The following is a 72,089-nucleotide window of genomic DNA, read 5'->3' as shown; positions in this document are numbered from 1 at the left end:
AGCTTGTTTTTCCTCTGCGAGTTGCTGCTTCCGGTGTTCACCATCGCCGCCACTTGCCTTTGTCATCTGTGATGCTACCCTTCCTCCTTCATCCAGGTATGTCTTCTTTCCTTCCTTCTCTTTTTAACATTGTTGGTATTTGCTAAACCCTAACCCTACACTTCTATGTACCCTTTTTATCATGTTAATTAGTTGCTTGGTTTTTTTAGATTGTATTATGATTTTGGATTTGTGATTGATGATAAAATGTTGATGTTTATTGTAGTTATTAGACTCAGTAGTTCTTGACTGCATTGATTTATTGACACCGAAAGGCTCTGTCTTAAATTTTTGATACTATTATTAGGAAGATTCTTGATTGATTGTCCTCAACAAGCTCATCAATTAACATTAAATAAGTAAAATTAAGACTGATGTTTGCCTAGTTGATAAAATTTAAAATGTTTATTCCCTTGTCCCTTGGCGTAGTTAACTCTTTTTCATTCATGGCTTAAATAGCTAGGAACTCTGTATTAAATTGTTCCTTGACTAAGCTTTTTATTTATCACTTCTCTATCAAGTTAGAATTTTGTTTTTCTGGTGATGGAAAAATATGCTTGCTTTAAGCCACTTGAGTTATGCAAATTCTAAGTTTGAATATAGAAAATCAGCTCGAAAAATTTTACTATTATGGTGGGTCGTTTCAGCTTGGAACAAAGTATTTTAATTAAGTGAATCAATGAATATTTTGCTTTCTTTTACTTGGTCGTAATTTTAGATTAGAATGGTAGTTAATTTTGGATATTGATAGTGTCACAATTTATTGTTTCTAAGTGTTAAATTTGGTGTAAATAATTTTTTTTTGTTAATATTTCTTTCTCTATTTTGATTTGTCCTTTTTTTTCTTTAAAATACAAACTAGATATCTACCTCTGGAAATTGGATGCTTAAAAAATATGGAGTATCTTGACCTTTCATTCAATAAATTGAAGAAATTGAGGATTAGATAATGCTTTTGCTATTTTTTATGTGGTTAATCATTTGATATGCTGAATCTATTTTTATATTTGTGTGTGTTTTTAATTGTTCCTCTCTCTATAATAGAATTTTGTGTGGATCCGAAAATTTTATGTATTTATGATAACTATTTTCAATTTTATATTAAGGTCTATATAGTTGACTCTGTTTGGATTTGTTACATCAGCTTTGTAGTTTATCCAAAATAATCTGTCAATAGTAGATTTCATCTCTAATTGATTGTTTTTCTAATTGTATGATATGCAACATTTTCTTCTATGCTTGAATTTGTGTTAATATGTATTTAATTGAGTGAATTTTATTAATTTCTCTTGCATTTATTTATTAAAATAGCATAGTTTTGTGAATTTCTCCTAATTGTGTTTAGTGATAAAAATCATGCTTTTTATGCTTAAAATTGCTAATTTTAATTCCACTTCTATTCTATTAGATACCTTGATATGTTTAAGTGATTTAAGGTTTAGAAGGCAATGATAGCTTGAAAAAGTGGAGGAAGAGCATGCAAAAGTGGAGAATTCATGAAGAATTGAAGGATTTGCAAAGCTGTAAATCCTGACGTCTTCTTACTAAATTTATTATAACTTGAGTTACCGAGGTCTAAATGAGGCTATTCCAGTGATGTTATAAAGCTAACATCCGGGACTTCAAAATGATATGCAATTGTCTATAGTGAACGTTGTGTTAAGGGGCCTGCGTATGCGGCCAAAGCCCACGTACGCGGCACATAAAAAACGTGACTCATTTAAAGAGCACGTGGCCAGCAATTTCTAACCCATTTTGGATCCAATCCAACTCATTTCTGATGCTATGGAACCCATAATTGAGGGAGGATGAAAAAAGTAGTCATATTTTAGTTTTTGGCCATTCTTTAGGTTAGATTTTTAGAGAGAGAAACTCTCTCTTCTCTCTAGAATTAAGGTAGATTTAGGTTATCCTCTTTTAGATTTAGGTTTTAATTCTTGTTTTAATCTAGTTCCTTTTACATTTTCTTGTTCTATTGTCTTAATTTTCTTAGTTTCTCTTGTCAATTTCTCTATGTTGTCATTTCTACTTTCATGAATCCTTGTTGGATTTTGATCTTCTTTAATGCAAATTGATATTTTTATGTTTCTTAATTCTTAATTGAATTGTTATTATTATTTTCTTACATTGGGTAGTTGTATATTTTACTAATTCATGCAATTTACCATACTTTATATTAATGCACACTAGGTATTTGATGAAATGCTTGAATTAGTTTTAGTTTAGATTTTTGCACTCTTGGTTTGAGATTGAGGATTTAGGTACCTTGATATCATTGATGTCCAATGTGATTGGCAATTTAGTGTTGTCAGTTGGTTTTCGGATCAACTATATCCATTTGATTTCTCCCTCCGATGTTAGAGGAAAGCTAAGTAGAATTAACTCTTTGTAATTGCCACGTTGTGGTCAATGATCTAGATATGAAACCTTGACTCTTAACCCTTGCCAAAAGTGTCTTTTAGCATTTGATTTCTTTGTTTGCTCTTTACTTTATTACAATTTACATTTTTTGTTATTACATTCAAAACTCCCAAAAATAATTTTTCATAAACAATAATATACACACTTCTCTACAATTCATTTGAGAGACGACCCGAGATCTAATATTCTCAGTATTTTATCAGTTTGACTTAAGTGACAAGTAAATTAAACTTTAATTGAGAGTTATCTATTAATTTAGAACTATACTTACAATATGATTATTTCGTGAAAATTTCGAACTGACAATTTTTCTCCATCAAGGTGCCTCTGTACATCTCATAAGTATTGATTTAGTAGGTTGTAACTAACTAACTATAAAACTCAGCTATTTGTGTTTTAAAAAGTTTATTTCCTATGCCTTCTATTAATTATATAAATTGAACAAGTTTGTGTTTGTTTTTAATATTTCAAGTACAACAGGAAAATGACCGAAAAATTTCTAATGGTGAGGCTTGAAATTTCTTTCTATTTTGCTTTTTTCTTAATTTGTGTATGTTCTCTCATTCTGATTTATGAATGTTTAAATTATTCTTGCATGTTGAGCTGAATTATGCTCTTCTGTTAAATTTTTTGCAAGTGCTCATAATATCTCATCAAGTAGATTAACTAGTACTTCATCTAGTAGTAGATGTTTCTTAGCCCAAAAGTCAGGTAAAAGGTAGAAGCGGCGGTTTGATATAAATATTTAAAATTATATATTGAAATTTGAAACATTTTTTAAAAGTTAAAATTAAAATTTATCATTGGTTAAATCTACTGGTAACTATTAATTTTAATTATTAACAAATAAAATATTATTGTCGGATTTACCAGAAAAAAATTTGACAGTAACAAGCTCTAGAAATTTTGCCAACTAAAGTTTATATTCGCTGCTAAATCCGTCAGTAATTAGCAGCGGACGAAAAAATCCACTAGTAAACAATTACCAGCGAGGTTTATACCGTTAGATTTATTCCTCCGCTAAATCCGTTGATAAATTCGACGGTATCTGACAACTTTTTTGTAATGTGAAGAAGAAGAAGAATGAGAAATGAAAAGTTGGACAGTAACGATGAGGGAATTAACCACTGGTTGGGTCATCGGAGAGAGAGAGAGAGAGAGAGAGAGAGAGAGAGAGAGAGAGAGAGAGAGAGAGAGAGAGAGAGCTTGAGCTTGCAGAAAAGGAGAAGAAGATAAGATCTGAGATATGTTTCTCCTCTTCAACCTCCACTGCCACCACCATCGCTGTTTATCCTATTCTCCAAAATTGTCTCCAAAAAAGGGAATAAGAGAAAATCTAAAATCGCTGTCGTTATTGTCTCATACTCTTCTTCTTCTACCAAACTCATTTTGCTTCTTTCTTTTTTTTTTTCATATAAATATGTGTGAGAGTGAGAAGAATAACTTGACGGTTAGTCTAATGAGGTTGATAAAGATAAAGATAGGTAGTTTGATGGAGATGGAGATAGGATTAGAGTTAGAGAGACGAGAAAGTAAAATTAGTGAGATGAATGTAAAATGGTCAAAAGGATAATTTTAAAAATAATTTTAATGTTGAGAATCATTTTAAAATAAAAAAAAAGGTTAGGAACAATTTTAATCTTGAATTCAAATCTTAGAGACCAAAATAAAACTTATCTCCAAATTAAAAAAAAAAAAGCTATTCTTAACAAATTAAGTTTTTTTTTATGCTTTTATTGAAAAAAATTACTAACCAATTCCTGTAATTCAAGGATGCCTTTTATTTATAAACTAGAAGAATTTATAAGGATAAGTGGGCACATATATTTTTTTAAATATTAGTAAAATTTTAGTATAACATTCGATTATTGAATTTTATGAATTTTTTAAAATTTTAGATGGGACAATAAACCTCCTGCATATTGTATATTTTAATTAAAATATATAATACTCGGAGGCGTATTGTCAATACGCATGAGTATATTTTTCTGCCCCCAAAATATACAATACGCATAGTGTATTGTTTCACTTTAAAATTTTGAAAAATATCATAAAATTCAAGTTTTTTTATTCTATTCTCTTTATATTTCTATTTAATTCTCTATTTTTTGATATAATATCATATCACACGAATGCTTATATTTTAACATTTAATCTAAGGGTTTTTTTTTTTTTATGAATTTAAGTCCTTTTGAAATTAAGTTTCTGTTTAGCGAGATGAATATTTATTATATTAATTGTTTACTTTTAATATATGATTTTTCAACTTAAATACGTAATTTTCTTTGAAAAAAAATATTTGTATGAATTAGCTAAAATAACTTAAAAAAAAGCATAGAAATATTTCTAAAAATTTAATTTTTCATGTATTGATAAGATATAATATTAAATTTTTTATGCAAATAAATTATTTAAAAACTAATATTATGTCATTATTTTGAATAGTTTTTAATCATATATTTGTTTCTTTTTTTTTCATTTATATAAATCATAAACAGGACAAAGTGATTTAATAGTTACATGTTGTTCTAAGATGTTTTCTGAAATTAGAGAGTGTATTGAATTTAGATGTAAGATTCAAATATCGTAGGGTGATAGTGTTGACTTGTTCATCGGAATGAAAGTTTCTCCAACATCCTTGTCTAGACAATAGTGAAAAGTATTTACAAAAAATCTTGATGTTTAAGTTAGTAAGAATTTCAGTAAATTTAGAATAGAATTAGACTGAAAAATATACTTGAGTATTATTGAAATATTTATAAAGTTGTAGATGAGACTTAATCATCTCTTGAAGGCAACTTCAAATGGTAGTGAGTGATTATTTCATTTCAGAGTAAGAAGTTACTCTATGTTTAAGGTAGTTATCACTTTAGTGGTGATAACTGAAATAGTGTGGAGAGTTTTAGACTTGCACCTCAAGTCAAGTTGGGGTTGAATACGAGCTATGCCACCCGTATTTCAATTAGCCCAATCCGTATAGGTGAAGTCACAATGATAGAGTTTATATTATAGGACATAGTTATAGAGAACGACCCAACTTGAGAGTTGCCTATTGATGAGTAGATTCTTTAACTAAATTATGTCTTGATCTAGGTATGAATACATTTAAAATTGTAAATCGTATTATCCTACGAAGTTTTAATAAAATGTAGATTTTAAAATACTAAATTTTTATACTTTACCACAACTTAATAGAGTATACAGGATTTAAATTAGTAAATCTTTACACCTATTACAATTTAGCATGAGACACGATAAAATAAACACATTTGTCATGTTTAATTAAATATTTTTGTTTAAGAATCTAAGTGTACAGCCAACAACAAAAAAATATTTGCAAAATTTTAATAGTTCATGTATATTTCTTTATTAATTATGTCATTCTAACAAAAATCCTATAATATTTTATATAATCATTTAATTATATTATATATACACTTGAAAGTAACCACCAATCAACAATTGTGTATAAAAATATGAATTTAGTATTTTATAAAAAATTTAATTATGTTACTGTAAATAAATTTATTTATTTATTGTATTTATTTATTTATTTATTGGGTATCAGCAGATTTGATTATTCTATTGTTACATGTTTGAATATTTATGATACTTAATTATTTAATTAAAAAATATATAAATTAATATATATAAATATAATAAAATACATAATAAATAATTTAGAGACTAATTTTTAATATTTATAAAATATTTTTTCAAAATAATTAATTTTATTTACGTGATATATATAATTTTATATTATTATATATTTAGTTTATAAAAGAGTAAATTAATAAATATATTAATACTTATTAATTCATTATCATACCGTGATATTATTTGAACTCAGATTGAATTTGAGCATAGAGGCGAGGTTAAAACACTTTTGAGTGAGTTTTTTTACTTATTCACCAAATGGGCCGGTGAGTTATTACACGTCCTCATTTGGATAGTGATAAAAAATAGTTATAAGAGACTCTGATACTTAAGTCATTAAATATTTAAGCAAGTTTAAAGTGAGACTGACCTAAAAAAAACTTAAGATATTTATAGAGTAACCAAATAGAACTTAATTTTTTTTGGAGATGACTTTTAAAGATCATGAGTAGTTATTCTCCTTACAGAATGGGAAGTTACTTCTATGTTTGAGTTGGTTATCACTTTAACGGTGATAACCGAAGTAGTGGGGAGAGCGCATAGCTTGTTCCTCAAGTTGAATTGAATACGAATTTGGAAATCCACATCTAATTCGGTTTGACCTATGTAGATGAGATTGTATGGGTTAGTTTCGCTATTGTTAGGTTGTCTTTAGATAGACCAATTTTAAATATAGCTTGTTCGTTAATGAAAACGTAAGCTGAACTTATATTTAGTAGGTTCAGGTATGAACATATAAATAAGAGAAAAAAAAGCTTAAACGGACTCTGATAATTATTCAAAAAGACAACAAGGTCTCAAAAAAAAAAATATTTCCGATCCTTGATATTTACAGTGAGATTAGTTAGCTCTTTCGTCAATATTTTCTCTCTAGATTAACGGAACATGCTTACGTGACACGTTAAACTGCTGATTTGTCTATTAAGTACTAACTAAAATTGACATATTTTTTTGTTAGAAATCTCGTTGTTTTTTGGAGATAATTGTCTGGGACTGTTTAATATTTTTTTGTTATATTTTTCATATACATTGGCTAAATTTACTATATAAGAATTAAAAAACATTAATAATTTTTAATTTTTTTTACTTATAGTCATTTAATGGGAAAGTTTTTTTTATTCTTTTCGTTGTTTAGAAAAGTTGTTAAGATATTATATTATTAGGATTATGTTAAGTTTTAGGTGTATTCAATTTAAATTAACCATCAAAAAGTGTATATTTTATTTTATAATAGAGAATGAAAAAATTAACACAATATTTTATCTAGAAGAATATTAGAAGACTATCAAAATTTATTATTTTTAGCCATCACTTAATTATCAATATTTAAAAGTATGAGATAAAATATGTTGTTAAATTACTAGACTAAAGAAATTAGATTAAAAAAATTGAGTTACTGACTAAGTGATGGCAAAAAATAATAAATTCTGATGACTTTCTAATATTTCTCTTTTATCTAAAATAAATACAACAAATGAGAATGCTTATGTCAACTAACCATATAGATACAACATCAAATATTCAAATTTTAATATTTTAGAATAATTCGTAATAAATAGATAAAGTCCATAGCAATAATTAGCAATGTTATTCTTATTAAATTTCTATAAGTAAAAAAAAAAACATTAATATTTTTTAATTTTTACACAATAAATTTATCTCATGTATATAAAAAATAATAAAAATAAAAAAATTTTTAACGACCCTTAATAATTACCTCAAAATACGAGAAAATTTTAACAAAAAATATTGCATTGGCAATCCAACTTGACACTCCATTAATTAAAAAAAAGATTATTAACAAAAAAATTAATCAATCTTATAAAATTAAAGATCAAAATAAAAAATATTTGTTTACTGAACCTCATAATTTTTCAAAAATATTATTAGCACCGTAATATGGGTTAATTTTTTTATATATTGAAAAAATTTTGGTGTAATACTCAATCATTAGATTTTATAGTATTTTTTAGAATTGTGAAAACAATACAATACGTCCTCTTTGGATTGACAATATACATACCTTTGTATTATATATTTTAATTTAAAATATACTAATTTAGAATATACAATATAAGGGAGACGTATTGTCAATCTAAGAGAACGTATTATACTGTTCTCATAATTTTAAAAAATACCATAAAATTCAATAATTAAGTATTACACAAAAATTATATCAATATGTAAAAAAATAAATGCCTAAATATGTACTCACTCTACAAATAAAAAATACCTAACTTCTTTATATTCTTCATTCTATAGGACGAAAGTAAACAATCTCCTTTGTATAAATATATTTACGTTGAGGTATTATAAACATTAAATATTTTTAAAAATTATTTTAAAAAAAGAAAAACCTAATTTACTATGGCAGTGTTGCTGTAGACGCCTAGAAGGACTATGCGTGAATTTTGAGGCAGACAGGGAAGTGGTCCCATGACCGTACACGTGTGATGATTATGTTAAAGAGCTTGCGCACGATCACAAAAAGGCAGTGGCCACTGGCGAGCCATGTGCTACCTGCACCTAATATCAGAGGAAACCGGCCTTTTTAATTTAGTTGATTCCATTGCCGTACGGGGTTTTTTCATTTAAATTAAGAATATAATTTGAATGTACGGTAAATGTAAAATAGTTTTAGAGAAATGCTAAGGGCCAGTAACTTTGTGATTTGTAGTCATCAAATAGTCATCAATGATGGTTTTAATGGTGTGAGATAGATGTGAGATTTTATTTAATGGCTCACTTTTCTTTGTTGGTTACATGTTGGCTAGAATTTAACAAAGTTACTAGCCTCCTAGACTTTTTCACAGTTTTATATGTGTTTTTAATTATATGAGTATATCAACAAAAATAATTATTTTTTATATTAATCGTAAATATAATTATAAAAAAATGGATATAATTGTATAACTGTGTAAAATATTTTACATTATCAATATATAAAAATTAAACTCTTTAAATTAAATAAATTATAATTTATCAAATTGGCCAAAAAAATTAAAATACTTTTGGTTTGCATTTAGTTTGTGTTTTTATTTTTATTTTTTTTATAAAATTCAAAAAATAAAAAATACTAAAAAAAATAAAATAAAAAAACACAAACTACATGTACTCTACATTTTTGTCTTTGCTCCATATATTATGTTGACGAACTTATTAACACATTTGATCTTGTTGCAAGTATCTGATTTTAGGGTAAGGAGGCCACTCAGATAAACACGCCTAAAACGTCTTTTTTTAAAGATGTTTTTATATTGTGTTTTAATTGATTTTTGTATAATTTATTCGGTGTTCCTCATCACATATTATTAAATTCCTCAAAAGATTTTCTTTCCAAAAACACTAAAAAATATTTAATTTGGACTAAAACAAAAAAAAGTAATAGATTAACTATTAGATTTTTTTAAAAGATTATTTACATAAAAAATATATCACATTCATATATATATATATATATAAAACAAGCTCAAGCGTTTAAAAATTTTTATAAATAAAAAAAATAATTAATTTATATTCGTACAATATATAAAATAATTACTATATTATTATTATATTATAGATTAAGATTCACTAATTTAATTTTTTTTATTTTTAATATAAGTATTAGAAATAAATAAAATTTTTATAATTAAATGTAGTGTAATAAAATATATATAATATTAATTAGTTCTTAAAAATTTTTAAAAAATAGTTTCTCATTTTAGTAAAATAACTATTTATTAAAGTAGACAAATTAATTATTTTTTTCTCATATACGGTTTTTTTAAGACATAAAAGCAATTAATTAGGACATTGGTTAAGATAATTAAAGTCACTATTTCATTAAATTTTTAATTTAAAGAAAAATCCTAGTTAATTTTGGTATAGAAATTTTGAATTTAAAAACATTGATAAAAATTATGTTGAATTTTGATTTATTTGATTTTCATTTAAATTAATCACTACATAAGTTAAAGTTCTGTTTTGAAGTTATATTCGAGCTTTAATCTGATTTTTAAAGTTTCAATTTACTTAGTTTGATTTTTTAACTTAGGTATCCGTGACTCATATTAGGGTTTTAAGTGTTTAGTTGAAAATAAAAAATAAGGTAAAAAAATTTCAATTGTCACAGCAAATAGTCGCTAGAATGTATAATGTAGCAGTCGTTAGTCCATTTCAGCATGTCGTTAACGATTTTGTGAGACAGTGACAAAAATAAGATTAGGAACCAATGTGAGTCATAACTATTAAGTTGGGAGACATAATTGTTAGAACTGATTAGGAACCAATTGGGAGACATAATTTGTTGTTGCTTGATTAGGAACCAATTGTGAGTCATAACTATTAAATTGAGTAAATCGAAATTTTTGAAATTAGATTGAAATATAATTGTTAGAACTGAACCAGTGATCGAACCGATCAAGCTACTGGTTCACTGGTTTATTGGTTCAACTGATAAATCACTGGTTGAACCGATAAAACTGGTCTCACGTAAATATAAAATATAAAATAGTTAAAAACTTAAAATTAAAATTTGAAATGCATATCTTCACTAACATTTTATGAAGAATCAAGTCTCAACTTCTAAAAATAACTAATATAAAAAAAAACCATAAAATTTTAATACTACAATAGTATCTTATTTTGACACAATAAAAAAATAATTAATTCACAAAACCTATCATCTAACTATAATATCAGTAGATTTTAACACTAACATCAAAACAAATAACCTTAATCACAATACTAGCAATAAAATAGATCAAGTAAATTAATAAATTTTTAGTGAAATTTATATTTATATTAATAATGGTATATAATTAAAATATAATTAATTTTAAAAATATAAAAAACAAAAATTAAATTAAATTAGATATTTATGTATACTATATAATTAGTATTTGTCAAATATAGTACTTAGAAGTGCAATGGCTAAGTGGCAAGTAGAGGTTACTTTTGCTCCAAGGTTCTTGGTTCGAGACCTTTTTCAAGCAGACCAGTTTGGTTAGACCAGTTTACACCGGTTCTTACCAGTTCACACCGATTTTATTCCTTAAACGGTCCAAAGAGTAAACCCAACTGGACTATAATCCAGTTCTAATCCGGTTCACTAGTTTTTTGGTCGAACCAACCGATCCAGTTCGGTTTTTACAACTATGGATATAATAATGGTAATTAAGTTGACCATTCAGTTGTTTTAATGGTAATTAAAATCTAATAATAGTTTATAATAAAAGAAACATTCTTTTGCAACAATGAACCTATAGTAATAGTTAGGGGTGTTCATAGATTAGATCATATCCATATAAATCCACAGTATTTATCCGTATCTGATCTGTAATTTGAGAATATGATCTGATCTGTAAGATGATCGGATTGGATCGAATCGGATCCACACTCTAATCAGATAGAAGTAAATATGTTTAAAAAAGTAAACAAAAAAAATTATTGACTTTTTTTTTATAAAAATATTTTTTTTTATATTTTTTATTTTATGGATATATTTGATATCTGATCCAAACATAAAAAGTGCGAATATCGAATTTGATCTAATGAGTTTAGTGCGGATTGGATCGAAATTTCAGCCATATCCCATCTGTAAACACCCCTAGCAATAATAACTAAAAAATTATAATGATTATATTTTTAACTAAGAGGAAGTGCAAAAAAAAGTACTAATTACAAGAACATTTAATCAAATATTAAAAAAAATTTTATTTTAAAACATACAGTTGGACTTTTTTTGCTCATATAATAATAATAATAATAATAATAATAATAATAATAATAATAATAATAATAATATGATAATTGCTTTGTATATCACACAAATATAAACGTTTTTTTTTCTATGATCTTAAGAAAGGTTTTGTAAGTCTCTAACTTTGTTGTCGATTTTTGTAGTATTAGCTCTCATATTATCAATTTGATTCATATATAATTCGGATGATAAATTATTTGGTGACGTGCTTTCTTTTTTACTGTGATATACTTGTTTTATTATTATTATTATTATTATTATTATTATTATTATTATTATTATTATTATTATTATGTACATTAAAAAATAACAGGCCAAATTATTGCCATAACATAATAGAAGTATGGAAGTTTATCATTCTTCTCTAATGGAGGAAACAAAATTCTTTTCAATAATTTATTTAACGTTTAGTAGAATAAAAATAAATTTTATTAGAATAAATTTTAGTATGAGTTTAATATTTTTATTCATCATAAAATATTTATAGAATTACTCGTAGATAAATTTTGGAAAAAAGAAAAAAAACCATTATTTTTAATTTTATTTTTAATTTTAAAATAAATTTTATTTTTATTTTTTAATAATATTAATTTTTTACCGTATATAATTATTCAATTATTTTTTAATCATATATAAATAAATTACTCTTAATAAGACTTTTTTGTGTTATTCAATTATCTTTTTTTAAAAAATAATTAATTATTAAAATAATTAAATTTTTCACAACAAAAATAATAAAAAATTATGAATGAAAAAAATTAACCATCCTGATACTTTTTTGTATTTTTATTCATATTTTAATTATAAACATAAATATAATTTAATTATATTATTTATGAAATGTGACTATAGATGTAGATAAAATTTAGTTATATTACTTATATATAGTTTCATTGTATTGTATTGCTTATAAAGTTAGATTATAATTATGACAATAGAATTGTTCTTGTATTTTTATATGTGTGACTAATTGGTGGTGTTAAAACATTACTCTTAATTATTAATAAGGTTTATAATTTAAAAAATCAAAGACTCAATTAAAAAGATACAAAAAAAATGATGTTAAAATATTCTAACTCTTTAAAATAAAAATATTCGAAATTTAATTAAAAATTATTTAAAATTTAAACTCAATAAAAATTTATATTCAATGTATTTTGTATTAAATATATTTAATAACCTATTATATCATATTATATCATATTGGTTGAAATTAGTTTTTATAATGTTAATTTTTTAATAACACTTTATTAGAAAAAACCATCTTTTCAGAATTTTTTAAAAACTAATTAATATTATATATATTTTATTACAATATATCTTGTTATAAAAAAATTATTTATTTTTAATGCTTATATTAAAAATAAAAACAAAATTTAAATTAGTAAATTTTAATCTATAATATAATAACAATATAGTAATTATTTTATATATTATACGAATAAAAATTAATTATTTTTTATTTATAAAATTTTTTAAGAGTTTATATATATAAAATAATTAATTAATTGTTATATATATATATATATATATTTTGATGAATGTGATATATTTTTTTATGTAAATAATCTTTTAAAAAAAATCTAATAGTTAATCTATTACCTTTTTTGTTTTAGTCCAAATTAAATGTTTTTTTTTGTTTTTGGAAAGAAAATCTTTTGAGGAATTTAATAATATGTGATGAGGAACACCGAATAAATTATACCAAAACCAATTAAAACACAACATAAAGACATCTTTAAAAAAAGACGTTTTAGGCGTGTTTATCTGAGTGGCCTCCTTTAATGCTAGGTAGACAAAAAAAAATAGCCAGAACTTGTCTTATTCAACATTAATTAATTGTCGTAACAATTAATGAATGCTAAATAAGGCAAGTTATGACTGTTTTTAGTTGATTTTCTTTGGTTACTAAACATTTTCGCTAATTTTATTACAAAACAAGATAAGAAGAAATGTGCGCCATTGAGCAATACAACGAGATATGAATAAGTACGAAAAAGAGAGACATTTATAAACTGAATAGATTTATTCGTGCAAGTTTACACGGATTAAGTAAAGGTGCTTTGTGGAAATTTGTATGTTTTACTCGTGTAAAGTCTTTTTTTTTTTTTTTTTTTTGGAAGAAAGTGAACTCAACACATTAGAGTGGACCAAACATGAATAAGATAACAACACAGAATATAACTATAAATAAATTGTTGAATTATGACTATATTTTACACAATTTCTTGTATGAAGAAGAGTCCTACTCACTCGACATATTATGTAAAAGACCCAACTCATAAGTCATAAGGCTTTTAGCTTATATAAGAAATCAAATTCACACATCTTCTATTTAAGTTTTTACACGGACATACATATAAATTAGATATTCAACTTATAACTAAACTGATTATTTCATTAACATATTACCGTCAAAGAATAGAAATGCAATGTTAATGTACTTACTAAGGACTAAAAAAGAGGGGGGGGGGGGGGGTATCCAATCATGTGGGACTTATTAAGGGAGGCAGAATCTTTAATAATCATTTTGTCTTTTTCTCTAATTTCAACATATGGTTTGTTGCATCGGATTTGGTTAATGAAGTTGGAGAAGTAGATAGGATTATGTCTAACTGTCAAAAAAAGAAAAGAAAAAAGAAAAAAACAGAGTAGGATTATTGATTAAATAACTGGTCTGACAGAAGATGAGTATGCATGTTACTCCCCGAAATTCTTGCACCGAAACCGCCACCATATTCAGTTTGGATTTGGATGTAGCACAGAATAGTATGTGAAATTCAGGAACCTTCATTCTCTTGTGGGGATTGCCGTTCCAATTTTAACTATATATATAAAATCCCACCTGTAAACAAAGACCGTTAACTTTTTGTTAAGTAGTACATGAAACAATTTTTTTCAAAGGTTGTAAGATGAATTTATTCGACTCAAAAAATGAAAGAGAATTTTTTATGAATATTATGATAGAAATTATTTTTTTTTATGGAATTTGTTTTGGTGTATTGGCTGCATATCGGTGAAGGAAGTGTTTTGTCGAAGTGGGGTGTCGCAGTCAATATGTCGGGGGCGTGGTGTCCGAGCCGGTCAGTGACGTGCCAGTACTCTTTCAACACGCAAGGAATGTGCTGATGTGGCGAGAAGGGACGGGTGGCAACCCGCTGTTAACACGCCGGGAGCGTGGTGCTGTGACAAGGTTTCACTGAGTTCTAACGTTGCAGCAGCACCACCGGGGGCCGGAGGTGTTGCAGGCCTACTTGCATGCAGCGAACAGCCCTCCACTCCGATAACCAGCGAGTAGCCCTTCAACCCTGTATAAATTCACTCTTCTTCCCTTCTATTGAAGCATACAAAGAGAGTGTTGAAACAAAGAACTGAGAGAGAAAAAAATGAGTGTATAAACGTGTAGGTAGTGAAGAGAGTATTGGTAGCAGTAGTGTGTAGTGAGTAGTGATATAGAAAAAAAAATTTTGAAAAAAAATTATTAGTTTATAAGAATTAAAAAATAGTACGTAATTATACAGTGCTCGATGAACATATTATCAATTATCTGGATCATTCAATTTATGTAAGTTGACAAATTTTATTTTTTTATGAATTTAAATTTTTTTTATGTATTTAAATTTTTAAAATTTTTTTACCTATAAATATATATGTAGTGGGAATATTATTTTTTGTATTTTATAAATATTTTAGAATAAAATTTTAATTTGTAAAATATAATTATATTCTATTTATTTATAAACATTAATATGTAATTTTTTTTGTTATAATGAGATTAATTATCTGTTATAAAAATACTATAATAAAATATATATTTTATAATTTTTGTTATGAATATACTAATGAATAAAAAAATAAATATTTTATTTTTTAAAAATAAATATGTGGCTGTGTATATTAATAAATAAATATTATAATAAATATGTAAATATATATAAAATATATTGTTATTAAATATTGAAAAAATAAATAATTTGATAAATAAATATTATTAAATATTTTATTTAAAGTGATAAATGTTATTAAATATTATTATATATTGTTATCATTTTAATATTTTTTGTAAGAATTATTATTTAAAATAACTATACGAACACATGAATATTAATAATAATAAATAGATATAAATATATATGCAATGTGAACAAATAAATAGTTTGATAAATAAATATAATTAAATATTTTATTTAATAAATAAATAAATATTTTAATATTTTAATAAATAAATAAATATACTAATATTTGTTAAATATTTTAATAAATAAGATATTAAAATAAATATGTGAATATTTATTAAAATATTTATAAAAATTATTATTTAATTAATGTAACAGATATATCTTTGTTGATGCAGCCTAATAGAAATTTGTTGGTGCGTAAACTGGATCCGCCACAGACATAGAACTCGATGGTCGAAAACTACTTACGCGCCATGAGATTCTACTACGTCTCTAGGATTGGGGTGATAAGAGGATTTCACCCCCTTATTAGTTGCTCTGGTTGAAAGGTGGAGGCCAAAAACTCACACCTTTGTATTGCCGGTCGGTAAGGTTACAGTGACATTGGAAGATGTCGCTCATATATTTGGCCTACCCATTGATGGAGAGCCTATGAGTGGATGGATAGATTGTAGTGCCGACTTCCTTTAGAGTCAGAGCATCACGATATTCAGTCGTGAACCAATAGTCAGTCATTCTTTGAAATTCTATATAAAGCTGGGTTGGACGTATCAGAGACGCAGAGCCGTTGGACACTGAGGAGTCCATTAGGAGATATGTCAGATGTCAGATCTTCTGTTTGTTAGGGTTGACCCTATTCACGGATAAGTCGACCGCATACGCCCATGCGAAGTATCTACCATTGTTTCACGATTTTGAGCGGATCCATACTTATAGTTGGGGGTCAGCATGTCTAGCACATCTTTACAGAGCACTATGTCGTGCATCACGATATGATACAAAGGAGATGGATGGCCTTTTGAATCTGTTGTTTGTTTGGGTATGGGACCGAATGCCGTGTATTGCTTCTGTATCGAGACAGACCCTTCCCCCGGCTGAAATACCAGTTGCCATGAGGTAATAATTCTTATTTTAGTCATGTGTTATATTTACGATGCATGTTTGATTTACGGTGATTTATGTAAATTTTTTTAATTAATCATGTTTCAGGTGGAGTCATTCGGAACGGACCACAGCATGGTTGTCGAAGACCGTAGTGAGATTCAGGCATGATATAGACTACGTGTAGGAGGCAAATATTTATGGTTCTTGTGATTCGTATTTCCAAACATTAATGTTAAGGTTCTAATATACCAATAATACGTGGCAGTTTGAGTGGCGGCCGTACGACGGATTGATCATACTTGACGAGTTGCATGGACATATTGAGGTATGTGACATCGTTGCTCCGTTGTTATCGTTCGAGTGTTTCGAATGGCACCCTGCGGACCGAGTGATGCTCAGTTTGGGTATGCACAACCTCCCCCATGCGAAGCAAGGGACATTCCACTGGACCAGCATTGCATCGTTCTTCGCGGAGTGTAGCTTCATGACTGGACAATTTTGCATGGGGCATGGATAGCGGAGTGGGCCAACAGGAAAAATAGTCGGTTGCGGTAGCTGCACCCCCTTCTAACCTGGGACTTTTTACCGATGGTGGAGTACCGGGATTGGTACGTGGGCTCGTATGGACATCTGCTGAGATTGTCGGGGTACGTTCCTCAACATCCACAGCCACCTGCACCACAACTACCTGCACCTCAGGGTCCACCTCAGCATGCAGTGTTTGAGCCGTTTCCTTATTATATACCACCGCCACCGGACCACAGTCATGGTAGCCATCACACTCAGGGCAGTCACCACTCTCAGCACTATCAGCACAGCCACCACTCTCAGGGCAGTCACCACTCTCAGCACAGCCACCACTCTCAGCACTATCAGCACAATCACCACTCTCAGGACAGCCACCACTCTCAACACTCTCAACACAGTCACTAGGGTCAGTCCGGCCAGCTTCATCAGCCCATACTTACCATTCCTGCAGGTCATGATTGGTTTGACTTTTCCATCGACGGACACGGAGATCAGCAACAACAGCATTGGACCAACGCTGGTTTGGGTGGCTGGTCAGATTTTAGTGTTATGCCTTCACCGTCAGTGTCGACTGACCCACATAGGGGATCAGTAGATATGGCCCATGGTATGCGGGGTCCTGCTTCCGACCACACATCAGGGGGTGCATCATGTGATAATGGTTTTATCCAGCGTCAGTGGGCATACACAGTTGTTGACGAGTTCAATCTCGGTGCATCTGCTCCAGCAGAGGCAGGTGGGTCGGCCGCTCCGGGTGTGGATGACTCAGTTTGAGGTCACCCGTATGACCTACAGACGGAGCGAAATCCACCTGATAGGTATATTCTGTTGCGGTTTGGTCAAGGCATGATGGGTAAGAGACTGAACTGGTTGGTTCGAAAGAAGTGAGCTTGGGTTTAGGATTTTTAGATTTAATTTTAAGAATTAAGTTAATGTAATTCGTAGTTAATTTTTTGTATATTTACTTCACAAAAAAGTTAATGATAATATTAACCTGACATTAAACATCAACGGATAGACTCAAATTGAAAAATACAAACACGACTAATATCAAAAGCATCAACTGACAAAATGCAAATTTAAAAATACAAACACGACGATATTAAATATCATTCACTGGCAAACACAAAGACAAACAAAGACCTACGAACCATCATCTTCACCCGCACCACTCGGTCCAGCACGCTGAAGACATCGACTCCGACTATGACCCTGAGCACCACAGAGACGGCATATCCGAGGACCACGCATGTCGCGTGAGTCCATTTCATTCAAGTATCGAGTCAATTTGGGCCGACCTTTCGACGTTTGCCTCAAGGCGGGATTAACGACCAATGTGGGTCCCTCATAAGCAGGCCATATCTCGGGATCACCTAATGGTGTGAACTCAAATCTATATACCTTACAAACCTCTGTCATCTTGTACACATCATGCACATACAACTGCCAATCGAGACGCTGGTTAGCACAACAAGCAATAACATGGCGACATGATAGTCGTTCAACCTGAAAGTGCCACAGTCACACGTCCGTCGCGCAAGATCAACAACTACCACCTTTCCGCTAGTCATTTTGCGCAACTCAAATACCTCATTTCGTCTATCAAAGCGGTGCAGAACTATATTCCCAGCCTGTTGCATATTTGCTTCTATCGGCTATTGTGCAAATACGGAGTAAGTAAATCCAGCACACTTGTGTTCGTGAGTCTCGACACTCTTCCGCATAAAAAGTTCATTTAACCGATAATATGTTGCTCCGACCAGTGCCAACACAGGTAGATTACGGACACCCTTCAACACTGAGTTAATGCATTCGACAAGGTTCGTCGTCATATGGCCCCATCGATGTCCCTCGTCGAATGCCAATATCCAATGTCTGAGTCCAATGGCATCGCACCACCTGGCATATGCCTCGCGTCGCTCTTCCAACCTCTTATAGTTGATGTTGTACTCTTCTACCGTTCTTGAATACCCTATGTTGACAACAAGCTTTTGCAAGTGAGGGACTTTGAATGCCCTTGGGAAGTTGCTGTCGATGTGCCTTATACAAAACATCCACCATGCTCTTGGAGGTTGCCGGTCACCTCTAGAACGATTTACTGCCGCCTAGATTGACTCATGCTGGTCTGAGATCATACCCACACTGTCTTTTCTAACAACATGCATTCGCAGATTTCTGAGAAAGAAGTGCCACACATCAGATGTGTCCCCTTCCACCAAGGCAAAAGTGATAGGCACAATGTTCTGGTTCCCATCTTGTGCAACAACGACTAGAAGTGTACCTTTGTTTTTCCCGTATAGGAGTGTGCCGTCAACCTGAACTAGGGGCTTGCAAAGCCTGAATGCCCTAATGCATGGATTGAAACTCCAAAATACGCGATAAAGTATTTTTACACCATGCGCCTCCTCATTCCCGTTGTACAGTGGTCGTGTTTCTATTTGGACAACTGAACCAGGCATCTTCTGAACCATGACCGAGAGCCACCATGGCAAGGCTTGGTAAGAATCCTCAAAACCACCGAAAACTTTGGCTATGGACTTCTGCTTTGCCAACCAAGCCTTTCGGTGACTGATGGTATAGTTGAACCTTGACTGGACTTCCGCTATTATAGATTTCACCTTGATGGACGAGTCAGTCTCGACCAACGGCCTTATAGCCTCAGCAACTGTATCCGAGTCCAACTTGGAATGATCTTGTGAAATCGTTCCGATTGTGCACGTGTGCCTATCATTGTATCTGCGTATCTCCCAACAACCTTTTTTTCGTATAAAGTTGGCTCGGATAAGCCAGTCGCACCCACGCCGTACATCTTGCATTTTTCATAGAACGTCTATGGCTCAGACTCATACACATCATAGTCAACTCCTCTAGATATAGTGTAACTTCTAATTGCTGCGACGACTGACTTTCTAGAACTGTATTCCATTCCAATCCGGAACTCTCCGTCCTCATGAACAGCAACGCCTACAGAAAGCTGAAATCATCGTTCATTGATCAATCCAAAGCATAAATTAACAAAAACTTATTATTTAGTCATCACGTACCTATGTTTGCATATTCCAGAAACTCCGGGGCATGCATGGCGTTGAGATCTAACTCACGCATAAAAGGGGAACGTACATCGGTTGACTGCTCGAGGGATAAATCACTACATTCTCCGCTGCTGCCTCAACTCCCACATCACCATCCTCGTCTTCGTCGCCGGCTTCATAAGTGGCTTCGAAGTCCTCTTCGCTATCACTATTTATTACTTCATACACTGTAGTTCTATCATCCTCTATATCTAAATCATTTTGAATCCCTACTGCCTCTACGGTTTCAAACTCAACGTACAGCTCAATCTGTGGCTGTCGCATCTGAGTCTGCCGGTGAATTTGAAACATATTCTGCATACTCATTTCGTCAGTGATCGACATGGTATCAAACTGTATTAGACCACCAAAAACTACAACCGGATTCCGGTACAGAATTCTGCTCACTCTCATTAACGTACTGTTCTCTATGTTTTGACAGAGATCGTTCTGCAGCTCCATTAACGTCATGGTGCATGCAACCACAAACGAAAATGGATTCTGGCATACAAATCTCACTCCCTCATGAGTATTACGTATTATCTCACCGTTGCGATACACCACCAAGTTTGCGGTGCCCTCTATTACACTAACAACACACTCAAAGAATACTCAAAACACACTCTTATTCAGAATGAAAATAGTATCGAGCTCTGCCTTATATAGAGGAGAGCATTTAACACACCCCCACGTGCTGTCTGCCTCAGCCAATCACGCTTTGCCACGTGTCAGCACGCCCCCACGTGCTACCTTAGTGAGCCAACCACTTTGCCACGTTAGCACACCCCCACGTGCTGTCGGTAACACGCCCCCTGCGTGTTGAGCTTGCATCTGACATGTCCACCTAAGGGTAAATACACAAAGTACCCCCATTTCCAGCCAAAACACCACCATCTATTCCATAACCAAATTCTTGAGCCATATTATGAAGTATTGTATTTTTTCCTTTGAATATTATAAAACTATAAAATTCATTTGTTTAAGATAAAATTATCTAGCTAACACAAAATAACATGATGATAAAGAATGTTTTTTTAATTAAACAATTATTATTTATGTGTATATATGTACACACGAATTTTTATACAGTGGACAGATGTATATTTTAATTTTTTAATGAGTCATTTATACACACCAATATGAAACTCCATTGTCATTTCTAACCTTCCGCCGCCTGATTAATTTTTCCGGCGGTGGTGAAGGTCAGGTGGCACGTTATTGTGTGATGTGTTCGTTTTAGATGACACAAAAAAAATATTAAATTTGTTAAAATAAAATTATTCTCACTACCACTCCTCCATTTTTAGTCTTATCCTCACCTTTTCGCTGCTGCCACTGTCGCCACCAGCACAGCATCATTCTCGAACAAACATCCAACACCATGGCATCAACACCACCTTTCACAGCTACCACCTCAAAATCCAACCCCCAGCCCTTCCACTGTCACCCCAGCCATGTCACCTGATGAGCGGATATTTTATACGCTTTTTGGGGTTAATTTCATATAGTTTTGAGTATGTTTTAGTTAGTTTTTAGTCTATTTTCATTAGTTTTAGGAAAAAATTCATATTTCTGGACTTTACTATGAGTTGTGTATTTTTCTGTAATTTCAGGTACTTTTCTGACTGAAATTGAAGGAGCTGAGCAAAAATCTGATTCAGGCTGAAAAAGGACTGCTGATGCTGTTGGATTCTGACCTCCCTGCACTCAAAGTGGATTTTATGGAGCTACAGGACTCGAAATGGCATGCTTCTAATTGCGTTGGAAAGTAGACATTCAGGGCTTTCCAGCAATATATAATAGTCCATACTTTGCATAAGGATAGATGACGTAAACTGGCGTTTAACGCCAGTTCTCTGCCCAATTCTGGCGTCCAGCGCCAGAAAAGGATCAAAAGCTGGAGTTGAACGCCCAAACTGGCATAAAAATTGGCGTTCAACTCCACAAATGGCCTCTGCACGTGAATTACTTAAGTCTCAGCCCAGCACACACCAAGTGGGCCCCAGAAGTGGATCTCTGCATCATCCATCATAGTTTACTCATTTTTTGTAAATCTAGGCTACTAGTTTAGTATTTAAACAACTTTTAGAGACTTATTTTGTACCTCATGACATTTTTAGATCTGAACCTTGTATTCTCTGACGGCATGAGTCTCTAAACCCCATTGTTGGGGGTGAGGAGCTCTGCTGTGTCTCGATGAATTAATGCAAGTATTTCTGTTTTCCATTCAAACACGCTTGTTCCTATCTAAGATGTTCATTCGCGCTTAACTGTGATGAAGGTGATGATCTGTGACATTCATCACCTTTCTCAAACCATGAACGTGTGCCTGACAACCACCTCCGTTCTATATCCGATTGAATGAGTATCTCTTAGATTCCTTAATCAGAATCTTCGTGGTATAAGCTAGAACTGATGGCGGCATTCATGAGAATCCGGAAAGTCTAAACCTTGTCTGTGGTATTCCGAGTAGGATTCAATGATTGAGTGACTGTGACGAACCTCAAACTCACGAGTGCTGGGCGTAGTGACAAACGCAAAAGGATAGCAGATCCTATTCCGGCACGATTGAGAACATGCAGATGATTAGCCGTGCAGTGACAGCGCATTGGGAATCTTTTCACTGGAAGGATGGATGGTAGCCATTGACAACGGTGATCCACCTACACACAGCTTGCCATAGGAGGACGTGCGTGCGTGAATCAGAAGACAGAGGAAAGCAGAGATTCAGAAGACAAAGCATCTCCAAAACTCCAACATATTCTCCATTACTACATAACAAGTAACCTTTAATTTATGCTCTCTTGTTTATTTGCAAATCAACTGATAAACATAATTGACTTCCTGACTAAGATTTACAAGATAACCATAGATTGCTTCAAACCAACAATCTCCGTGGGATTCGACCCTTACTCACGTAAGGTATTACTTGGACGACCCAGTGCACTTGCTGGTTAGTGGTACGAGTTGTGAAAAGCGTGATTCATAATTCGTGCACCAAGTTTTTGGCGCCGTTGCCGGGGATTGTTCGTGTTTGAACAACTGACGGATTATTTTGTTGCTTAGATTAGGAAAATTTTTCCTTTTTTTGGTTTAGAGTCTCTTATTATTGTTCTTGGTTAAAAATATCCTTCTTTAAAACAAGTGTTACATTTACTGCCCAATTGGCTAGAACGTTAGTCTAAGCCCGTGGCAGTTTGGTACACTCTTTTTAAAACCTTTTTCATAAATTATATTTTCTCTATTAAAATTTGTGCCAAACTTTAAGTTTGGTGTTTTCTTGTTGATTTTTCAAAAAAAAAAAATTTTTCGAAAATTTATTTTGGTTTTCTAAAAAATTTTAAGTTTGGTGTTCTTCCTTCATGTTCTTGTGTTCTTGTGAGTCTTCAAAGTGTTCTTGAGTTTTCCTTGTGTCTTGATCTTAAAATTTTTAAGTTTGGTGTTCCTTAGTGTTTTTCCCTTAAAAATTTTTGAAAACAAGGAGCATTAGATCTAAAAATTTTAAATCTTGTGCTATCTTATTATTTTTCTCTCTCCTCTTTAAATTCAAAAATATTTTTTTCTCTCCAATTTTAAGCAATCTTTCGAAAATTTCCTTTAAAATTCAGATTTTTTTTATTTCAAAATTTAAAACTTGTTTTCAAAATCATCATATCCTTTTCAAAACTTCCTAACCACTTTCTCTCTCCTCAGTTTTTTGAAAATCTTTACTCAATTTTTATTTATTTTATTTCAATTTATTTCATTTTCGAAATAAATATATAAATAAATAAATAAAAATATTTTTTCTATTTTACATCATCTCCTTTTCTCCATCATGGACTTAAGCGGAAATGAACAGTCCTGGAGGACTCTGGGGTCATATTCTAACCCCTCTACTGCTTCATATGGGAGTAGTATCAGCATACCCTCCATTGGAGTCAGTAGCTTTGAGTTGAATCCTCAGCTCATTATCATGGTGCAGCAAAGTTGCCAGTATTCCGGTCTTCCACAGGAAGAACCTACAGAGTTTCTGGCACAGTTTTTACAAATTGCTGACACAGTACATGATAAAGAAATAGATCAGGACGTCTACAGACTATTACTGTTTCCATTTGCTGTAAAAGATCAAGCTAAGAGGTGGTTGAATAACCAACCCAAGGCCAGCATAAGGACATGGAAACAGCTGACAGAAAAATTCCTGAATCAATATTTCCCTCCAAAAAAGATGACACAGCTAAGGCTGGACATCCAAGGCTTTAAACAAGGAGATAATGAATCTCTCTATAATGCCTAGGAGAGATACAGAGAGATGCTACGAAAATGCCCCTCTGAAATGTTTTCAGAGTGGGTTCAGTTAGACATCTTCTATTATGGGCTTGCAGAAGGAGCCCAGATGTCTCTAGATTACTCAGCTGGTGGATCTATCCACATGAGAAAGACAATTGAAGAGGCTCAAGAGCTCATTGATACAGTTGCCAGGAATCAGCATCTGTACTTAAGCAGCAACCCTTCCATGAATGAAGATGTTAAAACAGTAACTGCTGAACTCAGCCCTGTAAAACAAGCTGCTGAATTCAATCAGCAATTGGACTTTCTAACAAAGCAGTTAGCCGAATTCAAAGAAAGATTACAAGAGACAAGGATGGCTAATATACATATGGACGAACAGTTCAAGCAAACAAAGCAGCAGCTGTCAAGGCAAATAGCAGAAGAATGCCAAGCAGTTCAACTAAGAAGTGGGAAAACATTAAATACCCCACCTCAAGGCAGCAAAAAGCTAAGAAATGAGCAAACCACCCAAAATTCACCTGAGGACAATAAGAGCCCAGGGAAAAATAATTCTGGCGCTAAAACGCCAGAAAATTGGTGGAAGGCTGGCGCTGAATGCCCAGACCATGGCCAAAACTGGCGTTCAATGCCAGAAATACAGCAGGACTGGCGTTCAACGCCAGAAATGGGCAAGGATCTGGCGTTGAACGCCCAAAATGGGCAGGATCTGGCGCTGAACGCCCAAAATGGGCACAGTTCTGGCGTTCAGACGCCAGGAGCAGACAAGGAGCTGGCGTCCAGTTTCACTCCAGCTTCTAACTCTGGCACTCAAGTGCTAGTGAGGGATCAGACACACACAAATGCTGATAACAACCCCTCTAAAAAGGCTTCTTCAACCACTCCTGTAGGCAATAAACCTGCAGCAACTAAGGTTGAAGAATATAAAGCCAAGATACCTTATCCTCAAAAACTCCGGAAAGAGGAGCAGGATAAGCAATTTGCTCGCTTTGCAGATTATCTCAGGACTCTTGAAATAAAGATTCCATTTGCAGAAGCACTTGAGCAAATACCTTCTTATGCCAAGTTCATGAAAGAGATCTTGAGTCATAAGAAGGATTGGAGAAAAACAGAAAGAGTTCTCCTCACTGAAAAATGCAGTGCAGTCATTCTGAAAAGCTTTCCTGAAAAGCTTAAAGACCCTGGGAGTTTTCTGATACCATGCATATTAGAAGGTAATTGCACCAAGACAGCTTTATGCGATCTTGGGGCAAGCATCAATCTAATACCTGCATCCACTATCAGGAAGCTTGGCTTAACTGAAGAAGTTAAACCAACCCGGATATGTCTCCAACTTGCTGATGGTTCCACTAAATACCCATCAGGCGTGATTGAGGACATGATTGTCAGAGTTGGGCCATTCGCCTTTCCCACTGACTTTGTTGTGCTGGAAATGGAGGAGCACAAGAGTACTACTCTCATTCTAGGAAGACCCTTCCTAGCAACTGGACGATCCCTCATTGACGTCCAACAGGGGGAAATAACCCTGAGAGTCAACGATGATGAGTTCAAGTTGAACGCTGTCAAAGCCATGCAGCATCCAGACACATCAACAGACTGCATGAAAGTTGATCTTATTGACTCTTTGGTAGAAGAGATCAACATGGCTGAGAGTCTCGAATCAGAGTTGGAAGACATCTTTAAAGATGTTCAGCCTGATTTGGAGGATTCAGGGGACATGAAAGAGCCTCTGAACTTTCTTCTGAAAGAGGAAAAACCTCCTAAACCCGAGCTCAAGCCATTACCACCATCCTTGAAATATGCATTTCTGGGAGAAGATGACACTTTTCCAGTGATCATAAGCTCTGCTTTAAATTCACAGGAAGAGGAAGCACTTATTCAAGTGCTAAGGACACACAAGACAGCTCTTGGGTGGTCCATAGGTGACCTTAAGGGCATAAGCCCAGCTAGATGCATGCACAAAATCTTATTGGAGGATAATGCCAAACCAGTGGTCCAACCACAGAGGCGGCTAAATCCAGCCATGAAAGAAGTGGTGCAGAAAGAGGTCACCAAATTACTGGAGGCTGGGATTATTTATCCTATTTCTGATAGCCCCTGGGTGAGCCCTGTTCAAGTCGTCCCAAAAAAGGGAGGCATGACAGTGATTCATAATGAAAAAAATGAACTGGTTCCTACAAGAACAGTTACGGGGTGGCGCATGTGTATTGACTACAGAAGGCTCAATACAGCCACCAGAAAGGATCATTTTCCTTTGCCATTCATAGACCAGATGCTAGAAAGACTAGCAGGTCATGATTATTACTGCTTTTTGGATGGCTACTCAGGCTATAACCAGATTGCAGTAGATCCCCAGGATCAAGAGAAAACAGCATTCACATGTCCATCTGGAGTGTTTGCTTATAGAAGGATGCCATTTGGGCTATGTAATGCGCCTGCAACCTTCCAGAGATGCATGCTCTCTATTTTCTCTAATATGGTGGAAAAATTTCTGGAAGTCTTCATGGATGACTTCTCAGTATATGGAGACTCATTCAGCTCCTGTCTTGATCACCTTAAACTTGTTCTGAAAAGATGCCAAGAGACCAACCTAGTTTTAAACTGGGAAAAATGTCACTTCATGGTGACTGAAGGAATTGTTCTTGGGCATAAAATATCAAACAAGGGAATAGAGGTAGATCAAGCAAAAATAGAGGTAATTGAAAAATTACCACCACCTGCCAATGTTAAGGCAATCAGAAGCTTTCTGGGGCATGCAGGATTCTATAGGAGGTTTATAAAGGATTTTTCAAAAATCGCAAAACCTCTAAGCAATCTGCTAGCTGCTGACACACCATTTGTGTTTGACACAAAGTGCCTGCAGGCGTTTGAAATGCTGAAAGCTAAGCTGGTCACAGCACCAGTCATCTCTGCACCAGACTGGACATTACCATTTGAGCTAATGTGTGATGCCAGTGATCATGCCATTGGTGCAGTATTGGGACAAAGGCACGACAAGCTTCTGCATGTCATTTATTATGCCAGTCGCATTCTAAATGATGCTCAGAAAAATTACACAACCACAGAAAAAGAATTACTTGCAGTGGTTTACGCCATTGACAAGTTCAGATCATACTTAGTAGGATCAAAAGTGATTGTGTATACTGACCATGCTGCTCTTAAATATCTACTCACAAAGCAGGATTCAAAACCCAGGCTCATCAGATGGGTATTGCTTCTGCAAGAGTTTGATATAGAAATAAGAGACAGAAAAGGGACAGAGAACCAAGTGGCTGATCATCTGTCCCGGATAGAGCCAGTGGAAGGGACGTCCCTCCCCTTTCTTGAGATCTCTGAGACGTTTCCTGATGAGCATTTATTCGCCATTCAAGAAGCACCATGGTTTGCCAATATTGCAAACTATAAAGCTGCAAGGTTCATACCCAAGGAGTACAACAGGATACAAAAGAAGAAATTGATTACTGATGCAAAGTACTACTTGTGGGATGAACCTTATCTCTTTAAGAGATGTGCAGACGGAATTATCCGTAGGTGTGTGCCTAGAGAAGAAGCACAGAGGATCCTGTGGCATTGCCACGGATCTCAATATGGAGGCCATTTCGGAGGTGAGCGAACAGCCACCAAGGTCCTCCAATGTGGCTTCTATTGGCCCACACTCTATAAAGATTCCCGAGAGTTTGTATGCAATTGTGACAGTTGCCAAAGAGCTGGTAATCTGCCTCATGGTTACGCCATGCCTCAACAAGGAATATTGGAAATTGAGTTGTTTGACGTATGGGGAATTGACTTCATGGGACCTTTCCCACCATCATACTCAAACACTTATATTCTGGTGGCAGTTGACTATGTATCAAAATGGGTTGAAGCTATTGCCACACCTACCAATGATACTAAAACAGTGCTGAAGTTCCTCCAGAAACATATCTTTAGCAGGTTTGGTGTCCCTAGAATACTAATCAGTGATGGGGGCACTCACTTCTGCAATAAACAGCTTTACTCTGCCATGGTTCGGTATGGAATTCGCCACAAGGTGGCCACTCCATATCATCCACAAACCAATGGGCCAGCTGAAGTCTCTAACAGAGAATTAAAGAGAATCCTGGAACGGACAGTAAATACCCGTAGAAAGGATTGGGCACGGAGCTTGGATGATGCTCTGTGGGCTTACAGAACAGCATTCAAGACCCCTATAGGGACCTCTCCATACCAACTCGTGTATGGTAAGGCATGTCACCTGCCCGTGGAACTGGAACATAAAGCCTACTGGGCAACCAGATTCCTAAACTTTGATGCCAAATTAGCAGGAGAAAAACGATTGCTCCAGCTAAATGAGCTAGAGGAATTCAGATTCACAGCTTTCGAAAATGCCAAGCTTTATAAAGAAAAATAAAAAAAATGGCATGACAGAAAGCTGTCATCTAGAATCTTTGAACCAGGACAGAAGGTCCTGTTGTTTAACTCTAGACTCAGGCTATTTCCCGGGAAACTGAAATCCCGGTGGAGGGGACCATACGTGATTACAAGTGTATCACCATATGGTTATGTGGAGCTTCAAGATATTGATTCTGATAAGAAGTTCATTGTCAATGGACAGAGAATCAAGCATTATCTTGAAGGCAACATTGAGCAAGAATGCTCAAGGCTGAAGCTAGATTAAAAGCTCAGCAAGGTCCAGCTAAAGACAATAAAGAAGCGCTTGCTGGGAGGCAACCCAGCCATGGGGCAACAATCCTCTAAGCATTTTGCCCTATTTCTATTTTTATTCTTATTTGTTTTGGCAACAAGGTAAATAATCATTTACAGAAGACCTCGGCACACAAAACAGAGAAAAAGAGCTCACTGGCAAGAAAACGCCAGTAAAAGTATATTTTGGGCGTTCAACGCCCAAAATGGGCATCCACTGGGCATTGAACGCCAATAATGGTAGCAATCTGGGCGTTCAACGCCAGAAAGGGGCACCCACTGGGCGTTGAACGCCAGTAATGGCAGCAGCTGGGCGTTGAACGCCCAGGAGAGCAGCATTTGGGCGTTGAACGCCCAGGAGAGCAGCATTTGGGCGCTGAACGCCCAAAACAGGCAGTGTTTGGGCGTTCAAACGCCAGGACAGCAGGGAGGAGCCAAATTCATTTTTCCACACGTATTTCCATTTTAATTTCAAATTTTATGTTTCAATGCATGATTTTTACATGAACATGTTAAGAACCCTGATTTCTAAAATCCTTAATTTCTAAAAATCCCTCTTTCCAAATTCAATCCAAACTCTTTTCAAAACTTTTCTGAAAACAAATCTATCTTTTTCACTCAAAAATCTTTTCAACTAATCCATATCTTTTTCAAATCTCCATATTATCTTTTTCAAAATTCAGATATCTTTTTCAAAAATCTATCATATCTTTTCAAAATTAAACTATATCTTCTATCTTATCTTTTTCAACTCAATCTTTTTATCTTATCTTTTCCAATTTTTCGAAAACCCACCCCCCCATCCCTTTAAATTTGGGTTCGGCCTCCCTCCTCCTCCATCAACAATTGCACCTAGCTCTCCTTCTATCCATCTCCTTTCTTTTCTTTTGCTTAAGGACAAGCAAACCTCTAAGTTTGGTGTGTTTATCCGAGATCACTAAGATCATGGCTCCTAAAGGAAAACAACACACTCCAAGAGGCAAGAAAGAGAGCGTTCCAAAACCACTTTAGAATCAAGGGAAGTTCTTATCTAAAGAACATTCAGACCATTATCTTAAAGTAATGGGTCTGAGATCAGTGATCCCGGAAGTTAGATTCGATCTGAAAGAAGATGAATATCCGGAGATCCAGGAGCAAATTCGAATCAGGAACTGGGAAGTCCTAGCTAATCCTGAAACGAAAGTAGGAAGGAACATGGTCCAGGAGTTCTATGCTAATATGTGGCAGACTGACAAGCAAAAACTATCTGGAACTGCCTTCTATGAATTTCGGACCATGGTCAGAGGGAAGATTGTTCATACCACCCCTGACAAGATCAGAGAGATCTTAAAGCTACCTCAGCTAAAGGATGATCCAGACTCCTTCAACAGGAGGATGATGAGAGCAGACATTGACTTGGATAAGATTCTAGAGGACATATGTATCCCTGGAGCCAGGTGGACCACCAACACAAAGGGTGTCCCAAATCAACTCAAGAGAGAGGATCTCAAACCAGTCGCCAGAGGATGGCTGGACTTCATTGGGCGTTCTCTGTTGCCTACTAGCAACCGTTCTGAAGTCACAGTTAAAAGAGCAGTGATGATCCATTGCATCATGATGGGAAAGGAAGTGGAGGTTCATCAGCTGATTTCAACTGAACTCTACAAAATTGCTAACAAAAATTCAAAAGAGGCCAGGTTGGCTTATCCAAACGTGATTTCTCTGCTCTGCAAGGACGCTGGAGTAAGGATGGGAATAACTGAGTATATCCTAATTGAAAAGCCAATCACCAAAGCATCAATGGAAAAACAACAAGCACAGGAGGATCCCATCAAGAAGAGAGCACAGGAATTCCTCCCAGAGATCCCTCAATCTGAATACTGGGAGTATCTTGAGACGTCTGTTACCAAGATACGGGAAGCTATGGAGCAAATAATAAAAGAACAGAAGGAACACAGTCAAATGCTGACCTATATGTTTAAAGAACAAGAGGAGCAAGGGCGTGACTTAAGGGAATTGAAGCGCCAAAAGTCTTCTTTTGTAGGACCAAGCACCCCAAGGATCAGAGGAACCCCCGTTCCCCCAGAATAAAGGTTGTTAATTTCCGATTTCTGCCTTAACTCTGTGACAGTGTCCTTATAGAAGTTTACCTTAGGAGTCATATAGTAGTAATTAGTATCTATTTTGATTTTATCTCCAATTAAGCTATAGTTTATTTTTCTCATCATCAGCAAACATGAATAAAGTAGTAGATCTTTTGAATAAGAAGCAATAAAATTTCGAGTTTTAATAAGAGAAATTCTAATTAGTTAAATGTGGTGGCAACGCTTTCTGTCTTCTGAATGAATGCTTGAACAGTGCATATGTCTTTTGAATTTGTTGTTAAGACTGTTAAATATGTTGGCTCTTGAAAGAATGATGAACATGAGACATGTTATTGATAATCTGAAAAATCATAAAAATGATTCTTGAAGCAAGAAAAAGCAGCAAAGAACAAAGCTTGCAGGAAAAAAAAAAGAAAAAAAAAAGAGAGAAAAAGCAAGCAGAAAAAGCCAAAGCTCTTAAAACCAAAAGGCAAGGGTAATAAAAAGGATCCCAAGGCTTTGAGCATCAGTGGATAGGAGGGCCAAGAAGGAATAAAATCCTGGCCTAAGCGGCTAAACCAAGCTGTCCCTAACTATGTGCTTGTGGCGTGAAGGTGTCAAGTGAAAACTTGAGACTGAGCGGTTAAAGTCAATGTCCAAAGCAAAAAGAAGAGTGTGCTTAAGAACTCTGGACACCTCTAATTGGGGACTTTAGCAAAGCTGAGTCACAATCTGAAAAGGTTCACCCAGTTATGTGTCTGTGGCATTTATGTATCCGGTGGTAATACTGGAAAACAAAGTGCTTAGGGCCACGGCCAAGACTCATAAAGAAGCTGTGTTCAAGAATCATCACACTGAACTAAGAGAATTAATAACACTATCTGAATTCTAAGTTCCTATAGATGCCAATCACTCTGAGCTTCAATAGATAAAGTGAGATGCCAAAACTGTTCAGAAGCAAAAAGCCACTAGTCCCGCTCATCTAATTAGAACCTGAGCTTCAATCAAAAACTCTGAGATATTATTGCTTCTCAACCTATTAGTCTTCTATTTTATTTATCTAGTTGCTTGAGGACAAGCAACAGTTTAAGTTTGGTGTTGTGATGAGCGGATATTTTATACGCTTTTTGGGGTTAATTTCATATAGTTTTGAGTATGTTTTAGTTAGTTTTTAGTCTATTTTCATTAGTTTTAGGAAAAAATTCATATTTCTGGACTTTACTATGAGTTGTGTATTTTTCTGTAATTTCAGGTACTTTTCTGACTGAAATTGAAGGAGCTGAGCAAAAATCTGATTCAGGCTGAAAAAGGACTGCTGATGCTGTTGGATTCTGACCTCCCTGCACTCAAAGTGGATTTTCTGGAGCTACAAAACTCGAAATGGCATGCTTCCAATTGAGTTGGAAAGTAGACATCCAGAGCTTTCCAGAAATATATAATAGTTCATACTTTGCACAAGGATAGATGACGTAAACTGGCATTCAACGCCAGTTCTCTGCCTAATTCTGGCGTCCAGCGCCAGAAAAGGATCAAAAGCTGGAGTTGAACGCCCAAACTGGCATAAAAACTGGCGTTCAACTCCACAAATGGCCTCTGCACGTGAATTACTTAAGTCTCAGCCCAGCACACACCAAGTGGGCCCCAGAAGTGGATCTCTGCATCATCCATCATAGTTTACTCATTTTTTATAAACCTAGGCTACTAGTTTAGTATTTAAACAACTTTTAGAGACTTATTTTGTACCTCATGACATTTTTAGATCTGAACCTTGTATTCTCTGACGGCATGAGTCTTTAAACCCCATTGTTGGGGGTAAGGAGCTCTGCTGTGTCTCGATGAATTAATGCAAGTATTTCTGTTTTTCATTCAAACACGCTTGTTCCTATCTAAGATGTTCATTCGCGCTTAACTGTGATGAAGGTGATGATCCGTGACATTCATCACCTTCCTCAAACCATGAACGTGTGCCTGACAACCACCTCCGTTCTATATCCGATTGAATGAGTATCTCTTAGATTCCTTAATCAGAATCTTCGTGGTATAAGCTAGAACTGATGGCGGCATTCATGAGAATCTGGAAAGTCTAAACCTTGTCTGTGGTATTCCGAGTAGGATTCAATGATTGAGTGACTGTGACGAACCTCAAACTCACGAGTGCTGGGCGTAGTGACAGACGCAAAAGGATAGCAGATCCTATTCCGGCACGATTGAGAACATGCAGATGATTAGCCGTGCGGTGACAGCGCATTGGGAATCTTTTCACTGGAAGGATGGATGGTAGCCATTGACAACGGTGATCCACCTACACACAGCTTGCCATAGGAGGACGTGCGTGCGTGAATCAGAAGACAGAGGAAAGCAGAGATTCAGAAGACAAAGCATCTCCAAAACTCCAACATATTCTCCATTACTACATAACAAGTAACCTTTAATTTATGATCTCTTGTTTATTTGCAGATCAACTGATAAACATAATTGACTTCCTGACTAAGATTTACAAGATAACCATAGATTGCTTCAAACCAACAATCTCCGTGGGATTCGACCCTTACTCACGTAAGGTATTACTTGGACGACCCAGTACACTTGCTGGTTAGTGGTACGAGTTGTGAAAAGCGTGATTCATAATTCGTGCACCATCACCCTCCCAAACTCCCAACCTCTCACTGTTGTCACCTATCCTCCCGAGCCCCCAATTTATCAACTCCAACTTATCCCATCCTTATGTCATCTCCAACCTTTGCCACTACAACTCTCTTAGTACCATCATATTCTTTAATTCCAACAATAACAATAACATTTAATTTTTTTCATAATAAAAAGAAGTTTGAGAGAAGAAAGACATCAATATCCAGAAAAATGGAAGAATGGAGTAACAGATCCAGAGACAGGAATGGGAGAGAGGAGGTATGCAGTCAAGGTCGTGGAGTTAGAAATGGAGGTGTGAGGGTGGTGGTTGCGGTGATGGAGGTGAGAAATGAAAATGGAAGAGTGACAGTGAGAATAATTTTATTTTAACAAATTTAATGATTTTATTTTTCACTGTGTGATTCAAAACAACCACATCACACAATAAGATGCCATCTGACTTCCACCACCGTCGGAAAAATTACTCAGGCGACGAAAGGTTAGAAATGACAACGAAATTTCATATTGGTGTGCATAAATGACTCATTAAAAAATTGGTGTATGCATCTGTGCACCGTATAAAAATTCGTGTGTGCTTTTGTCTATTTTTCCTAATATAAATACATTACAATTTACTTTTAAATGTGCTGACAGTCCTATTACACTAGTATAGAACCAGCGAAATTCAAAAACAATGCAATTACATTGACAGAGCTAATGAATTTGAGAAATATTGGATTTGTGTGTTAATTTTGTTGGCTTAGTCTATGAAATAGATGAAAAGATAGTGATTCTCCAATTTTAGAGTGAGTAAATTGGAATGACCCAACCCAAATGCTCCACCTGATATTTCACTCCACTCGAATATTCAATACTCTACATTTCTTCAAATGTTATTGTTCTTCATGGTTAGGTATACGGATTTTTTGTTATAGAATTTATTCCAATCTTCAGCACGATCTCATCTACATTGTAGTTTTCAGGTCTCCCGAAGGCAAAAGGGATCGAGTCCTCTTACATAGCATCCAAGACTTGGAACTTGTGAGCAGTCAACGGTGAAGTTTGAATTGGATTCAAGAAAGGAAGGAAGGTAATCACCTTTGAAGGAGGTTGAATAACCTTAGCTTCGACACTTGATATGTCAACGCCTGGTTTAGAATGGCTTTGTGGTCTAGTTTGGGACTAAGAGATACGCTTTACAGACTTTGATTGGAAGAAAGGTAAAATGCATTATTAAACACACACGATAGAAGTCCCCTATTATAGATGATAAAGTATTAAAAAGTACCTTGATTGAAGCGGTTGGATTAGATTTCTGTACCTTTTTAGGATTATCCACCATGAGAATGTCGACGGCTCCACGCTTTTTTGAAGGTAAGGTGGTTTCACTCAATCGCCCCCCATCTCGACCCCTTTTGTTTTTGTTTTCTTAGGAGCGGCTTCTTTGTCCGACTCTCAGTTTTCTTCGACCAGTTTAGAGTCAGGATCAATGCCTACTAGAGTCGTTGGTTGAGCAGCTGAAACATAAAGAAAGTATATGAAGAGTAAGGACTATAATATTTCTAAGTTTTAAGAAAATATGGTACTTGGAAGATATCCAGCAATCTTCATCCGACCATGAATTTTATCCCTAACGCCTGGATAATAGAAAGCGTCAGTTGTATTTATGCCTAAGGTACGAGGATTCTTCTTTCGAAGTTGATAATCCACTCCTAAGGCTCCTTTAGGAGGATCAGGTAGTCGATTAGCAAGGCAAAAAAGGGCATTGAAAAAAGAAGAAAATTTAAATATTTTCATAAAATATTTTTTCTGAACAAAAAGTATCTTAAGATAAGAATTTAAAGTAACGATAGAGACAGCTATGAAAATATGCCTCTTTTCTCTTTTCCCATACCTCTAAAGCCTCGATGAAAACGTACCTTACGTTTCTAAAATGCCATTTTATCTTATAATATTTTTCAAAGGCAATGATTTCTTTGATGTACTAACATTTGGTTTTCTTTGACGTAGCAACATTCTGTGCAGAAGAAAGAACCAAGTTAAAAAGCGCTTGCTCATATGAGGGACAATGAGAGTGGTAATAGCTCGACCACCATTTATGAAAATTAGGTGTCGAAAGGAAGCATAATTTAATATCATATCTCTGGTACTGGAAAGTCACTCTTTGATGGTTCAAGTCCATAATTTGTTCGAATTCCTTGAGATACGACACTTCATAATGAATCATTTGAGCTCCAGCTACGAGTGAAAGTGGAGAAGGTAATGCTTGTGCAAGACCAAATTGCCTCGACAGAAACTGTGGGGAGTAGGTGACAAATTTCTTTTTAAGAGCTATAGTCGACTCATGAGGTAGTCCTACTGGAAGGATTTAAGGAGTCAAAATTTTTTACCACATTTTACCAAGAACTTCTTGATTTTTGAGTTTGAGACTAGTAAGGGAATGGAGATAACCCACAATACTCTTTCGACAAGACAAGGGGTTATGATGGTACGAGCAATCATTATTGTCTTTGATATTGAAAGTTATTTAATAAAGTGGCAAAAGATATCAATAGAAAACATACCATTTGGTTTCGACCATGAAAATGATGATAGTCGAATACCCTCGAGCAGAGTTTTGGGGGGTTCAGAAGGAGCAGTCAATTAAGGTTCGAGCACAAATTTTAACTATAAGTTGACAATCTAGAGAGGATCAAAAGGATTGATCGATGATTCATCTCGTCGAATTTTACTGGCCACCAAGAAAAGTGTTTAGTTAACCCAAAATAAGAGAAAGAAGATTGATATATTTTTTGTGGTGAAGCATTATGGCTAACAACAAGAAATTTCTTTTTGAATTTGGATCGATTTTGGACAAAACACAAAAGCGTTAAGCCATAAGAATAGAAAGGAAATATGTTCGCTGTTGGTAATAGGGTCACCTTCAGAGCCCATGTTATTTTGAATAAAGCCTGACACAGAAGTCAAGTCAAAATTGATATTGAAGACATCTTCAGGACATGAAGTTGCCCAACAAGCATCCTCCCCGTCAGGAGAAAGTCCAGTCAACCCTGAGATCTCCATTCGAGTCAGACCCATATTTTCATATGGAAAATGAAAGTTATTGGTGGCTAGACACCAAAAGTATAAACTAGCCCCAAGAAGGCGGCAGTGTAAGATAAGTCATGTGTGGCCAGTCGAAGAGCTGAAACAATGCCTAAGGATCTCCACACAGACTTATAGGTTAAAGATAACTGATGAGTCCATATTTGATGAGATATTTTGACTTGATTTGAATGGATTTCATCACATAAACTCACACTTATTCACCAAAATAGCATACTTTTGTGTTTGATCCCTAAATTGAACCTAAATATGAAAACATGCATTTTTGTGCTTAAATTAAGCAATTTAATCCCACTTTTATTTCATTTGATGTCGTGATATGTTTTTGAGTGATTTCAGGTCCTAGAGGCAAGAATGGTTTGGTAGAAGTGGAAGAAAGCATGCAAAAAGGGAGAAAACATGAAGAAAACAAAGGAGAAAAGCATTTCAGAATGTGTCCACGCACACTTTTTGTGCCTACGCACAAGGGTCAAAATTAGCACCTGTGCCCACGCACATCTCTGTACCCACGCACAGATACAGAAATCAGCAAGTGTGCCTACGCACAACCCTGTGCGTACGCATAGGTCCCTGCACGTGGATTCATTAATGAAACACGTGATCCGTGATTTTGGGGGCCTTTGGCCCAATTTTGGAAGGGTGAAGCTGGTTTTTTAAGTGCTATATGAAGGGGAAATGAAGCCATATGAAGACAAGCTTTCATTAGGATTTAGGACTTTATTTTTACATTTTCCATAGTAGTAGAAGTAGAAGTAGTGTAGATTAGGGAGAGCTCTCTTAGGTTTTTAATTAGGGTTCATTGTAGTATTTTATAGCGAGCTTTGATTTTGGATTTTGCTCCTTTAATTGTAAGTACTCTCAATTTCCTCTTTAATTACATCACTTTTACTTTTATTTCCTCTTGGTTCAAGTTACTTTGTTCATATTTGCAATTTTGAGTTCCTTGAAGTTTTGCTTGATGAATTTAATGCTTTATTCTTTCTTTATTCTTGTTTGATTGTTTATTGTTGATATTGTGAATAGTTGGTTATAGTTTTCCATTTCCTTTTGCAAATTCTCATGTTTTGGTTTTATGCCCACCAAGTGTTTGTGAAAATGCCACTTGGTAATTTTGAGTAGATTTTCATACCTTGGCTTGGGATTTGAGTTTTTAGGATACTAGAGTCATAATGTCCAACATTTAGTGGTAGTTCTTGAGTAGTTAGTTGACTCTTGTTTCGATTGACGCTAGCTTTTTATCAACTAGTTTGGTAAGTTAGCTAGAACTTATGGATTAAGGTCAATTATGCTTGCTTGACCTACTCCTCGATGTTAGGGGTTGACTAGGCGAGATTGACTCATCATAATTACCATAATTGTGGTTATGGCGATGATAGGATTCCTTGGACCCTCATTCCCAAGTCAAGGCTCTTTATGCATTTCTAGCATTTTCACTAGTTTTGACCTCATATTCCTTTTTATTGCATTAATTCCAATTTTGATCATTCCTTGGTTATTTTATTTCTTAAGTTCTTTTAATCTTTTGTTCCTTGATTTAAAAACTCCTTTTTTCCCCTACAACCAAAAGCGTAACACTTCAATTACATCCTAGGGAAGAACGACCCGAGGTTGAATTATTCTTAATCTCAGTTTATGTTTTGTATTTGAATATCATCTAAACTTTGATGTTGAGAGTTAGTTGTTGATTTGGCTATACTTGCAACGAAGAGATTCTTATTTTGAGAAATTCTGAATCAACACTAATTCGTTCCATCAATAACCTCGACATCCCTGGCGAGAATAGGGAACTAGATTCCTTTGGAGGCGCTGTCCTAAAGACTCGACTCGCAAAATAAGTAGCTTTGACATTTTTATAGAAAATTAAGGGAAGATGTTCAGGGAGAGATGAAAAAAAAGGAAGAGATTGACCCGATTTGTTCGAAGGTAGAGATTGGACCTAGGTATGAATTTACGACATTGAAAGCTTGAAATGAGAGTAGTACTTGGTTACGCCATAAGGCGGTAGTCTCTATCTTAAGATTGGGAGCTCTTAGGGTCGCATCATCATTATAAAACTGTGACACGTTAGCCACCAATAATGTAGGAGCCACGACATGAACGTTGTTGTCGTCATGTTGAGAAGGAGAAGCAGGGGCAACTAAAGCCACACCTAGAGCGGCTGTAGTAACTGCAGTGGCGGAGACAGAGGCAGACAAGAAAGATAAAATGGTGGCCCCTGCAGTGTTGACTAGAATAGCAGTAGTGGTGGTTGCAGCAATGGTAGTAGAAGAAGATGATGCAGTCGTAACGGCTGGAGCACTGGTGGAGTGGAGACTAGATTAAGAGTACATGGAAGTAGGTTAAGATGAATTTGCAAAAGAAGAAGAAGAAGAAGAAGAAGAAGAAGAAGAAGAAGAAGAAGAAGAAGAAGAAGAAGAAGAAGAAAAGTGTTTGTGAAAGATAAAGAATTTTCTTAAAAAAGAGGCAATAAATGATAAGAAGCCCTGGAGAATATAAAAGAGTTTTGAAAATAAAGGCACGTTAAAATCCATTGAAACGTTACACATTCCCAAAAAAATTGGCGAAACCATTTCATTTTCTTGTAACATCTTTTAAAATTTTGAAATTTAAAAGAGCACGTGGGGGTACGAGACCAAGTAAAACCTATCATTTTATACTTTGAAATGATAAATTTTAAGGGACAATTTGTTAGTATAAAATTTGACCTACAAAGCAATTCTACTATGATTCATAGGAGGTCAAAATATGGCACGAATACTTGGCCATAAGAAAACTGTGACTAAAGTATAATCGAGGTCAAAAGCTTGAAGGAGGTCGACAAATAGGGTCGAGATTAGGATGCATCACGTGGTAAATGCAAACACAATACGAGATTGTGGAACTCGAAGGACAAGGTAAGATAAAACATGGGAGTGCTACAATGAAGATTCTTCAGGGTTAACACAAATCATGGCCTGAGACAATGGAGAAATTAGGTTGTGGTCAGATTTGTTCAATGGTAAATCCATTCTTGCAACTTATAAATAAGATGAAATGAGAAGGGTTTAGGGACTTCAATCAACAATACTATATCATCACATAAATTCTGTAAAAATTCTTAGTCACAATGACGTAACAGAAGAGCATAAAGTACAAAGTGCATGGAATTGTTGGAGTCCATTTTATTTTATCTTTTATTTTTCTTTGTTTTAATTTCTTTATTTTGAATGTTTCTTTGTTATTTTACTTTCTTTTAATTTTTATTTTGTTTTGACATTTTCATTTATTTATTTTCACTTATTTAAAGTTCTATTTTATCAAATTTTTGTTTTATTTGCTACAATTATCCACAAATAGTTTGATACAGTGCGTTTTAATACAAACGCTAAGTAATTCTCGAATCGAGTTCATTCTTTTTTCAGAGTAGTCGTATCTGCTCATCGAACTGACATTTTAATACAAGCTCGATTCGATATCCTGTCAAAAGCACCAGAAATCGAGTGAAACAAGTATAAAATACATAAAAATACACATTGAAAATGAGTTAAACAATACATATATTTACATACAAATACATGGTGACTAATTTTAATGGCTGATTTTAATGTACAAATAATATTTTTATTTCTGAAAAATCCCAACATATATTTTAATTTTCGAAAAAGAAAGCGGTTCTTAATTCTATTTGCAACTGAATGTGAAAGATGCATGATTAATCTATTTGTATTTGTTTGCAAAATCATCACTTGGTGACTAGAATTACACTTCATCCTATGACAATAAAATGATGAATCTTCATAGCATCAAATATATCAATCATAGAATTATTTTCTTTTCTTGCTCCATGCCATTGCAGGCTGTGCGGGTGGTTATGACCTTGAGTTCTCTCCAATGAAATTTTCAGAGTGATATCACTCTTTTCTGCCTCTCATCTTGGGGCCAAATAAATAAAACTTCCGGAGCTACATTCCTTCATCATTTTATTTTTTTAACCCCACTGATCTGAAGAGTACCAATGAAGGGTGGGTGCTTGTTCATCGGAGAAGATCAAATTGCATGCCTCATCAGCGGCACCAATGAAATTGTGCTCTTCCATCTTCACGTATTGCGTAGTCTGGTGCGGTTTCTGGAACTGGAAGCAATTCATGGAAGACGAAGAGGCCAACATGGAACAGTTGAATTTCAATGCAGGAGACTCTGAAAACATCAGGAAGTGGTGGTTACTTTGAAGCACCCCAGACGAAGAAATTGCGTCTTTGGTGTCTTCGTTTAGGATCGCACTTGAATCGCTATCGGAAGAACCGTCTTTGTTGAAGTCTGAAGGGAAGAGTGGCGGCGACGACGGTGATGGCGACGGCGATGTTGTTGTTGCACCAAGAGCAACAACAGCGTGGTCGCTGTTGTCGTTGAAGCAATTGTCATGGTACAAGTGATGATCGTTAACGTTGGATCCTGATCCAAGAATTGAGGTTTCATCAGGAGTAGTAGTGTTGTGTTCTTCATTCATCACCAATAATTTCTCTTCTGATTCTGGCATCGTTATCTGTTCTTCCTTCACGGAAACATCGCTTGCTGTGTTCTCTTCTTGGAGCCTTGTCTTCAATTCCTTAATCTGAAGTACACAAACCAATTTTTTATTTTTTATTATTATTACCAAGAGCTTTTTTTTTTTAATCAAAGATAGAAAATTATTATTAAATTATTATTACCAAGAGTTTTTTTTTTTAATCAAAGATAGAAAGATTATTATAACCCAAATTATTTTTGATATTGGGTGGAAATTGTGTTTTTTAGGATTATGGATAATAAGGGTGTTATTTTTAAATGTGGAACTTTTTTATTTAAAATGTGAAAATTGGATTCTCTGATTTGTTTGGGAATAAAAATCGGACCATCCGATTTATAAAAAACAAAAAGTCAGACTCTCCGATTTGTAAATTTTTTTTAAAAGAATCATAACAAACAAATCGGACTCTCCGATTTAATATTTAAAAAATTTTAAAAATCAAGTTACAAAGTAATGGATAGGTCCGACTACTGATTCCCATATCAGAATAAAACACATGCATACACCATCAGAATTGAATAGCACATATGTATCTTCCATAATAAAAATTTTTAGCCTTGTTATAACTCATTGACATTATTACCAAGAATGTAGTTTAAATATATTGTCAATATTTTATATAATTATCTAATTATATTTATTAATTTAGATGATTATTAACGTCATTAATATAAAAATATTTATTTTTATTAATATAATATTAAATACATATATTTATTATGTATTAAATTAATAAAAATATTTAATAATAAAAAATAATTAATAAATATTGAATAAAATAAATTATGACTATTTTTTTATCTCTTTAGTATTATTCTAAAATTAAATTCTATTACTAATTAACTAAATTAAGTAACTCTTTCAAAAGTTCAATATAATGTAAATTCTTACTTCTATTGTAATTTACGTTACTAAAGTAGTATATCAATTACCTTGTTAACTATATTATTAGGTGATTGTTAATTAAATAAAAGTTAATTTTAGTTATAATTGCATAAAAACAAACTGCATGTCATTCCTACCTTTATCCATTGAATTAGTATTTTCAATTATTAATATTTTTTTTCCTGAATCATGTAATTATTAAGAAATTAGACATGCTGGCTAGAATCTATGTCCCTATACACTTAAAATATCTAGCAGCATTTGGACCAAATGTTCTCCTATCCACCCGTTATTTATGTAAGAGATATCAATATTTAATTATTAGTTTAATGTTAATATTTCATCTCTATCAAATTATTTGTCATTTGGATTAAATATTTCGATGTAGATTGTTGTTTGTTGTATAATTCTTTTCGGCAACTACCCTGCTGTTAACTATAAGAAATTTACTAAATACCATCTTTTAAGCCAACATCTTATGTGGAAATACAATTTATTCACATTCACATTCACATTGCATTCAATTTTCACCGATATAATGATTAATTGTCACGTAAAATTGATAATTCAATAGAAACAAATATTTTGTGACAAAAAGAATTAACAAAAATGATAGATAATTTGAGATTAAAAAATACATTCTTATTATTATAAAAAATTATATCAATATTTAATTAGATATTTTCACGTATAAAAATAACAATTATATTTTTCAAAATTCATTTTTATAAATAACTGATTATTAAATATGGATTTAAAAATGGTAACATTAGGTAAAAATTAAACTCTACTTAAGTCTTAACTTATTTCATAATGGAGTCAATATATTCATCTAAATTTATCTTTGCTTCAGTGCTATTATAAATAAGTTTTACACAAATATTCAATGAACTAAAAACATTTTTTAGATTGGATCAAAATAAAACTCATATGCTTCTAATATAAACAAGAAAAAAAGAAATTCTTATGATTATAATAATTAGAATTTCGATTTAACTCTTAAAATTTTTCAATTATACGATTAAATGATTCAATTGATTTACAAAATTTATACTATATTTAACGATTTTATGATTTAAATTTTGTTAAAATTTTAATTTTACATACTTAATTTACTTTTTCGATTTCGCATCTCAGGGTCTTAACTTATAATAATATTAACATGTATAATTAAGAGCAGTAGATATGAATTGTAAGATCAGTGTGTACCTGCTTGTGCAACGCATCGTTGTCCTGTTTTAGTGCATCATGATTAACCTTAAGAGCATCATAATTATTTTTAAGAACGCCATAATCTCTCTCAAGCTGTTTAGTCTTCCACCTGGCGCGGCGGTTCTGGAACCAAACCGCCACCTGTCTAGGCTGCAAACCAAGTTCTTGTGCTAACTTCACCTTCCTCTCTGGTTCAAGCTTGTTCTCAACCTCGAAGTTCTTCTCCAACGCTTTCACTTGTTCCACGCTAAGTCTTCGCTTCTTCTGTGAGTGGTGCCCAGATTCCTCTACCGTGCACCCTTCTTCGTCTAGACCATCAAGCACCATCGACTGGAACAATGGATCATGCCCGTACACGTGGTTGCTCCTCGGACTCTGCTCCTCTAAACCATTGCAAATTAAACACAGTTAATGAAAAAAAAGGAATTTTTTTGGGGAACAAGAAAGCTTTTTATTTATGGATCTGTATGTGTCTAAATTTTGAAACAAAGAAACATGGAAATGGAACTAGTTGGAAATAATTATTAACCTGTTGATGATGGACAAATTGTCATGAGAGCTCCTAAAGAATCTGATGAGCTTCCAGTTCTCTTCATGATGAGTAGAAAGAAAACTTAAGTAAATAGAAGATTGGATCTTTGGATACTCAACTCCACTTTATTGTTATAAAAAGAATATTAATAAATATGGGATCTTATTTTTGATGAACAAGCAGAGTGCTAATTATTATTATTTTTTTTCCTTCTTTCTCACTTAAGAGTAACCATTGGAACTATCTTGTCTTAAACAGCACCAATTTCCATAACACTGAAAGCAGCTATATATGCAATTTTCTCATGGAGTCTAGTTCACACTCTTCCCCCATCAAATTCAAACAAACCAAATCTATCCGAAAGATCAAACTCAAGAGGAAGCCACAATGATCAAACTATGCCATGTAGCTAGGATGAGTAAGAGGGAAGGGGAGAAGGTTAGAGAATGAAGGTGAAGCGGTGAAGGTGGTGGTGAGAAAAGGAAGAAGTGATTTCACGTTAACATCGAGAGGTGTGTGTTTATATATATAAACTGAACTAACTTGGGTTTAGGATCTGACTGGGGTTAGGTGGAGTGTGGTGCTACCGCGGTTAAGAATGAAATGGAGACCAAATTCAACCCAAATTGCAGAATCATGCAACTTTTCAATTTGGGTTTGTGCCTGTGACTACTGACTAGTGACCTGTCCCTCCTCATAGCTAGTTGCTCTTCCGGGTTTTCGACAGTTTCTAGTGATAGTGATATTATTGGGTTAAATTTGGACTCCTTTAAACCTGTAATTTAAGAGTTTTTAATTAACTAATTATTTCATAACCATGCGATCTAATACAAGTGGTAGCATTTAGCTTGCTTAATTAAGGTTTGTTTGGTAGTACAACCACACATCGGTTTTTATTTTGGATAAGAGAAAATAATGATAACTGTGAACAATGTGAATAATAAATTTAAAAAAAAAGTTAAATTAAAATTAAAAATAAGATTATTAATTAATTATTTAATTTTAAATTTTAAAATCTGAAAAATTAGAATTAATATTTAAATGTATTTATACTACGTACGGTTATTCCTAATCTTATCATAACTTCTAATACACGCATAAAACTCGCCGTCATTGTTTTTCGGTCTTCACCTCACGTCGTTGACCCCCACCGGCCGTACCGATGCCATCGCAGCCTCCCGCCGAAGCCTCACTTGGCACCGCTGTAATAAGAAGAAGAATGGGGTGTTCATTTTCTAGGTTTGAACGCACTTTACGATTCTGTTAACGGAGGCGGAGATATTTGGATCAACGAGAATCGGTTCTGTATCGTCAGGTAGCTCAGTGAAGGTGGCAACGCTTATGTCTTTCTCGTTAAGGGCGTTCCTGCCGACAACGTCTCCAGCGATTTATCCGCCAAGTTCATTTTCTAGGTTTGAACGCACTTTACGATTCTGTTAACGGAGGCGGAGATATTTGGATCAACGAGAATCGGTTCCGTATCGTCAGGTAGCTCAGTGAAGGTGGCAATGCTTATGTCTTTCTCGTCAAGGGCGTTCCTGCAGACAACGTCTCCAGCGATTTCTCCGCCAAGTTCATTTTCTAGGTTTGAACGCACTTTACGATTCTGTTAACGGAGGCGGAGATATTTGGATCAACGAGAATCGGTTCCGTATCGTCAGGTAGCTCAGTGAAGGTGGCAACGCTTATGTCTTTCTCGTCAAGGGCGTTCCTGCCGACAACGTCTCCAGCGATTTCTCCGCCATGCTCAAACAGTCCTCTCACATTTTCGGTTCGCTCTTTTTTTTTTTCTTTCCTCCTTCACTTGTTATTACTGTGAATTGTGTTGTTTCGTTGCTGTTACTTTTCTGAAATTAGCATTGTCTAATAGTATCGATGATGGATCAGATCTGTGGGAAGAGAGTTGCCTACTATCATCCTCACCGGTGACCACTGCTGGTAGTTGTCGAACCGTTGAAGGAGGAGCAGCAGTGTTAATCGTTGCATCGTTTTCACCACGGCCATTCAGTGAAGCTACTTCAATGACCAGTTCAGGATGGTCATTTTAGTAAGTATGCCGATGGTTATTTTAATTCTGATGTGGATGGTTATTTGATTTGAATGATTATTTTTATCCTTAAGTGGATGGTTATTTTCACTAGGGATAAGCGACGCCGGTGACGGTGCGTGGCAAGCCAAGCAGCGACGACGAGGAAGAGCTCGACAACGCCGTTCATTTCCGGTCTGGAAGAGAGCGACACCGATGAGGATCCTTATTAACGAATCAGCGACGGTGAGGAGGATCCCGGCGACGACGATGGGAGCTGGTTAGCGACCAAGCGACGGCGGCGACGGTAGAGAGTTTTGGGGGAGAAGCTGCTGCTTTGGTAAATTAGGGTATAATGGATGGTTAAAATTTTTGAATTATTGAATAGAGTTTTTTGGTTGGGTAATTTGGGTGGAGTATTTTTTTAACTTCATTGGGCCAAATTTCTAACCCGTTGTTCACGTTGTTCAGATTCTCCGTTGTCTAACTAGTGAAGCCATTTTGATAAATAAAACTTTTTTTACTAAACCAATCCTAAATGTTATGTTTTTTAGAGGAATGTTAGAGGATCATCAGAATTTTTTTTTTTGCTATCAGTTAGTTATCAATGATTAAAAGTATAAAAAAATACGTTGTTGGATTATTAGATTAAAGGAATTGAATCGATGATAAAGTAATTGCTAAAAATAATAAATTCTGATTACCTCCTATTATTTTTCTGTTTTTTATTTGATCCGCAAAAAAAAGTATACTTATAGTAGATTTGATAGCTAATTTATCTACATTTCAACCATTTAGTCTTAGTGACCTAACGAAATTTTTCAAATATAATATATTTTAAGAGTTTAGTTTTGTTTTATTAAGATCCTAAAATTTGAACAAAAAATGTCATACAGTTTTATGAGTAAATATCCATTTCTAACCATGAAAGATTCAGACGTTGACATTTCTATCTATAAAAGACGGAAATTAAAGTTATATCCACGAAAGATGAACTTTTATAGATAAAATTATCTAAACCCTAAAAAATTAAATAAAATTTTTAAATTACCCTTTAATATAACTTAACTCTAATTTCTAATTTTACTCCACACCACCACACCCCCAATTCCAAACCTTGCCACCACTCTCATCCCCAACTACCACCATCATTGTCACCATCACCATCACCACCACTGCCATTACCATCACCACCTTGAAGAGCTCCCTTGGCCCTTGCTAATCTTGTACACCACAAGGGTCTTGGTCAATCAATATCCCCAGTATGCTCGCGGTATCAACCTTTGTCTCCAGCTTTATGTCTTCACCGTTCTGCACCGTGAAGTCGAACTTGCTCGCTCCTTCTGTTGCCAACGTGTTCATAATCCCGTTGTTTGACTTCAGCATCTGCAACGGCTAGTACACCGAAACTCCATGGTACAGTAGCACTGATATCTTCTGTGCGTATGTGTGGTTCTTGTACTTGGACATGAAACTGCTCACAATAATGTCTGTAGGATAGAACACAGTCAAGCCACCGTCCACGTTGTCCAAAAAAGTTGGAAGAACCTTTGAAGGTGTGAGCAAGTCTATGAATGACTTGCAATCTTGCTTGGACAAGATGTTAATGATGTTGATTTGGCTGGGGGTCGCGGTAGGTGCTTCTGCTTCGGCGGAGCTCAATGCGCTACTGATCTCGAGAATGGAGATGTAGGGGATTTCTTGGATAGACTTGACATAGAAGGAATGGAGTCTGTCGTTGTCTTCCAGCAATAGTGCCAGTGGCTTGGAACATGGAAGAGCAAAAGCAGTAGAGGTGGTGATGGAAGTGGTGGTTGTAGGGTTTGAAATTGGGAGAGTAGTGGTGTGGAATAAAATATGAAATTAAAAGTAGGTTATATTAGAGGGTAATTTGAGAATTTTATTTAAATTTTAGGGTTCAGATAATTTTGTTTGCAAAAGTCCATCTTTCATGGGTATAACTTTAATTTTCATTTTTTATGGATAAAAATGTCAGCGTTCGAATCTTTCATGGTCAGAAATGACTATTTACTCGTAGTTTTATACGTAGTTGTTCATATGAAAACATATATAACTAGATGTTTATGTTGCATGCAAATTATAATTTATATTTTCTCATCAATATTAACTATTGCATGTTAACATTATTATTTGTGTTAATTTCACTACCTTCCTCACATTTTTTTCATCTGCATTTTAGTTCTTAAACTTTTAAATTGTGTCAATAAGTCTCCTAATTTTTTTAGTGTATAAATCCATCGTATAGATAATATTTTGATAACTTATTAACAAAATTAAAACTTACTATTTTAAATTATAGCATAATGTAACTAAAAAAGGTACTAAAGTTTTATACTTAGAAATTTTCATTAAAATAATGTCCACATAATAATGTGTTAAATATACATTGGAAACCATAGGAGGGGGATGGGATCGGTTTTCAATTTACATATTTTTTAAAATTTAAAGATTAAAGTTCATAAAACACAAAGATTTAGGAATTTAAAGTTTTAAACTTTTCTCAATTACTATCAATTAATTATACTTTTAATTTTATATATATCATTTACTGCTACAAATACATTCAAATTTTTTGTCAAAATTATCCATTGCTAATTACAGTCAAATTTACCGTGAGAATTTCCGATGACAATGAAAAAAAATTGACTTTTGATTTTTATTACCATTGGATACTATTATTGAATTTGGAGCAAAAATTACCGTCAGATTTTGCGTGGTAAAAATTCAACAATAAAGGAGAATAAAAAAATGCACTCTTTCATTTGACTAAACACACCTTGCGTTCATCAACATCAACAAGATCAACCAGTTCATCAACATCGACGCAAGGGTGGACTACTAAAAGGTCGCAATCACTTGCCTTTTGACAGCCTTGACAAGGACATAAAATAAAGAATATTCGATTACGGCTAACATTTACTTGCCAATTCGACCTCTCAAGATTAGATAAGAAAGCATGTATTTAATAACATCAAATTTTGAAACAATATAAACATTCTTTTCAATTAAATAACTTTATAGCTTAGTACAAGAGAAATATAAGGCTAAGAAAAGTTTTTCGACTGCATTATATGGAATCTCTACATCAGTCAACATTTGACTTAGATAGTAAACCACTCTTTTACTACCATCTTTGTCTTCTTGGGTTAGCATGTTCCCTAGAGATGTTTCTGACGTAGCTATATGTATAACCGTAGTGGTTGACCTTGCTTAACAGCTACCAAGATCGGTGGCAAAGTCAAATACTTCTTAATCTGGTCGAATGCTCGTTGGTGTTCTTCTTCACATTTGAATTCTTCTCCTTGTTTCAATTTCAACAAAGGAGTAAATATCCTTATTTTTCCTGACAGGTTCGAAATGAAACGTTGAAGAAAATTCACATTACATAAGGAACATTAAAGTTCTTTCTTGTTTTTGGGAGGTAATGAGTCGAAAATAGCTTTGTACTTATTAGTGTCGACAACTATTCCTTTTTTCTGCCCAATGAATCTCAAAAAATTTTCTGCAGATACACCAAAAGCACATTTCAACGGGTTCATTTTAAATCGATGATATCTCATTCGTTTAAAATCATTTTCTAGGTTATCCAAATGAGATTGTTTCGACTCCGACCTTACCACTACATCATCAATGTAAATTTTCATAAACTTACCAATAAAATAATGGAAAATCGAATTCATAGCTCTTTAGCAAGTTGCCCCAATATTCTTTAGTCCAAATGGCATGACTAACCATTCATAGGTACCAAAGGTTTCAAGGCATCGAAAAGCTATTTTCGACACATCTTCTTGGGATATGAATATTTGATTATATTCTGAGTATCCATCTATGAAACTCAGAATTTTGCTTCTTACTACAGAGTCGATCAGCATCTCTGCAATTGGCATGTGATACTCATCCTTTGGGCTCCGTTTGTTTCCGAGAATAGGACAGGACAAGACACTGAGAACAGGATAGGACAAGACACTGATGGACAGAGATACAAAATTTTGTGTTCTTGTATTCTGTTTGGTGATAAACTAGAACAAATTATGAAAATCCAATTTATTCTCATTTTTTTTCATTCAAAAAATTTGAGATGAAAAATATAATAATAAAAAATATAATTATGAAAAATTAACAAAAATAATGAAAGAAAAAAAAAATAAGTTGTGCCTTTTGTCAGTATCTCCGTGTCCTTCCTGTCAGGATGGACACAAAATGTAACACCCTACCATACAGAGTCTTATGCTTAAGTCATAATTCAGAGATGGCAAGGTATTACGACCTCTAAAACAAAAATTTAGTACGTATAGTAGTGTGAATGATTGATTATAGCTAGGAGCCTTTGTAGAAAAAGGGGTAAACAAAAATCGCAACTCGAAAGCGCAACACTCCGATCGATAACGCAACGAGCAAAGGATAAGCTAACGCGAGATTATATATATACAAAAGAGTGTCAAAAACGGGAATCTCAAAACTCAAATCCGGATGCGAAGATAACCGGTCCGAGCATAGCAATATATATATATATATATATACATACATATAATAAAATAAGGAAACCCCAAAGGAAACCCAAAGGGACACAAATACAGAACCCTATTCTCCAAAAATCTCCTATAAGAGGAGTCATCACAGTTTGTATTATTTAGTGGAGATAAAAGTATCTAAACAAGATATATAAACTAAGACGGAGTCCCGAGAACAAAGGATCTTCGCTAATCCAGAAGTCTCCAGCATGCCTCAGCGAGAAACCTCACGTCCTGCATCTGAAAACTACAAAATCCGCATGGGTGAGAACCAGAGGTCCCCAGCATGGTAACAGCTTCCACATATATAATACATAATAATAGAGGAAAGCCGAAGGCAATCCTAGAACTTCCTTCAGATAATATCAAAGCTTATAAACAAACTAAACCGTAAGTGGCAACTGACTAAAGATCCTTCAGTCTAACTAATACTTCCCTTTCCAATTCCTTCAAACCTCCCAACCACCAGCAGGAGTATAATATAGCAAACACAGTTATATCAGACAAGAGATTTACAAATAGGAACAAATAAGGCATTTAGACAATTAGCAAGTAATATGCAATCAAATAGACAATCACAAACAATTCATATAGTATGCATATGATGAATGCCTGTCCCTAGTGGCTGATGATATCATCTGTCGGTTATAGAGCCAACCCGACAAGTCCTGGTAGCTAACCTTGGACTGTCCCTCTGTCGCGCATCCCCAACTTGAGTTATACTCATCATAAACTTGATCATAATCATGATCCATATCCATCACCCTCACTGGTGAATATTTACGGGGGCGAGCTCATCCGGGCTTTCACAGTGGCCGGCCACACTTACGACATAGGGTCGAAAGAGCTTCGAGTCTCAACCTGGAGCACGTGGTGGCTAGCCACTGCTTTCTCCCAAGGAAACCCTCATCTCCGATGGTGGAAGTGCAAACATTCACAATTCATTCAACAGCATATATGCATTTACACTTAGCCATAATCATGGCTCCACCGTAACACGGCAATAATCCAGCCATCCGGCTTATGGTTAAATCCATAACCAGCCAATTCATTAACAATTACGGCACTTCGGCCCATGGCATAACAAGCACTTTCACCGCCATTCTCCGCATCTCACATAATCATCTTTGATCCTCAATGATCATCCATTTTTCCTTGCTTCACTCGCAAGTTACCACATTCACTAGCCCCTTCTCCCATTGCTAGGCATATCATAATGATTTAAGACATAAGTGGTGAGATCGGAGGCTTAGAAGTATGAAATTTGGCTTTTAAAACTCAAAAATCAACTTTGGGATGAAAACAGGGCCACGCGTACGCGCACTCCACGCGCACGCGTGGATGGCCACAAAATCTCATCGACGCGCAAGCATCATACGCGTGAACGCGCGGGTTGAAAAATAGCCAAACGACGTGCAAGCGTCAGCCACCCGTACGCGTGGGTGTTCTTGCGCCCCAGGCACAAAACTGGCACAACTTTGGCATAACTCTCTGGAAAATAGCTGGGCATTTGGTGCAGCGCATCGACGCGCCCGCGCACACCACGCGCACGCGTGGATGGTGCTTTCTCGAAGAACGGCGCGTACACGCCAAGTGCGCCTACGCGCGGAGGGTCCCTCTGCTAAAAATTTTCTAAGTTAAAAGCTGCAGAATTTACAGATTCAACCCTAATCTTCCGACGGGCATAATTTTCTCATTTTAAATCGTTTTTCACCCGTTCTTCGAACGACATGGACATCCCGGATCCAATTTCATTTTTAAACAAATTTGGCAAAAAACAGAGATCCGTAGTCCAAGTTATGTCCCGTCAAAGTATGCCCAAAAACCATGTTTTCATACAAAACCACAAAGTGCCATTTTCAAAACAAGCCACTTTCAACTCTTTTCAAAATTAATCAAAACATGCCAATTTCATCCCTTTTCTTTGAAATCAATCAAAATGTACCAAAATTAACATCAAGCCATCCTCAACTCACACATTGACACTTTACCAAAATTTTCAAAACCACATCCAACCATTTTAACACCTCTCAATCAAATGGCTAAAGGTCAAACACAATATCATGTCATACATCCTCCCTCATCCCAATTTCCAATAATACCATTTCCAATCAACCATCATTATACATAATCAACATCATACTCACCATCAACATGGTACCACCCACCAATTCAACCTTAATCATTCATCAAGCATATATCACAACATGCATTTTCTCATATTACACAAAATCAAGGCATCAATATTCATAATCACATATATGATCACATCATATATCTCAACCATTTAACAACATCAACCATTCAATACCTATCTTAGGGCCTCTAGCCTAAGTATTTCCTACCACATTACATATTAGATACGAGAAACCGAAACCATACCTTAGCCGATTTCCCAAGCTCAACCAGAGCACTTCCAAACCACTTGTCCACAAGCTCTCAAGGTCTCAACACCTCCAAGAACAGATTTTATCACACAAAACCCTCTCCCAAGCTTTCCAAAATCACCAATCAAGCTCCAATATTCACATATACACAACCTAAGCCACAATCATCATACCCATACACAACATCTCAATACCCAACATCATAGAATAGTAAATTACACTAGGGTTGAGAATCTTACCACATCCAAGGTCCAAGGAGATTAGATTAACCTTCTCCTTCAAGAGAGTTGGGTCCTATAACATCAAAGAGCCCAAAATCTCAACATTTCATCCATGAAACTCGAAAACAAGGGCTGGAATTTCGAAGATCAAAACGTGGCTTACCTCAAGATTGATTGTATGGATTTTGTAGAGCTCTCCACGGTGAACGCGTGGCCGTAAACGGTGCAGCGATCGGAGCTCTAGATCAAAAGTTATGGTGGTTTGAAGATCAACCAAGGAAGAGAACTTGAGAGAGTGTTTTTCCCCCCTCCAAATCAATTTCAGCGTGTGTTTGTGTGTTGTGAGGAGAGAGAGTGCTGAAAACTAGGGTTTTGGTTTAGTTTAGTTGGGCTAAGGGCCCACTTTGGGTCCGGTTGGCCCGGTTTGGTTCGTTCGGTCCAATCTTAGTCCGATTTCTATAAAATTGGTACTGAAATTCTCGTCTCACTCTCCTCTATCACATTTAGCCATAAAAATAACATTTTTGACTTTCTAGAATAAATTCTCATTTATGGGTTAATTAGCCGTTAATTAACCGGGTCTTACACAAAATACACTAATTCAGTGTCTCTAGACACACTGTCTCTGTCCATGTCTCCTCTGCCAAACACAATTTTGTGTCTCTGTGTCCCTGTCTTAGTGTCCTATCTCTGTAAATAAACGCAGTCTTGGTGTCGCTTTATTCAAATTCCTGAAATTAATACACACTCTCAGCTTTTCATTTTTCTTAATGACAGGCACAATATTAGAAATCCATTCAACATACCTAGCTGTTCGAATGAAACCAGCTCTCAACAACAATAAGATCCTAAAAATGAATCCTAATATCTCTTCAGCACTTCAATTAGCTTCTCCTTAAAAATAGGATCCAAGCATTTGCTGACATATATGTAACTCGACCTTCTCCATCAATCTCGACTTCCTTGAGAGGGTCTTGTACTTCGACTTTTTTTATTGTGCAAGTCTTTTGAAAATAAACCAGACTTTTCAAACCCTAAGGGGTCGAGATCATATATACAATCTAGTGCACATTCCCCTGTGAACTCCTTCTTCTCAGCCATATAGGCTGAGAGTCAAGCCTAATAGCTCGATATATCCATCAAGTGGATCATGTGGCCAAACTTTCTTTGGCCTTAAGGACCGACTTCATACCATGGGCCCTGACATAGCAGTCTTTGATAAGAGTTGGGTCAAAGATGCTCATATCAATCTCTAGTGGTCGAACACTAGTATGATACTCCTTAAAGCTGACATTCATCTGTTCAACAAAAGATGTCGTCAGCTTCAATTTCTTCGATCCTTTCAGCCTCGTCTCATAGCACTAATTTTTTATGCATAGTCGAGGGAATTGCTCCTATTCCATGGATCCAATTTTTTCTCAGTAGCATATAAAAGGTTGCCTTAGTAGGCACCACTATAAATATCGTGGATCGTTCGACACTTTCTACTTTAATCCTGAGTGAGATAATTTCCAGGGCTGTTGTCGACTTACCATTAAATCCAATAACAGCCAAGTTTGTCTTAATCAAATCTTCAACTGTTTTCTGGAATAGTGGGAGCATGCTCTCAGGTAGCAAGTTAATTACTACTCCTCTATCGACCAAGATGCGATTGATCACCAATCCTTTCACCTTGGTTTTGATATGTAAAGGTCGAAGATGACCCTTGGTTATCTCATTAGGCCCTTCAAATAATCTCTCTTTGATCAATCCATTTTCGACAAACTTGCACTCATCTCCTGGGATGACACCATCACAATCTCTTTCAAGAAAACTCCAGAGGCTTTCAGAGTCACCCTAAAAGTCGAAAGAGAGTACCGACACTGTGGCTACATAACCAAAATCATTTTCACCAAATATGACATCCAAGTCATCTTCAAATCCAGAGTCAAACGTATCTGTTAACGCTTCTTCATCTTCTTTCGACTTGGAAATTGGCTTAGTTATGGATGTTTCTTTCGACACATCCTTTGGTTCCTGGATCTTGGTCGATGATGTTTTATCCTCCTTTTGTTCTTCCTTATTGGATGACTTAATGTCTTTACCCAACTCGGGTTATGGACCATCTGTGTCGACATGTGCTCACAGCTCTTGGAATGAAGGGAGCTCTGTACTGAAAGTTGTGTCGAGATCTAGCTCGATTGCCACTTCTTCTGCTTGTCCCTCGTCGAAAGGCACCTCTTCTCTAGTTTCCAGTTCAATTTCCAAAACCTCTCAAATTTATTATTATATTTTTTCTCAAATTTTTTGAATAAAAAAAGAATAAATTAAATTTTTATGATTTATTATCAAGCAAAATACAAGAATATAAAATTTTGTATTTCTATCTTTTGTGTTTTGTCTTAAGTGCATGTTTGGGTGCCATTATTTTGATAAAAAAAAGATCTTTTTTCAATGAAAAAAGATCTTTTTTTATTTTGTAGTGTGTTTGGCAAATTTCTAGTAGTAAAAGTAAAAGCACTAGAAAAATTAAAAAAATATCTTTTTTGAGAAGCTACAATTTACATCTTTTTTTAAAAGATCTTTTTTCTTTAAAAAAAAGATGTTTTGTAATCATTGATAGACAAAAATATCCTTACTAAAATTTTAAAAAGACATCTTTTACCCCCTTTCTTTCCTGAATGAATGTACTATACATTCAATGTCTCCTTCGTACAAAACCAAATATATGAAAAGTCAATTAACTAATTCATACAAAACCAACGCAATTTTTATTTTCTTTTGCTATAATCATACGTGAGATCTTTTATTTTTATTTTTATTTTCATAGATGGAATTATATTTTATACAGTGTTGACCTTGGCTTGATGTTTGAGATTTTTTAGGATTCTGTATCTAATATTTTGTGAGCATTATTATGTAATATTTTGCCGAATTCACTATTGCAAGAATCATGTAATATTTTGAGATAAAATCTTTAATGATTTGATATAAAATATAATTATATATAAATATAAAAAAATATACTAATATCAAAATATAACAGTAAAAAATCTGAAATAATTCACAAATAAAAACATAACATATTCGTTTAGCTTTTGTGAAATATATATATATATATAAAGGTTGGAAGTTAAAATATTATTGTTTTTCTACACACTCAACAATAAATCATCATGTTCTTTTCTTTTACCCTTTCTTCTTCGTATTGTTATTATTATAAGCTTCGTATTATTGTACATTATTGCTATTTGCTTTCTTTTATTATTTTCACCATTTTTTTCATATTATTATTATTTGCTTTCTTTTCATATTGTCTCTGTCTTTATATTACTTTACGTTATTATTATTTGTTTTTTTGTTTTTTTTTTTTATCTTTTTGTCATTATTATTAATTTATTTGTAATTTTTATTTGGTTTTTATCATAGTATTTTATTTTATTTAGTGTGTTATAATATTCACGATTATTATTTATATTACAATTTATTTTATTAACGTTATACATTATAAAATTTGATCTAATTTATAATTTATATAGTATGGCTCCAAAACTAAATCCAAGAAGAGGTTCTAGTCAAGTGAATATTGAAAACGAAGATGCAACAAATGAAGGAGAAGTAGAAACTGTAAAAGCAAAATGGGATGATTGGAATACTGAAATATTTTTGACTATCTGTGTGGAAGAGATACAAGATGGTAATAGACCTAATAAACATTTCAGCAAAATTGGTTAGAAAAATCTACAAAAAAAATTTAGAGAGAGAATAGGACTTCTATATGTGCATAGACAACTAAGAAATAGATGGGATGCTCTTAAATCTTATTTTCAATTATGGGCTAAATTAGTTGGACAAGAGACTGGTCTTGATTGGGATCATGAGAAAAAAACAGTGTTAGCTTCTGAATCTTGGTGGATTGATAAAATTAAGGTATGTTAATTTTGCATTATAAAATAATACAATAAGTTAATTTTATCTTTAAAATTTATTAGATATCTTTTATATTTATTCTTTTGCATATTTTAAACAGATTAATCCAGAATTCGCTAAGTTTAAGAATGAAAGTCCTAAATCTTTAGATAGGCTTGAACAATGTTTCAAGGACATCGTAGCTACTGGTTATAGTGCTTGGGCGCCATCAGAAGATCCAAATCCTGAAGAATTTAATCAGAACAATGAGGATTTCGAGAGTGGAGGTGACATGAATTATACAAATGAATTTATTGAAGAAGACATTGCAAATTATACAGTTGTTCAAAACCTTACTAGAGAGAAAAGAAGGAAGACTTCTAACAAAAAGTTGAGAAACGAGCTGGAATAGCATCTAGATTACAGGACTCACTTGATCGTATTTTGGTTGGTGTGGAGTCAAAAGCTGCAACTAAGGGAGATGATCCTTACTCCAAGTTGCTACGCAAATTACCTGGCTTAGAACCATATAGTCCACAGTTCTATTTGGGAATTAGATTAATGGCTAAGCCACAATATAGTGAAACTTTCATTGCATTGAGTGATGATCCCAATCAACAACTTGGATGGTTAGAATCTTTTAAATTAGATGACATGAACTGTCTCTGAATTTTATTTTTATTTTTATTTTTCTGCATGAATTCTTATTATCGTTATTGTTGAACTTTAATTTAGTGACAATGTTATAATTTGTGTTTTGATTTTATATTTTGGAATTTTATTTAATAATGACATTGTGAATAGTATTTTTTGCTTTGTTATCTTATTTTTCATGTTAATTTAAATTATACAGGATGAGTGATTATGAAACAGATAATGATACTGAATATGAAGAACATGAAAAAGATTACGAATCAGCTGCTATATTAGCTATTTGTGGAGTTGCCAATTATTACTTGCGATATGTCCTCAAACAAGAGAAAAGGACTTCAAAACTATCAGGATATCAATGGCTATTAGAATTAAAGGAAGGGAATGAAATGTGATTTTTTGAACAATTTAGAATGAGAAAATCAGTGTTTAACCATTTATGCAATGATTTGGTTCTCAATTATGGCTTGAAATCTACATGAGGTGTTAGTAGAGAAGAGATGGTAGCAACATTTTTATACATGCTTGAGCAAGAAGTTTCTTATAAAATGTTAGAGGAGCGATTTCAGCATTCAGGTGAAACTATATTTCGTCAATTTCATCATGTTCTATCATGTGTGAAGAAATTAGCGAAAAATATTATTAGACCTATTGATCCTAGTTTTGGAGACACACCTAAATATATTATGGATAATGATAGATATTGGCCATATTTCAAAGATTGTATTGGAGCTATAGATGGTACGCATATAGTCATTCATGTTCACCAAGATGAGCAAGTGCGATTTATTGGTAGAAAAGAAAATACTACAACAAATATAATGGATGTGTGTGATTTTAATATGTGTTTTACATTTATATGGGTTGGTTGGGAAGATTCTGCACATGATACAAGAATTTTTATGGAGGCTCTTCGAACAAAAAAGCTAAATTTTTCACATCCACCAAAAGATTAGTTATGTCATTTAAGTTTATTTCGAGGTTACATTTATTTTCATGATAATATGTGGCTTGATTTTTGTATATTTTTAAATATATTTCAGGTAAATATTACTTAGTTGATACTGGTTATCCAACTTTTAAGGGATTCTTAGAACCTTATCGTCATACAAGGTATCATATTTCACAATTTAGACTAGCACCAAATTTTAGATCAAATAATGAAAAGTTCAACTATTGTCATTCAAGTTTAAGGACAGTAATTGAAAGGACTTTTGGAGTATGCAAAACAAGATGGAAGATACTACAAAACATGCCATTAAGAGCCAAATTTAAAACCCAGCGTGATATCATTGTTTCATGTTTCACTCTTCATAATTTTATAAGAATATGGATTCTGATGACATAAGTATTTTGCAAAAGTTTGAAGATATTGTTTCGTTACAAGCCAGATGTTCGGGCAATGGAAGAAATAAGAGACAATATAAGAGATCAATTATCGGATCAAATAAATTAGTATAAATAATTAGTTTTCTTTTATTATTATTAATAAACTCTTTTATGATTGAATGTCCTTTTAAGTAATTTTATTATTATAAAAGTACTTTTATATTTTTGTATCCAAACAATAACATCTTTTAAATAAGTATTTTTAACTAAAGTATCTAAACATAAAATCACTTTTACTTTTATAAAAGAACTTTTTTTAGAATGACCCCAAACAAGCCCTAAGTGTCTTATTTTATCTTATTGTGAGAAACACACGCTGGCTAATAGTTATTAATGAATTGTTATTATCATTACTTCCTTTACTCTTATCAATAGTGACACAAACAATAAGCAGAATCAGCGCCAACAAACACGAATAACAACAAGAACAAGAAAATTAACACAAGATGAGATTAACAAAGCCACCAACCAAAAGTTCATCAGCCTGCAGAGCCACAACAAGCAACAGTGATGAGCCTTAGGGGAACAGGGGACGAGAGATTTGGGGTTAGGGTTAAAGAGAGAATATCACGGGTTTGGGATTTTAGTTTTGCGCGTTGAGGTTGAGTGACATTGAAATAGAAGAGATTTTGAGTTTAATTTTAGGATCTTAATTTGAGGGGATACAAAATTATTGCTACAAATTAGTCTTCAAAAATTTGAAAGAAATAACCTATTTTTGCTCAAAATTTGCTTGTACTTTTTTAACGAGATTTTAGAAGAAAGTTATCATGAGAGAAAAGAATAAGGTAATGGGAATGAGTTTATAGATGAATTTTGAATAACCTATTTTTGCTCAAAATTTGCTTGTACTTTTTTAACGAGATTTTAGAAGAAAGTTACATGAGATGATTTGATAAATCATGTATGTATAAATTGAAGCATGGGATGTGTTACATGATGGAATACATAAATAGTACCACCATCTCGAAGGAGTTTGACAGCGTTAAATTTCAATAATTGCAAGCTCTCTTTTTAGAAAAATAGTATGGGATAGGATTTGTTTACTTTTACATCTTATGGCCTCAAAAATGCTGATTTTGCTCTACTTGAGGCTTTACGTTATGGTGAGACTTGCCTATATCATGTGTAATATATATATGGAGATAACGCTTAATTTATTTGCTAAAATTTTGAGCATTCATTAGAATAGTCCTTAACTTAAAAAAATGACCAAATTATTCTATAAATTTATAAATTGTGAATCTCTATTTATTTTGAATTCAACTGCTGTACAGTATTAAAAACTTAAAATAGAATATTAAAATGTCATCAGTTTAGCATCTTCAACAATAAAGTGACTTAGCTAAAACTTTAGTATTCAAATTAGTTAATGAGACTCGTTTTAGTCTCTACACTAATATAAAACTAATTAATTAACTAAAATAAGTCCAATTCAATTTGAAACACTTATTTAATCATGTTGTAAAGTTTTAGTCACATTATCTTACCATTGGAATGTTATACTGATACTGTAACACTCTATGTTAGTATTGTATTAACGATAATTAAATTAGAGATGACAAATATTCACAATTTATAAATTTAAAGGTCAATTTGATCATTTTCAAAAATCAGAAATTATTTTAATAAGCATTTAAAATTTCAGAAACTAAATTAAATATTACCTTAATATATATGACTTTAAAATGCTAATTTTGTTGTGACTAAAATAAACTAAACAAAGAAACAAAACAAATGAACTGATTAAATAGAGAGTGTTTAAAACTACTCTTAAACTCCTCTCAAGGTGAAGGAAACTCCACATGAGAAAGTTATAACTCCATCGCCATCTTTGCCATAGTGTCTGCCACCATATTTGCATCTCTCATAATCAAACGAAAATCAACACGCCAATTTCAATGCATGATATCTCTTATTTTGAGTACCAATGAATCAATAAACCCAAAAATATCTTGGTGATTAGTAACAAGATTAAACGCTTCTACACAATCCGTTTCACAAATAACATCTCGTTAACCCACATATCCTCTCCAAATAGCAAACAATTCTTCTTGAAGAATACTATTACTCTCAGGGTGTGTGTGGTTGGAGGAATTATAAATAATTTCTGAGAATTTTAAGATGGGAATATCATATTTCCATGTTTGGTTCAAAGTTTGAAAAATTATTCCTAAGCAAGTTTAATTCTAGGGAATCAAAATACCATCATTTCAATTCCCACCTTTCTCTTGGATATCTTTGATTCCCATGGGAATAGAATCTTTGTAACAAAGTAATACTTGAACCACACACACCCTCAATCATTTTCAAACACTCATTTTGCCAACTCCCATTATAATGTCTAATAACACAAGTAAAACCAACACTATCATCCGAACCAAGATAACTAGCATCACAATTAATCTTAAAAGTACTAATAGATGGGGATTCCAAAAACTAGTTAGAATAGAGGAAAGGGACATACGTTATAATTCAAAAATATTTCTAAACTTCTTTTCTATAGTTAAAGCCAGACAAATCACTTTTTTCGAAAACCAAGTTTCATGAGGATTAAGATGCCAACTTTAAAATGACCTACCATTTTTCTAATTTGAGTTTAATCCACCACAGTTCACAAATGTGTAGAAGTCTTTTGAATATATTATAAAAGTAAAATAATGTATAATTAATACCTTAACTTTTTAAGAACAATTTCGTTAGGAACCAAAAGACAATAAATTCTTGATTTGCTTAAGTTTCCATCCTTGTAAGCTTGTGTTTTGTAATTTAACTAATCTTTATTTGTTTAATCATTGTAATTATTGTTATTATTTGGGTCCTAAAAATTTGAAAGTGAGTCCTATGATATTTTTGTTATGATGTTTAAATTGTCTAACTTCTTTTTTAAAATAAAAAATAAAATATTTAAAATAAAAAATAAATTATGTAAAATTTATTAAATATTATTTATTTATCTTTTTTAGTAATTTAGATATAAAGCGATAGGCATATAGCATTTACTAAATTCAAAACATGATTTTAGTGAATACAATTTTTCTGTCACCATTATGTCAAACGAGATTCTGTAACAAACAGAAATTCACAGTAGTATCCAAAACGAACATTTTAAATTCTTTAAGACTAGGAAAAGAAAAGTCTGCGGACTAAAAAATTTGAAGTTTTTAATACTCTTACAACAAAGTTTTTGAAGAATTTTAAAAAAAGAATTTCATTATAAGTACGTACCTACTAGTGTCCGAACAAACACTAGCATGTGTGTTGGATTGCTTTATCTATGTAACAAAATCTATTCTATTATATAAAAATATATTTCTTTATTTAATGATGGAGCTTACGTAATATATTTCTAAGAGTGTTTTTTTATTTATTTCTATTAACTCATTAAATACATATTATTACGATAAACTAACTATATCAACTAATTAATTTGATTAGATATTTAAATATAACATAATTTATATCAATTTGATTTGGTAGTATTTCTTAATTTATTTATTTTAATATTCTGTTAATATTTTTAATTTATTAAACTAAATTTATTGTATGTACTAATTAATTAATTTGATTAATTTATTAATCATTAAAATAATAAATCTATAAATAAAATAGATAACTGAGATATTTTCAACTAATAATTAAATCAAATCAAATCATATATATTGAACTAAATTCAAATCATGTGAATTAAAGACTAAATTAAAATAAGATAATTTTTTACTTATTTAAGTTGAGTACAATAAATACAAATTAATTTTGTTAGATAATCATAGTTGTCTAATCTATTATATATAGATGGCCACACAAAATTATAAGAATCGTTATTTTTATTACTCTTGATATTTCAATTCTTCTTTTCTTCTTTTTTTTTCTTTATGTATAGTTTCTTTTATGTATAAATGTACCCAAAATGAGAAAGTACGTATGAGTGTTTTATTGATTGTTTGTTTGGTGAATATATATCAATTTTTTAAAGTAGTCGATGTATTTTTTTTATAGTATTAGATAGAAGAATATTTGTTAAAATGAATATTTTCATTGTAATGAATTTTTTTCAATTGTTATATTTTTAAATTCTTTGAAGGCACAAGATAATAAAATAGGTTGACTTTAATATCATTAGAAGCTAAATTTAATGGTTCAAATAAGCACTACTAATTATGTTAAAAAAAATAATTTTGTAATAATAATATGATTTACATATTAATTTTTTGAGTAAATTCATTTCAAAATGTAAAAATTAGACTTAATTACGCTAAAATTTTAAAGGTAATATAGAATTTGGCAACAAAATTAACATTCATTAAGGAAATAAATTTATTTATGGCTATTTTCTAATTATAAATAATAACAAGGCTTATGAAAAAAATATTAATATCATCATTCTTATTAATTAAATGATAATATTAGGTAGTTGATAGTTTTATAGGCGGAAATTATTAAGTAATTACATAAAAATTAGCAACGAATAAGCAATAAAGATTCAGAAAAATCTATTATATAATACCAATAATATAATTAAAATGTCACATATCATATTTTCATATATATTCTATTTATTATCTATTCTATTATATAAAAATCAGGTTTCTGTACTTAATGATGGAGTTGACGTGACATGCTTATAAGATTGTTTAGCAATTTATTTTTTTAACTCATTAAATACAATTTATTATGATAAATTAACTATATCAACTAATAGATTTGATTAGATATTTAAATATCACATAATTTATTATAATTTATATCAGCAATTTGATTTGATAATATTTTTTAATTTATTTCTTTTAATGTTCTGTTAGTATTTTTAATTTATTTTTTTAATTTATTAAATTAAATTAATTATACTAATATTCTGTATTAATTAATTAATTAGATTAATTAATTAATCATTAAAATAATAAATCTATATAAAATAGGTTCAACAAAATTAATTTTTTATTGTTTAGATCAACAAAGAAATTAAATGAAAAATATAAAAGTGTATGTGAAACTTATGTAAATTTTTTCTCTTTAAAATTGTGAAGAAAACTGATGCAGAAGAGCAAATATGGATAAAAATACAGAGTTACCATTTGAATTATAATTTATATATAATATATAAAAACATTAATATAATTTTACTCTTTTAATTTTTTCTTTTCTTACTTTTTCTTCCATCCAAGCAAAAGAAATTTTTTCTATTTTCTTTCCATTCATTTTTTCTTCATCTAAACAACACACAAAAAAATATAAATTTCTTTTCATTTTGTTTTCTCTCATTTTTTTTCTTTCCATTTTCTTTCCTCTTATTTTCCATCTTATATCCAAACAATAGCTTAGTATTTATCCATTTATCTTCTATTAATATTGTTATAACAAGGATACATGTGACTTTATAAAAATGATATAATCTAAACTTTGATTATCTGAGAATTTATTGAGTGGCTAGAATAACTCCACGTCATGAACCAATGAATGCTAGCAATAAGAATGATCACAAAAATAACCAAAACGGGTATTTGCAGGGATTACTCGCGTTTTGGGGCTAGATGGGGACTAGGGGTGACAAACGGGCTGAAACCCGACGGGCTCACCCGCATAACCCGCAAAAAAAGACGGATTGGGATGGAAATTTGAAACCGCCAAACTTAAAAAGCCCGCCTTCCCCCGCACCGCCTAATCTATGGGCTTTGGCAGGGTGGGGCGGGGCGGGACAGACTTCCCTGCTGGGCCAAGCTTTTATTTTGTCAGGGCCATTTTTTTATAAATTTATATAAAGTTATTGATCTACAAGAGGATGAAGATGATAATTGAAGATGTTTTAAGTTATATTTTGGATTATGTTTTATGTTTGATTGATTATAAACTTGAAGATGTTTAATTATATATTTTGGATAATATTTGTTTTACTTTGGACAATGATGATTTTATCATTTTGTTTCAAAAAAATTTGGTTTATAATTATGTTTATTATAAATTTATAATTATAAAACTTTAATGTGTGTGAATTTAAAAATTATAATTTTTTAATATTTTAAAAATTATAATTTTATTGAAATTGTTGTAAAATTATATATATTGTTTAATATTTAATAGTTTATAAAAAAAAAGGAGAGCCCGCCAGCCTATCATTAGGCGGGACGGGAGAGAAATTCAAGACCGCCTTATTAAGAGAGCGGGGTGGGCCGGGCCAGCCCACCAGATGGCAGACATTTGGCGAGACAGGACAGGTTTTCTTGTTTGCCACCCCTAATGAGAACACGAACATAAGTACCCGCCCCATGAAACCTATTAAATATACGCGAATATGAAATTATTAATTTATACTAATTTATATATATATAAATCCATTTCTTGAATTTAGTAACCATACTTTCTGCCTTTAATTCGAAAATTTTCTTTTTCTTCCAGACTCATTCTCAGTCTCGATCCTCTCTTTCTCTCTCTAACTCACTTTCTCTGCCTCTCAAATTCGTTACTACGTTGCTCAATATCGTTCCAAAAAATTATGTTATGTTATTATATTGGAATATGCTTTTATATTTTCTCCTTTTGAAATGTTATTTTTCATAACGAATATGTTATAAATTATGTTAAATTATATTGAATTGATTATTTTATGATTATTATATTATATTTTTTGTGTTAATTTTTTTAAAAAAAAATTTCAAAGAATATTCGTAGATACCCGAAAAGATCTGTGTTCCCTAAGAGATAATTAAACAGGAACTTACAATGACGGAAAAGGAATGGGGGCATTTTTTTTTAAATAGGAGTGGGGGATGGAAAAATGGGCTTCTCATGATCCCCTGAGTACTCAATACTATATCTAACTAGCAACGGAGATCCAATTTGAGCCGATTTAAGAAGAGACACGTGGACTTCATCTGCATTGTTCCTTTAAGGTAATGAAGCTAAGTCAGATTTGGGACCCTAACAATGGATTTTAGTTGATCTTGCTTGCATTGAGGTTTTATTAGGTCCAAATATAACTTGGATTAATATTTTGAGTTATTGTTATAGCAAATACTATACTATTTAATATTACAACATTTAGTATATATAAAAGTTGAATATATTTACAAGATATTTTCTCTTTTTTTTTAGTTTTAAATATTATTTTCTAATGTAACGAAAAAGTGAAAATAACAATAATCATTCACATAATTAAAATAGATAATCTTAATATATACATGACACTATATATATCAAGGATTATTATATATGATATATAATTTTTTTTCTGTAATGACTATTTGTATAATTTATTGAACAATTTTTTCATCTTAATATTTAATAAATTTAACATACAAAATATTATTTAACATACATAATAAGTAACTTAAGTCATCATCTAAGACAATAAATATAATAGTGTAAATACTTATTTATTTATTAATAGTAAAAAAATATATAAATAGTATAAATTGATATTTTTTTAGTATAAAAAACAATAATAAAAGTTATTAATTAAGTTAATTACATAATTAAAAATTATGAAGAATTTCTTAATAATAATAAAAAATAAGATCATTATTATCACATATTACAAAATTTATGAAAAATTTTTTGGATAATAAATCAATTCTCAATAGATTATACATTAATTCTATAAAAAAAAATAATCAATACATTAGATATTATTATTTATGTACTAATATAATATATATATTATTTATTATTGAGTTTATAATTAATTTTTAATCTAATTTTTGGTAATTAAAATTTAAATAATTAAAATTATTAAATGTTGAATATTTTGCATCTAATCAATTTATTTTTCTTATTGAAATTAAAAAAGGATGAGTTGTTAATCAATTCTAAATTTAAATTTAAATTTGAATAAGAAAATAAAACAATATTTTAAATTTTATCTCGTTAACCAGAATTCATTTCAAGATAAGAAATTACTTTATACATCATATATATATATATATATTGTAGAATAGTATGGTCATTTGTTATTTTTTAATGATAAATATTGTCAAATAAAATTATCTAAGAAATTAGATCAAAGAAAATGTATTTACAAGTTTAGGAAATATTAATTTATTTTTCAATAGAATAAATTATATATTGAATAACAAAAATTGTTATTGATTTCTTTTTATACTAACTAATACTTAACGATGATGTTTCGGTACACCATGTTATCAAAAGATATTAGTCAATCTAATAACTTTTATAATGACATAAGTTTATGAATTTGAAAATTTAAAAATTATTTCATAAAATGTGAAGTTTTAACAAGTAACAATGTTGATCATATTGTTTTGACTTCAAGAATGAATATGATACCAACAAATAAAATTGTCTCAAGTAAATTTCAACAAAGACAAAAGTCCATAAATATTGCTATTAATGAAAAATTATTTTATTTTAAAGACAAATACAATTTTTTCTACGGATTTCATAACTTGGCAAGTCGAGAACTAATCCACCACATATTGATGTTCTATTTATTAAGGGTCTATCGCTAACTAATAGATTGTTATACATACAAGACGAGATTCAAACTCCAAATACTTGCTTAAGCGGACAAATGAGATGACCATTCAACCAATCCAAATTAATTAAAACAAATATTCATTATTTTTAATATTTTTAAGTTATAAAATATTTATAATAATAATTACAATAGATATTTTTTATTTAAATTTTAATTAAAAATTTTATATAATTTTATTCATTACACCGTGCAAGATAAACATACACTAGTAAATATAAAAACAATCATACTTACTTCAGTAGTTAAAAAATTTCGTTAAAGAAATAACTAAACAACGACCAAATTTAATTTTCCACAATAATTATTTTACAAAATAATTATGCCAAAAAAAAAAACTACAAACAAACACCACAATTTTTTTACAATAGGTATAAATTACGGATAAAACACAATCTCACTCCTACGAAAACATTTCACATTATGCAAGTTTTCTTAATTTAAAAATATAAGCCAAAAAAAAAAAAATAAAACACATCAATAAACCAAACACTAATTAATATTACATGAAAATCCTAAAAAAAAATAAAACACATCAATAAACGTTACATGTATATTCTCGTGTATATACCTATATAAATCGAATTGGTTAAATTTAAATTATACATATGATTCGATTTAGTAGGGGACAATGTAAATCGAAATTACTTGTTTCGATTTACCAAAAAATAAAATTCAAAATGCAGAAGATATATACTAAATCGAATTAATTTGATTCAATTTACTATATATGCTATATCAATAGTAAATCGAATAAGAAGGATTGAAATAAAATATAAAAAAGAAAAATCAAAACGAATAAGAATAAAAATCAAACTTTTGTGTTTTAGTTCAAATTTAAAAAAATTTATATTTTTATAAATTTATGAATTTAAAATGAAATATTAAATGGTTTCTAAAAATTTATTAAAAATTATTCTTTGATTCATTAGCATCTAAAGAATTATTACCAAGATTTTTTATGTTGAAAAAGTTAATATAAAGTATAGTCCTCCAAAGTGACATAGGAGTTAAAATTTGAATTTTTTTTTAGAGTCAGAAGTAACAGATAGTTATATATTATAAAATGACCAACTATATTTATACAATATGTAATTTGAGAAATAATTAAAATATTATATTTATACTTTATTATTTTAATTATTTCTCAAATTACATCTTGTATAAATATAGTTGATCATTTTATAATGTATAACTATCTATTACTTTTAACTTTGAAAAAATTAAGTTTTAACTCCTATGTCACCTTGGAAGGCTATACTTTATAATAATTTTTTCAACATCAAAAGTCTCGATATACTTTATTATTTCAACATTATAAATGATCTGTTACTTCTAACTCTGAAAAAAATTCAAGTTTTAACTCCTATACTACTTTTGAGAGCTATACTTTATATTAACTTTTTCAACATAAAAAATTACAGTAATGATTCTTTAGATGCTAATAAGTCAAAGGATAATTTTTAATGATTTTTAGAAATCATTTAATATTTCATTTTAAATTCATAAGTTTATAAAAATATAGATTTTCTAAAATTTGCATAAAAGTTGGATTTATATTCTTATTCGTTTTGATTTTTTATATTTTATTTAAATGCAAATAGGAGTATTTTTTTATTGACATTTATATTTTAAAGTTAATATATTAATTTAAAAATAATAAATATAAATCATCTGTTACAAGTAGTGATTTACTATTGATATAGTATATATGGTAAAAATCGAATTAATTTGATTCAATTTAGTATATATCTCCTGCATTTCGAATTTCATTCTTTGATAAATCGAAATAAGTAATTTTGATTTACATTGTTCCCTTTTAATTCGAATTATATTAATTCGATTTAGTACTATAATGTATAATTTGAATTTAACCAATTTGATTTATGTAGATATGTGTATAAGGACATGTAATGTTTTTTGTTTTGGAACTTTCATATAATGTTCGTTAGGGTTTGATTTAATGATGTGTTTCACACTTCAAAAAAATCCATTAAGAGAATAAATCGATTGTGATTCTTGTCATCTCCATTCATGAAAACTTTAGATTCATGAAGGCACTTTTATCCTCTTTCTGAGTCCTGAATCAGAAACTGCCACTTTTTCACATAACAAAAGCAAAAATCCCACCCAATTTTGTCACTGCTACACAGAGACAGAGACCCACCCTCACTTTCTCTACACTTGTGGACACTTGAATTTGCAACTTTTTCTATGTTTTCCAGTCTCTTTTCAACTTGATCAGTTTTATTATTACTAATGTATTAATAATGATAAAATTAGTTAAGCTAATAAATTTTTTTTAATTCAAATGAAAGATAAATCTATAAATAGTAAGATATATTTTTTATAAATTATATATAATAAATAATATTTAAAAAATAGGTGTATTAAAATCTTTACAATTCTCATTATATATACTAATTTATTAACTTCTTTATTAATATATTTTTTATTATTTAATATATAAAATTATATCAAATATAAAGATATTTAAGATAGTGATATTTTAAAATTTTAATAAAACGAGGTTCCGGATTTAAATTTTGATGAATATATGATGAAAGATATTTTGAGAGCAAAAAATTATATATCAAATCTTTTCTAATGTATAAATTAGATGTTGAATTAGCACTATTCATATTCATTATTAAAATTTTGATTAATTCGATATATATATAACTGTATGAATGATTAAACATTTCCTAACAGTAACTTTTTATTTCTAAAAGTTGAATGGTAAGAATATTATATTAATTAACAAATAGATAAACTATAAAAAAATACACTTGAAATTATTTTGGCAATAAAAATTTTCTCAAATTTTGTTTTTAACAAAAATATTTTTAAATAATTTAAAAATATATTAAAATTGTCGAGTCTTGATCAAAGACATATTCCATTAGTAAAAAAGTATGATATGACTTATTTGCTAATATCAAAACTTCATTTGTCACATAAAAAATTATGTTTATCACATCACTTTTTTTGTTAACATCGAATATCTCACAGGTGCGTATTTTTATCACATTTTGAAATAATTTGAGGACACTTTTGTTATTGACAAAAATTTTGTAGATAACAAAATTTAAGAATATTTTTGCCAACAATAAAATAACTTAGATACATTTTTTTGTAGTAAAAATACTTTTAAATTATTTAAAAACTTGACCAAATATACATTCGTAAATTGAACATTCTACATTAATAAAAAAGAATAATATTACAAAGAAAACTTCTTATATAAAAAGTAAGACTTCTATTGAGTCACGTCAAATTTTTTTTGTTAATGAAGTAGGTCTTAAATCACAGTTAAATATTTTGACATTTTTTGAAATTATTTAAAAATATTTTTGTTAATAACAAAATTCAAAAACATTTTTATGAAGGTTAAAATAATTCGAACATATATTTTGTGATTTCTCCAATAATGTTAAAATACTTATAATATGGACCAATTTCAGATACCGGAGGCTCTTTTTTTAAAAGCAGGTTACCCGTTATACTGACCAGTGCTAGGCAAGCATGAATGGGTATGAAAGGTCAGAATGGAGGGCTATCAGCACAAAAGTATGGTCATCACATTCACCATTCATCGCCACTTGTATGTAGGCCCCACCTCAAAAGAAACCAAAATTACAATTTTTTTTTTGTATTTCAGAAATTTATATGTATTATTTTAATATATATTTTTTCAATATTAAAAATAATTGATAAAACTAAGAAAAAATAAAAAAATAAAAATGCACCCTACAAATGTATACTTAATAGTAAACTAAAAGTAATATAAATATAATTTTTCTTTTTTATTTTTGGATAAAAAATTTAAATGAGTTTGACATATGTTCTTTTAAGGGATAAGTATGATTTTGGTCCCCAAAGTAGGGGCTGAAAATTTATTTCGTCCCTCGCCTTTTTTTCGCTTCAAAATGGTCCCCTAAGTTTTAGTTTGTTTTAAAATCGTCCTTTTTACCAATTATATTTTTTTATTACCAAATTACCCTTTATTAAAAAATTATAAAATAAAATAAATATAAAATAAATAAATAAAAAAAGAAAAAA

The 72,089-nt window shown here is 32.4% G+C and overlaps 2 protein-coding genes and 1 long non-coding RNA gene across 3 annotated transcripts; 1 reads left to right on the top strand and 2 right to left on the bottom strand.

The window, feature by feature from the left end:
- Positions 1-18,421: 18,421 nt before the first annotated feature.
- LOC148579304 (uncharacterized) lies at positions 18,422-21,153 on the bottom strand. Its single transcript, XR_015907048.1, has 2 exons — positions 20,496-21,153; positions 18,422-20,415 (listed from the first exon to the last, which is right to left on the bottom strand). It is a non-coding gene; the product is annotated as an uncharacterized LOC148579304 (long non-coding RNA).
- A 19,794-nt stretch (positions 21,154-40,947) lies between these two features.
- LOC148579303 (homeobox-leucine zipper protein ATHB-16-like) lies at positions 40,948-45,063 on the bottom strand. Its single transcript, XM_088506543.1, has 3 exons — positions 44,443-45,063; positions 43,911-44,296; positions 40,948-41,861 (listed from the first exon to the last, which is right to left on the bottom strand). Exons 1-3 carry the CDS (start codon positions 44,507-44,509, stop codon positions 41,238-41,240), a joined length of 1,077 nt encoding a protein of 358 aa, XP_088362669.1. The 5' UTR covers positions 44,510-45,063; the 3' UTR covers positions 40,948-41,237.
- Positions 45,064-58,452: 13,389 nt separating this feature from the next.
- On the top strand, positions 58,453-59,498 carry LOC148579302 (uncharacterized). Its single transcript, XM_088489465.1, has 2 exons — positions 58,453-59,099; positions 59,192-59,498. Exons 1-2 carry the CDS (start codon positions 58,651-58,653, stop codon positions 59,496-59,498), a joined length of 756 nt encoding a protein of 251 aa, XP_088345591.1. The 5' UTR covers positions 58,453-58,650.
- Positions 59,499-72,089: the final 12,591 nt, after the last annotated feature.

Source organism: Arachis ipaensis, chromosome B10 (assembly GCF_059453495.1).
Source record: "Arachis ipaensis isolate K30076 ecotype BB chromosome B10, ASM5945349v1, whole genome shotgun sequence".
Lineage (NCBI taxonomy): Eukaryota > Viridiplantae > Streptophyta > Magnoliopsida > Fabales > Fabaceae > Arachis > Arachis ipaensis.
This window is presented reverse-complemented; position numbering and strand designations above follow the sequence as displayed.

Bases quoted from the DNA above. Each gene is read 5' to 3' on its own strand.
- LOC148579303 (XM_088506543.1), bottom strand. From the start codon at position 44,509: ATGAAGAGAACTGGAAGCTCATCAGATTCTTTAGGAGCTCTCATGACA. The intron at 44,297-44,442 runs GTTAATAATTAT...GCAATGGTTTAG, and splicing joins AATTTGTCCATCATCAACAG to AGGAGCAGAGTCCGAGGAGC. The intron at 41,862-43,910 runs GTACACACTGAT...TGTGTACTTCAG, and splicing joins ACGATGCGTTGCACAAGCAG to ATTAAGGAATTGAAGACAAG.
- LOC148579302 (XM_088489465.1), top strand. From the start codon at position 58,651: ATGGTAGCAACATTTTTATACATGCTTGAGCAAGAAGTTTCTTATAAA. The intron at 59,100-59,191 runs AGATTAGTTATG...TAAATATATTTC, and splicing joins AATTTTTCACATCCACCAAA to AGGTAAATATTACTTAGTTG.